The 72,089-nt window shown below is 39.3% G+C and overlaps 1 protein-coding gene across 6 annotated transcripts; it reads right to left on the bottom strand.

Moving 5' to 3' along the window:
• Positions 1 to 30,560: 30,560 nt before the first annotated feature.
• On the bottom strand, positions 30,561 to 68,089 carry ATF7IP (activating transcription factor 7 interacting protein; the record flags this gene model as incomplete). Of its 6 annotated transcripts, none has more annotated exons than XM_080705472.1 (15): positions 30,561 to 30,980; positions 32,490 to 32,602; positions 34,013 to 34,195; positions 36,717 to 36,872; positions 39,909 to 39,987; positions 41,467 to 41,531; positions 43,844 to 44,479; positions 46,125 to 46,213; positions 47,024 to 47,097; positions 50,623 to 50,688; positions 58,617 to 58,754; positions 60,557 to 60,702; positions 61,934 to 62,017; positions 66,391 to 67,196; positions 67,353 to 68,089. In XM_080705472.1, the coding sequence occupies 15 exons, from the start codon at positions 68,084 to 68,086 to the stop codon at positions 30,561 to 30,563; spliced, it is 3,789 nt and encodes a 1,262-aa protein (XP_080561598.1). The 6 variants fall into 6 exon arrangements, with proteins under 6 accessions (XP_080561598.1, XP_080561599.1, XP_080561597.1 ...); XM_080705473.1 differs by having other exon boundaries at positions 66,391 to 67,142; XM_080705471.1 differs by having other exon boundaries at positions 66,391 to 67,263; positions 67,378 to 68,089.
• Between the last annotated feature and the right edge of the window lie 4,000 nt (positions 68,090 to 72,089).

The following is a 72,089-nucleotide window of genomic DNA, read 5'->3' as shown; positions in this document are numbered from 1 at the left end:
TGCTATTAAATATGTTACAGGGCATGGCCTCCCAAAGGGAAGAATTATCTGGTCCACAATATCAACAAGGTTGAGAAAACAGGCCGTAGAGAAATGCAAACAGAAAGTTCTGTTTTGCTAAGAAGATAACTTCCAACATCTGTGGACATCACAATATGCTAAGACATCTCTTTTAAATTATAAAACAACAAAAATTAGTTTGTGAGCTATGGAAAATCCCAAACGTCTGTTCCATGAGTGGCTCCTCACAAGAAACTAATTTATTTATCAACTTCTATTTTTATTTATTTTTTTGTGTGGTACTGGGCATGGAACCCAGGGGCATTTTACCTCCGAGTTACACCACCAGTCCTATTTTTTTTTATTCCTTATTTTGAAACAGGGTCTCATTGAGTTGCAAAAGGCCTAAGTAGTAGCTGAGGAGGTCCTCAAACCGCAATCATCCTGTCTCAGCCTCCCAAATGCTGGGATTACAAGTGGGAGCCACCATGTCCAGCTGAGACTAGTTTAATAAAGCCTAAACAAGAGGAAAACTAGAAAATCAATGCTAAGTAGAGCCTGTGTCCTTCCACAGCCCCTGACCATGTTCCACATTCAGTTCCTGAATGCTGTTGGAGATCTGCTGGATCTGATTCCCTCTCTCTCTCCAAAAAAAAATGGCAGCATGAAGGTTTTTAAGAGATGGGACATGGGACACTGCTCTGCACTTATTAAGGTAAGGCACCGCAGCGCCTCTCCTTTCGCTGGCCCACACAGATTTATTTCTATATGTCACCAAAGTACTTCAGCCTCTCATCAGCCCCGGCTATCCCCGTGAATGTTCTACCTGGTGAGGTCGGAGTTAAGAAATGGAAGGAACTTTGGTGGGGGGAACTGGGAGTCAGTGACGATCCCTCTGCTCCTCTCACCACTCCTCCCATCATGGACATGAGAAGGACAGGCTCTTTTTGTGCACGTTAAAGGTTAACGTTGGATGCCTTGGCCATATTTTCTGATAACAGAGCAGTGAACTCCAGAATGGACACAGCCCTCTATGCTTCCTACACTTAATATTGCTTCAGATAGCTGGCGGACTTGTGTCACTCTGGTGTCTCTGCCGGCAGGTTCTTCCTGGGTTTGAGAACATCTTCTTCGCTCACTCCAGCTGGTACACCTACGCAGCCATGCTCAGGATCTATAAACACTGGGACTTCAACATCAAAGACAACAGCACCCGCAGCAGTCGCCTCTCATTCAGCAGTTACCCAGGTAAAAACACTGGGAAGCCCATCTGAGCACTTTTCCAAAATCACACTTGGGTCATTCAGCGTTCAATGGAGTGGAGGGGAAAAAATGTGTAGGGCTTAGTATGCCTCTTGAGTTTTTAGAGTGCCTTTTGAAGAAATATAGCTCTAATACTTTTATTTAATAGAATGACTTAAATAGGTTAAGAGAGTTGAGCAGTAAAGGGTACTTGGCAACCATTAATGGATGCATACATTCACATCAACAAGGCCAACCAAGCGCTTCCCAAGTACAAGGCCCTCTCCCAGGTCGTGCAGTGGAAGCAAAGCAACACACCGCAGGCCCTTTCCTCAGCACCTCCCTGAGGGCCTGGACCCTTCTCTTCTCTTCACTGCAATACCCACAGCACTCCACCTAAATCTGGAGTGGTACCTAGCACCTGTACATTTTTGCTAAAGGAATGGATAGGTGAATGTGGAGGCCTATAGCCCTCCCACTGTGGTCCAGGAGGGCCAGATGAAGTACAGGACAGATAAAGAGAATACTGCTGGATGCTGGGCTTGCTACAGAAGTTAACAGATGTCAGGAGCACTCCAAAGAGGGAAAACTCGCATCTGACGGCTGGGGAAAGGAGAGAGACTGACTTTTGAGATGGACCGTGAATAAGGGCTAGAATTTGAACAAAGAAAGGTGGGCAGAAGGGTAGTCTCTGCAGATGCCTTGCTACTTACAGCCACAAAAGCAAGTCTAACCCAAAGTGTTAAGAATAATGGGAGTGATGATTCTCCTCCGGTCACTAAGTTACCTTCAGAATTTTCTAGAGAAAGCCCACATCGATGTATTTTCTATCCATGTCTTCTCTTTAGGCTGTAGCCTTCCTAGAATGTGGTCTCTCTCTTCATGCTGACCACTCCTCCACCTTCCAAGCACCACCTCCAGTTGGTGGGGCTGGAAGAGCTGTGCCAGTCACACAAAAGCCATCCAGCTTAGGACTGGTCCATGCCAGCAGGAGTTCACCTCATCACGTGGAGACATGAGGTCTATTGCAAAGGCCCATTTGTGTCATGGAACAAGGTTCTCAAAAAGCCTCAGAAAAACCAGAGGCCTGCCTAACACCTGGCACAGAGCCCGCAGCGAAGCTCGAGGAGAGCCATCCTCTCCTCTTCTCCCAGCTGCCCCAGGTACAATAGAAGGAATTTGACCTTGCACTGAGACCAGACAGGAGAGAGCCCAATCAGAGCCCAGTACAAGCTGAAACCCAAGGGACAGAGGTAGCTGCCAGTATCCTAGACCCCTCAACACCTGCCGTCTGTTTTAAGAGCTACTCCAAATCATGTGGCCGCCATTCTGAAAGCCCAATCATACACATCCCACAAAATTCTACTTAGGGCCGGCTGAGTGGATCTGCTTAACAGAATGATGGCACAGGCTTGAGTCTTCAGGGCATCTTGTTAAGCCTCTCTGTGTGTGGCTAGGGCTAGAAGGAAGGAGCTCCCAAGACCAGAAACCGGGGAAGGGCCCACATGGGTTAATTTCTGGGCTCAGAGAGGTGGACCCAGATGGCTCTGCTATCCTGGCAAGTCTTGGCCAACAAAAGGGAATTTCAAAATTTCTAGAAAGAAGGTTTCTAAAGTAGACCCACAAGGGACACAGGTCAAGGCCAGGATGTCTGATGTTGACAGCTTGGCTAGTCCAAGGTGCTGGATGGGGGCTTAAATAATTGTAAGAAAAGCATTTCAAAGCTGGGCGGGGAGAGTCCCTTGCACAGTGTAAAGCTAACATTGAGATTAGCAGCACCTGGTATACTTTGTGATCCTTTAGACTTACTCAGGGCGTTACATGTTAAGGTCCTTGTGTGAAATAATTTCCAGAGATGGGATATTCTACTGCATTTTAGAAGAAAATTAAAAAAGATAAAAATCTGAGCTAGGCACTGTGGTACCCTCCTGTATTCCCAGTATATGGGAGGCAGAGACAGAAGGATCACAGGTTTGAGGACAGCGTGAGGTAGCTTAGCGAAACCCTGTTTCAAAATAAAAATAAAAGCCAGGCATGGTGGCACACGCTTGTAATCCCAGTACTTGGGAGGCTGAGACAGGAGGACTGCAACTTCACAGCCAGCCTCAGCTACTTAGTGAGGCTCTCCGCAACCTAGTGAGACCCTATTTCAAAATAAAGAATAAAAATAAATAAATGGGAACTGGGGATGTAGCTCAGAGGTAGAATGTCCTTGGGTTCAATTCCCGGTACCGTGAAAATAAACAAACAAACAAACAGGACTGGGGTTATATGGCTCAGAGGTAGAACACCCTGGGTTCAATCCCCAGTACCACATGTGCACACACACAAAATCAAATCCTCTGATCAACCAAGTCACCTTAAATCCTTCTAGATTAATAGAAATTAACGTATTAATAGGCGTCTATGGCTCTATTTAGGTCTTTAATCTGAGCTAGATTTTGTAGTTTTCAACAGACACGTTTTACACTATATTAGTCAGCTTTTCGATAGTACAACAATGTACCTGATGGTCGACTTAGGAAGAACAGGAGGCGCGCTGAGCTCTTGGTTTGGGAAGGCCAAGGCCTTGGCCTGGGCATCCACTCTGTTCACAGCTGCGTCACATCATGGTAGACAGCAATGGCAAAGCCAGCTCATCTCCAGCGAAAAACAGCAAGAAAAGGAGCAGAGGCGAGCCAGGCTCGCTTGCTTCTCTTTAACAATCCTCTGGCAAGAACGTCCAAGGAGTCTCGCGGGAACTACCAGGGAGTCTCGCGAGAACTGCCTTCAAATCGCCATAATCTACCGACTTTCTACTAGTCCCCGCCTCCCAAAGGTTCCACTCCTTCCCCATACAGGCACCTTGAAGATCAAGTCTTCAATCCTGGGGCACCCTCGGGGGACACTAAACCATATTCAGATCATGGCTCATACTTTTACCCATGTTTATGCAAAAATAATGTTGATGGTTCTGTAATCAGTTAATTTTTCTCCTTTTCTCATAGTTCATTGCTTATAGATAATGTATTCGTTACTCATTGCTACATAAGTTAGCCTAAAAATTAGTGGCTTAGTATGCAGTCATTTAGAACCCCATGGTGTCTGTGGATCAGGAATTTAGGTAGAGCACTGTAAAAATGGTTTGTCTGGGTTCCACTGTGTCTGTGGCCACAGCTAGAAGACTCAGAGATCAAGGGACTGGGATTCTGGACAGACGAACTGAAACTGGAGGAAATCCCAAGATACTCACAGAGTTGAGAGGTGGTTCTGGAAAACTGGCTCCTCTCCGCTTGAGCCTTTCCTCAGAGTTGCTTAAGTGTCCTCAGGACAAAGTGCCTGGCTTCCACCAGTCCCCCTTATCCAAAAGAACAAGCCAGAACAGGCATGTCTATTGTGACCCAGTCTTAGAAGTCACAGGCTGCCAGCTCCACTACATTCTATTCATTAGAAGTAAGGCACTACGGCCAGCCCACATTCAGGGAGAAAAGACTGGGACCCAACTTTTGAAGAAAAGCACGTCAAAGAATTAGCTGTTAATCTTTTATATCTTTGTGGTTAATAGCTCTGGTTTCCTTTGTGTTTATTCTACTTGGGGGTTTGTGGAGTTTAGGATTCATAAATGTTTTCCATCAAATTTAAGAGTGTGTGTGTGTGTGTGTGTGTGTGTGTGTGTGTGTGTGTGTTAGTACTGGGGATGGAACCCAGGGGCATTTGACGTCCAAGATGCACCCCCATACCTATTTTTTATTCTATATTTTGAAACAGGGTCTCACTGAGTTGCAAAGGGCCTCACTAAGGCTATCCTCAAACCACGATCCTCCTGTTGCAGGCTCCCAAATGCTGGGATGACAAGTGTGTGCAACCACGCCCAGCTTAAGGCTTTTATTTAGTGGTTGTTGTTTTTTAGCAGTTATAACTGTAAATGGTTTTTCCCCGTTCCCTTTTAGCTCTCCTCTTCCTCTGAGGTTCAATTACTTATCTGTTAAATGCTAAATATTTCTCACAAGTTTTTCAGGCTTCGTTCATATTCAGTCTTTTCTCTCTATCCTTCAAATTGGGTGATTTCCACTGATTTGTCTTCAAGTTTTACTGATTGTTTTTTAACCATATGGTATATTTTTTTCATTTTAGTTTGTATGCTTTATGTCTAAAATTTTCAATTTATTCTTTTTTAAAATTTTTATTGGTGTATTATATTCATACATCATATTGGAGTAAAAAACTTGTGTGGACATACATGTACACATCACCCATTTAGCCCCTACCCAATTCCCACCCCATTCCCTCCCCATTCCTCCTTCCCATGCTTGGCTTAGTGGTTGACCATTTTATTCTTTTTTAAAAATTTCCACTTCTCCATTAAGAGGCTCCCTCTGATAACTCTTTATATTTTCTTTTTTATTTCTTTATTATTTTTATTGGCACATTATATGCATTCATCTTAATGGGATACAAGATGTTAGAGGCATACATACATACATCATTCATTTACTTTTTTCTTTTAAACTGAAATTTTTTTTTTTACCAAAATCCAATATTTGAGCCTCCTTTGACTTTTAAAGTGGGGGTCATGGTTTCCTGTTCCTTTTAATATCTAGTAATTTTTTTATTCAAAATTTGGACATTAAAGCAATTTTATTTTTTTATTTTTTAAGAGTAGGAAGTTATCTTGCTTATAATCAAACCTCAAAATATCTCACAGTGTTCAGCGTCCATTGTCTTTGTTCGGTATTTGTTACTTCGTCTGTTGTTGTTGTTGTTGTTGTTGTTGTTGTTGTTGTTGTTGAACTTGGCCTCCCAGAGCACAACCCTTTTTCTGTGTTGGTTAGCAGTTGGCTGACAACTTTGGTGGAGTTTATATTCATGTTTTAGAGCTAATTCTTTATGATTCCCTTGATACTAAGGTCTCTCCTGGCTTGGCAGTTGCTCCTCCAGTTCTGGGTTTTGCTGACGTTTTATACAAGAGCTGGATTTGCAGCATGTATTTGCCAAGGCTGCCATAAAAGAATATAATAGACTGCACGGGTTAAACAACAGACATTTATGGTTTATTGGCTCTAGAGGGTGGAAGGCCAAGGCCAAGACCGGTCTGTCTTTGAGGCCTCTCTTTGGCTTGCGGATGGCGGGCCACCTTCTCACTGAGCCCTCACATTGCTTCTTAACTGTGTGAACGTGCCTGGTATCTTCCACTCTTCTTATAAAGACACCAGCCTTACTGAGTTAAGACTTGCCCATATGGCATCAGCTAGCTTCAGTTACCTCTTTAAAGAGCATATCCATCTCCTAATATAGGCATAGGCTAAGGACTCCAACGTTTTAATTGGGGGACCAGGATTCCTAACAGAGGATGAGGAATACTAAGCAAAGAAGCCCTATGCTCATTCTTAATCAAGGCTGTACAGTTTCTTCCTGCTTTGAGTCATTTTCTAGTACTTTCAAATAGTTGTTTTTAAGTAATATATATGATTTTGTGCCATTTTTTATTTGTGAGGTAATCGCTCCCTTTTATCCTGTTGCCATTGTTGGAATGTTTGGCTTCAGTATGAACACGTTTATTGCCTCATACATATTGCTTCAGTGTTTTTCATGAGAACAAAAACATAGCACAAGAACTTCTCTTAGAAGGCTCCTCTAATCTTCAGGCAAAGCTGCCCCTCCTGTGAGCTTCACAGGTGTCCTGTGAATAATTTCTTCAGAGCCTATTTTTTATTTACATCTGTGTCCCAGGATCAACAAAGAGTCTTACACATTATAATCACAGACTAAATTTTATGGGAGGACAGATAGAAGGAAAGAGAAGAGGAGAAGGAAGCCAAGGAGCGTCTTATTCCTTTCTCCGTTGCTATAGCAAAACATTTGAGATTGGATACTTTGGAAAGAAAAGATGTTTACTTAGCACACAGTTCTTGGGGTTCAAGAAAAATTGGCTTCTGGTAAGAACTTCATGGCAGGAGCAGGTGCAGGAGAGAGGTCACATAGAGCAGAAGCAAGAGACCAAAGAGAGGCCAGACTCACCCTTACAACAACCTGCGTTAGCAGGAGAGACTCCATTCCTGAGTCATAACCCAAGATTCATCCCTTCACAAGAGCACTCATGACGCAGTCACCTCTTAATAGGTCTCACCTCTCACAAGTCCCACCACCTATCAATAACATTCTAATGGGGACCATATCAACATTATTTTGTACTTTTTTTTGCAGGTTTGCGGGTTTGGGGATGTAACCCAGGAGCATTCAGCCTCTGAGCTACACCCCTTGCCCTGTTTTTTATTCTTTATTTTTGAAACAGGGTCTCACTAAGTTACGGAGGTCCTCGCTAAATAGCTGAGGCTGTCTGCGAACCGCCATCCTCAGGTCTCAGCCTTTCAAATGCTGGGGTTACAAGGGTGCGCCACCATGCCCGGCTTTGTATTTTTCTTTTTAATTGGTGCATTATAGTCATATATCTTAGTGGAGTACGAGATGGTATAGGCATACATGCACACATCACTCATTTAGCCCCTACCCAATTCCTGCCCCATTGTAGCACATCACCGTGTGTGTGTGTGTGTGTGTGTGTGTGTGTGTGTGTGTGTGTTTCTGGGGACGGAACCCAGGGGCATTTTACCTCCAAGCTACATCCCTAGCCCTATTTTTTTATTCTTTATTTTAAAACAGGTCTCACTGAATTGCAAAGGGCCTCACTAAGTAGTAGCTGAGGCTGTCCGCGAACTCAGATCTTCCTGTCTCAGCCTCCCAAAGGCTGGGATTACAAGCGTGTGCCACCATGCCCGGCTTAGCATATCAACTATTGAGGGACAAACCACATGCAGACCATAGCAGGAGGAAAGATGGACAGGAAGGAGAGAGGCGCTAGATGACCCTCTCTAAGTGGACGGAAAGGACAGCAAGGAAGAAAGAGGGAAGAAAGAGAGAGGAAGGAATCGGGGCTGCACAGAGATGGCAGCTTCTACTGTAACCTAGTTTTCTACTCAGATCGCCCTTCATTTACTACGTTTAATTTAAAAACGGGAATCCGAAACATCCAAGAATTGTTAGCATGGATTTTCAGATGCAAACCTATTATATCTTTTTTTTGGGGGGTACTGAGATGGTACTGGGTGATTCTTCTGCCTCAGCCTCCCAAGTACTGAGATTATAGGTGTATGCCTTTTAGTTTTAAACATTTAACTTCTGAAAAAAAAATGTATATTTACAGCCAGATATATTGCATTTGTACCTAGTCCTTAGCCGCTGTTGTGTAATTGTATTTATTTATTTATTTATTTATTTATTTATTTATTTATTTATTGTGGTCCTGGGGATTGAACCCAGGGGCATTCTACCTCTGAGCTGCACTCCTGAGCTTATTTTAATATTTATTTATTGAATGACGGATTGATTTTGGTGCTGAGCATGGAACCCATGAGCAGTCTACCTCTAAGCTATACCTGCGGCCCTATTTTATTCTTTATTTTGAAACGGGGTCTCACTAGCTTAATGAGAGTCTCACTAACTTGCTGAGGCCATCTTCAAATCAGTGAGTCTTTGGGATTCCAAGTGTTATCCACCAAGCCCGGTGATTCTCATTTCTGAAGCAGGGTTTCCCTCGGGCGTTGATAGTTTGCCAGGTTGCCGAGGCTGGACATGAACCTGAGACCCTCCTGTCTCAGCCTCCCGAGTACTGACTGGGATTACAGGTGTGCACCCAGCTCCCAACAGTTCTGTCTTGAAGGTGAACCTTTGTATAGCTCCTCTAGTGATAAATGACATGGATGAGACCTGTCTCGCTTTATGGCAGCATAGCTTATTAGCAAACAAAAAGGAAAACAAAAATCTCTAATTTTGTTTATTTTTTACTATGCGTTTGGCTCTGTGACTGACACTTTGCCAAACAGTTGGCATGTATTATGTCATTTAATTTGCATTAAAAACCTAATGAAGTACTTTACCTGCATTCTTTTTTGTTATTTTGTTTTGTTTTGGGTTTTTTTTTTTTTTTTTGAAACTGGGAATTGAACCCAGGTATTTTGCCTCTGACCTACACCTCCAGCCCCCCCCCCCTTTTAAATTTTGAACCAGGGTCTCACTAAGTTGCCTACGGTCTCACTGAATGCAGAGGCTGGCCTCAAACTCACAAGCTCCTGTCTCAGCCTCCGAAGTACTGAGATTACAGGTGTACTCCATCATGTCTGGCTTATCTGCATTTTTTTCTTCTTTCTTTCTTTCTTTCTTTCTTTCTTTCTTTCTTTCTTTCTTTCTTTCTTTCTTTCTTTCTTTCTTTCTTTCTTTTTTTTTTGGTGGTACTGGGGGTGGAACCCAGAGGCTTTCTACCTCCGGGCTACACTCCCAGGCCTATTTTATATTTTATTTGGAAACAGGGTCTCATTAAGTTGCTGAGAGCCTCACTAAGTAGCTGAGGCTGGCTTCAAACCTGTGCGATTCTCCTGTCTCAGTCTCCCAAGTGCTGGGATTATAAGCGTGTGCCACTATGCCCGGCTTTTATCTGCCTTTTTTTTTTTCTCATTCTTTTTTTTTTTTATTGGTGCACTGTATTCATACATCATAGTGGGATACAAACTTGTAGACATACATGCACACATCGCCCAGTCAGCCCCCACCCGATCCCCACCCCATTCTTTCCCCATCTCTCCCTCCCACCCATGCTTGGCTTAGTGGTTGACATCTAGTATTATAGCAATTTATCCAAAATTAAAAATGATAGTCTCAGATTATCATTTTTAATTCTGCCTTTTTTTTTTTTAAGAAATAAATAGGATCAGAGAAGCAGAAGAGGTCACACAAATAGGTCAAGATTACATAACTCAGCCCGGCATGGTGGCATATGCCTATAATTCCTGTACTTGGGAGGCTGAGACAGAAGGATTGCAAGTGTTCTAGGCCAGCCTCAGCAACATAGTGAGGCTATTATCAACTTACCAAGACCCTATTTTCAAATATAAAAAATAAAAAAGAGAAGTGTAGCCCAGAGGTAGAATGCCCCTGATTTGAATCCCCAGGACCACAATAAATAAATAAATAAATAAATAAATAAATAAATAAATAAATATTAAAATCACACAGCTCCGTGACTCAGGACTGGGTTCAAACGCAACATATCTGGCTGTAAATATCCATTTTTTTCAGAAGTTAAATGTTTAAAACTAAAAGGGCACGGTGGCCCGTACCTGTAATCTCAGTACTTTAGAGGGAGGCTGAAGCAGGAGGATCACAGGTTCCCGACCAGCTTCATCAACTTAGCGAGACGCTCAGCAACCTAGTGAGACTCTGTTTTCGAAAGAAAGAAAGAAAGAAAGAAAGAAAGAAAGAAAGAAAGAAAGAAAGAAAGAAAGAGAAAGAAGAGAGAGAGGAAGGAAGGAAGGAAGGAAGGATGGATGGATGGATGGATGGATGGATGGATGGATGGGTAACACAGCTCAATGGTGAGATGCCCCTGGGTTCAATCTGCAGACACACACACACACACACACACCTAAAAGAAAGAACTCAGAGGGCCCCCTGGCATGCCAGGTGGGTTGAGTCTTGCGTGGGAACAAAAACTGGAACCTATCCCAAGTGCTCTTAATTATGGATTCCAGGGATGATGATCCCTGCAAAGCTGAGGTTTCAAGCCTAATTATAAACGGGACTCGCTGAAATGTACTGTGTGTTTCATGAAGAATCTGTGTTTCTGCTTGGCATCATGTCTGAGTATCCCGTCAACTCCCCCACACAGCTGCACACCTCTGAAACTTAATGCTCCTCAGGTTTTCCTGTGGAGCTGGCTGCAGATGCAGACCCCACAGTGCCATCCACAGGAATTCTTACTCCATAGTCCAAGGCTGGGCATTTGTAGCAAGCACCCTAGATGATTCTAGTACGCTGCACCCATCCTGAAAGATGATGGCAGCCCTCGTGGTCCATGTAGCAGCAACTTTGCTTAGACTTTTCCTGCTTGAAAGTAGGTAGAAGCTGGGCGTGGTGGCACATGCTTGTAAACCCAGCAAAAGAAAGAATAAAAAATAGGGCTGGGGGTGTATCTTGGAGGTAGAATGCCCCTGGATTCCATCCTCAGTACCGCAAAAGAAAAAAAAAAAAAGTAGGTATACACAAAGATAAAAGAATAGACACAAAGCCCTAGGAAAATTTAGTCATGTCTTCAAGACTCCAGAAAGTGCTTACTACATAGGTTAAGAAATTGTTAACTTAATAAGTATATTGTAAACATCTTTAAAGAAATTGTCTACTTAATAAGTATATTGTAAGTATATCTTTAATGTACTATAATTACATTTATCAACTTAATGAGTCTTTTTCTTTTTTTCTCCGTACTGGAGATTGAACTCAGGAGCATTCTACCTCCTAGCTACACCTCAGCCCTCTTTATTTTTCAGGTTGAAACACCTCATCCTTTTTTGTTTTTCACTGGGTGCCCAAGGCTGGCCTGGAACCTGCGATCCTCCTGTCACAGCCCCTCTGGTTTGGGTTTACAGGCGTGCGCCACCATGCCCAACTTCGTGTCACCTTTATGATCTTTGAGACTTTGGTCCTAAAGGTGAAATTTATGCAAACAATTCACAAGGAACTAAAACTCACACCTCCTACTTTGAAAAACTAGAACGAAGGGAAGGAAAGGAATAGCAGTAGAACTGGGGCCCCTGTTCCAAAAGATTGCAGGTAGATTTTGTAGCGCTTCGTTTCTGTTCTTTCTTTGTTTGCCGTCTCCCCTTTGGCGCCAGCCAGCACCCTGAGGTCTTCTGCCAGCCCAGACCTGTCTTCAGCATCTTCCACCGCCCAACTCAGGAAGCGCTCTCCCTTTAAGCCTTCCAGAAATCCCACCTGGTCTCTCCGTACTTTTCTTGATTAACTGGTCACAAGGTGATTCTCCCAACTCCACCCGCCTCAACCCGAAACTCCTCATGACTCAAGTCTTCTCAATTGTTTCTAATGAGCTTATTCCTCTGTGTGTGTGTGTGTGTGTGTGTGTGTGTGGATAAAGTGTCACAATTTGCATGACTACACACCCTTACATCTGTCAGGTGCGTGTGTAGTGGAAAGGGCCTGTGCTCAGAGGCCATCTTAGATGTATTTCTGAGGTTCTGTTTCTTGGCCTTGAATCTTTTGAATAGCTTAAGTTCTTTGTGTGAGGATTATGTGATAGCATCCATCCTTCTAACTAGAGTATCCAGGAGACACTGTGAGTCAACACGGCTTTCTTTTTCTTCCTCAGAGGTCACAGTTCCTTCCTTCCTTCCTTCCTTCTTTCCTTCCTTCCTTTCTTTCTTTCCTTTTTTTTTTTTTTTGGTGGTACTGAGGATTGAACCCAGGGGCATTCTACCTCCGAGCAACACCCCAGCCCTATTTTTTATTCTTTATTTTCAAACAGGGTCTCACTGAGTTGCGAGGGCCTTACTAAGTAGCTGGGGCTGTCTGTGAACCTTGATCCTCCTGTCTCAACCTCCCAAATGCTGGGATTACAAGCGTGCGCCACCATGCCGGGCTTAATGTCACAGTTCTTTTATTGAGCACCTTTCTTGTGTGTACTAAACCCCCCCCCCTTTTTTTTGGTTTTGAAGTAAACAAGCACCAGGTAACAGGACAGAAATAAGCCCCTTCCCCGATAGAGTTTACATTCTATACAGTAGATAGAAAAGAAAAAAGTAAATAAATCATATATTAGAAATTGAGATCTTTTTTTTTTTTTTTTTTTTTTGGTGGTACTGGGGTTCCTGGAAGCCCTTCTACCTCCGGGCTACACTTTCAGACCTATTTTATATTTTATTTGGAAACAGGGTCTCTTAAGCCAGCGCGGCTGGCTTTGAACCTGCGCGATCCTCCTGTCTCTGCCTCCCAAGTGCAGGGATTACAAGCGTGCGCCACCACACCCAGCAAGATCATTTATTTTTGAAGAAAAACAAATGTTATTTGGATGTGGACGATAACAGAATGTTGACTCATCTTAAGAGACTTCACTTTTTAAATTATTTTATCGGTGCATTGTAGTCATGCATCTTAATGGAGTACAAGATGGTGGAGGCACACATGCACACATCACTCATTTAGCCCTTCCCCAGTTCCCTCCCCATTCCCTCCCCCTCCCTCCTTCTTGTGTTTGGCTTGGTGATGGATATGTTTATGAATGCACGTCATGTACATTAGGGAGTGGCTCTTTCTGGACATCTTAACAGGGCTCACTGCCACACATCCAGGCCAGCTGTGGGTTGGGGAGCGGGGCTGCAGACCTCCCGCGTGTTTGGGGTGGGCTGAGGTGTCCAGATACTCCTTTCCGCGGTTGTTCATCTTAGACACCAGCAGTGACCAGGTGGCCACAGGGAGCAGAAGCGTCCATGGTCCCCCGAGGCCTCAGCTCAGAACTGGCAGGTTCTGTTTGACGGAACAAGTTGCAAATCCAGCCCAGATTTAAGAAGTGGGAACCGGGCGTGGCGGCGCACGCTCGTAAGACCCGAGGATCGTGGTTCGCGGCCAGCCTCAGCTACTTAGTGAGGCCCTTTGCAGCTCAGTGAGACCCTGTTCCAAAATAAAGAATAAAAATAGGGCAGGGGGTGTAGCTCGGAGGTTGAATGCCCCTGGGTTCCATCCCCAGTAACGCCAAAAAATAAAAAATAAGAAAATAAGAAAATAAGAAAATAAAATAGGAAGCCGGGAGTGGCAGCGCACGCTTGTAATCCCTGCGCTTGGGAGGCTGAGACAGGAGGATCGCACAGGTTCAATGCCAGCCTCAGGTACTTAGTGAGGCTCTCAGTAACTCAATGAGACCTTGTTTCCAAATAAAATATAAAATAGGTCTGGGAGTATAGTCCGGAGGTAGAAAAGCCCTTCGGTTCCACCCCAGTACCACAAAATAAAAAAAAATAGGAAAATCATAATAATACACTCTAAAAAAGTTATGAGCTGTTTATTCCAGGAATTTTCCATTTGATATTTTTACCGTTGACCACGGGTAACTGAAACCTCAGAAAGTGAAACCAAGGATAAAGGGACACTATTCACGTCCTCAGTCCACAGTGAGTCTACTTGTCTAGAAGGATGCCATGTATTTGGTCCACACCCTAGTGTGCAAATGACCACATTAAAAATGTACTTCAAAGGATAACTAGGGGAACTTCTCTAGACTGTATTTAGCCATAGGTCTCAACAGCCTGCGGGAGTTGTCCTTACTGTTTATTTTTGTGATTCATGTGTTGATGTCTTAAAATGCACTTTATTAATCAAAGAGCCCCTGCCCCCCTTTTCTTTTAAATTAAATCCAGCAAGAAGCTTACCATGAGATGTTATTTGCCGGCTGGCACTGGCAGAACACTGGAGCGCTTCTCTTTCTCCCCGATCGCTCATCGTCTGTCTTCCAAAGCTGCGGAGGACAAATTAGAACAAGAATATAATTTTACCTAGTCAAAGAGCATATTTGTTTCTCTTGTAGGGAAATCAGGCAGGACTTTGGTCCTTCTCTGGGCCTATTCTTCATTACCTTAAACTCTAACATACAGATGGTCTCAACTATGATTTTTGCAAAACAATACAGCCTGTATTTCCCGTCTTCCAGACTCTTTAATAAAGACTTTTACTCTGTAAACATTAATATTACTCACTTAGGCATATTGAAGAATGCCTGCCCTCTTGTGTCCAGAGAGGCTGCTACAGTGACGAGTAAATTAGCAAACTTAGCCACACCAAAAATACAGCATTGTAATCCAGGTGGATTTTCTACCAGAAAGCTTACCCAGGGCAGCCAAGTATGGTTGTAAAGTTGAGCTCTGCCAAAGAACCCCAGACTAAGAATGAATGGGTATGGAAAACTGTCCCATCTATACCCTGTCAATTTATATACCAGGCTGTGTCTGTACACAGGGGTGGAACCCAGGGGCATTCTACCTCCGAGCTACACCCCCTGCCCTATTTTTTATTCTTTATTTTGAAACAGGGTCTCACCGAGTTGCACAGTGTTACCGACGAGCTCAGTCCTGTGGGGGCAAGTCCACTCGCGACCGGGAGCCTCAGAAAGATGGGGCAAAAGGCAGGTGGAGTTCTGCAGAAAACTATCTGCAGCGATTCCTTTCCCTCTATGAATTCCCTAAGTTTTTGGGTACGACGCTTGGGAAAGAAATCTGAGGTGGACAAAGGCTTCTTGAGCCAATGACAATTTATTACAGGAACCCAGAGAAATTTATACCCTTCACCAGTGAGATTAATAATAGGAGAGAAAAAAAAAGAAAGGGAAGGGGGGCAATCACAGCAAAACAATAGTAAATTACATATAAACAAAGTAAATGACTAGTCCAGCATTTAGGAGATTAACTCCCGGATCTTTCTTCCGATATTGCAGCAGGGCAGGTCCAAAGGTAAATTTCAAAGGCAATACAGGCACGCCCAAGGCCCAGGGCTTGGAGAATACGCCTTCTCATGGAATCTTCTTTTGCTTTCTTTTTTGAAGTTTCCATCTATATCCATATGACAAGCATGGGGAGATGTGGCGGTCCAGGGAGATGCGATGGGAGCCTCTCAGATCTCATCCGCTTTGCCTTCTGAAGTCTGAAAGCTTACAAAAACTCACAACACAGCTTGGCAAATAAGACACCACAAATAACACTGTGAAGTTCTTGGATTTAGTTGTCAGATGTATTTCCTTGACTGCTGAACACTCTTTTTTAGACAAAAAGCCTATTAAAGGCCTATTGGTCTCTAATAATCCATTTCCTTATCACAAACCCTCTGCAACCTGCTTCTAACTTTCTAATTCCTTTCTTTCCCAGTCGGGACGTTCTTATGATAAGCTCTTCTTCATGAAAAAGTGCTTTCTTACTCTTACGGTATTTCCTTTCCTTCATACATATATATCTAGAATATCTGTCCTTTATTTTGTCATTTTCATTTCTAGCCATGCGGCATTCTCCCTGTTTCAGGAACTCTCCTACTGGGCGTAAAGGTCAACAATCTTTTCCCTTGGCTCTATTGTATTTTGGCAACTAAGCTGTTCATCAGTTAAATTGCTTTGAAGTCACACCCAAAATTTTATCTTCTCTGTCTCTAGGCAGGATCTCAAGGGTAAACAAAGTTTCCTTAAACTAAGCTATCGGTTACCGGAGTTAATAGCTTAACCTAGTGATAGGAGTGAGGGTCGGAGACCCTTTGTAATTGCTGCAGCTGGAATGCTTATCACAGCATCTGAATTCTGGCCAGTTTTTATTATTATTGAACAGAGCCAAGGACGCTTAGGCAAATTATTAGAGGTTTTATTTCCACAGACTCAGTTTCTATTTATAGTCCTAATTTCACATCACTGGAGCAATTCGTGTAGAAAGTTAAAGGAAATATTAATAGTCATGAAGGGTAAAAGTGGGGGATATTTTGGCCAGAGACGATACCTCTTTCTCGGGGCGTTCTGCCGATAACTATGTGGAGTGGGGTCTCAACACATAGATGCCGAGGCAGCAGGATGTCTTGGCAACACAGGGCCTCACTAAGTAGCTGAGGCTGTCTGTGAACCCCGATCCTCCTGACTCAGCCTCCCGAATGCTGGGATTACAAGTGTGCGCCACCGCGCCGGGCTTTCCTGGGGTCCTTTTCTAATTTTTCTTTAACACTGTCAATTTGTCCATTACTGTTAGCAACTAATGGCAATATGCCTTCTCATTAGTACAGCTTTGTCTGGTGTACCTCATCCCTTGCTCATCCCAGTATTAACCACAAAAGAGGTCTTCAGAGAGGACTTGTAGCTTCTCTGATTTTCCTATGTTCTCTCCTACAGTTAGAAAAAAAGTGTTGACCCAGGGTGTCAGTGCCCGAGTTTCAAAACCATGATCACTTTAATACATACAGCTGTTTTTCATTTGCAAAAATCATGTAGACTCCTACAATTGGTAAAATACAGAAAAGCAGAAAGAGAAGAAAAAAGACATCTATATTCTTAACTATTGAACTGTTCAATAGTGAATCCTGCTAATAACCTTCTTAATTAAAAATTCTCCTGCAAAATTCTAGCATGGGGGGGAATCTGCTTTTGTTTATAATTTTGGAAACTTGGACTCTTCTTAATTTTATATACACATGTGTGTATGCCTATATATATGCCTATATATTTTTGCTAAACATATTTGCTATATATTTGCTATATATAATATGTATTAGCCATTCTGAATTATAAAATAAAAAAAAATCTTCAATAGAGAATCAAGGGTGGAGGTCTCTGAGTACGTCTGCAATCAGCAACTGGGTAGCTCCACACAGAAGCACATGGAAGTGACCCAGAGCTGGAGAGGCTACTGCAGATCAAGGAAATCAATGACTGATAGTTTACAGCATGCATGTGTGTGCCAAGCTCTATAATAATCACGGTGGTTCAGTGCTCCATGTGTCCGTATGCTGATTTGGGTATCTGTCTTTTTCTGTAGGGTTCTTAGAGTCGCTGGATGACTTTTACATTCTTAGCAGTGGTTTGATATTGTTGCAGACCACAAACAGTGTATACAATACAAGCCTACTGCACCAGGTCGTACCTGAGACTCTCCTGGCCTGGCAAAGGGTCCGTGTGGCCAATATGATGGCAGACGGTGGCAAGAGGTGGGCGGAGATCTTCTCCAAATACAACTCTGGTAAGCGGCTCTGCTGAATCCCCTGTAGGCAATGCGCGTGTTCATCTTTAGTACATTAACCAGTAGAGCCATATCCACGCTCTGCCTTTGTGTATCCCGATTATTTCAGGCACATATAACAATCAGTACATGGTACTGGATCTGAAGAAAGTCAAGCTGGGAAACAGCCTTGGGAGAGGCACTCTGTACGTGGTTGAGCAAATCCCTACCTATGTGGAATATTCTGAACAAACCGATGTTCTACGGAAAGGTAACTCTTCATACTGTCCAGATATTTGATGAGTGTGTGTGCGCGCGCGTGCGCGTGTGAGCGTGTGCATGCATACATAAATGTGTGTGTACCTGCTGGGGCAACACATGGTATGTGAATAAATGACAGGGAAGAAAAGGAAGAAAAGACGGCTGTGCCATTGGCAATTACACTGGGGAATGACCAGGTTCGGCACAACGTGTGAATCTAGACCGCACAGACTGGGACGTGAGTCAAGCATTCATGACCCTGTGGCGTCTCTTCTGGGTTCCTGGTGAAAACGTTAAGATCAATTCAACACATACTTACAGAAGGTAACTCTGGCTCAGGGGCTGGAAAAGCAAGGATATAAAATCTCTGCCCTGTAGAAACTCAGTATTCTAGTATAGACGCAAAGCCCATGAAGGAGCTGTTAGAGCCAGGAATGGGGTGGAGCTGGAATACCGTGTAGCCGAGAAGAACTAAAGAGGGTGCCGCTGCTTGTGCGAGGGATCGAAGGGTGGATTTGAGGAGCGGTGGCATCTCCCTGGCAGTTGAAGCCCAGGACTCACACAGTCTTGATTTTGAACCCCAGCTTCTCACAATCTCAGGCAAAATGTATTACCTCCTCAAGAGGTAATACATTTCCTCTTCATTGGAAGCAGGACTGTTATGGTGAAGGTCTATAATACTTGTGTGTGTATATATATATATATATATATATATATATATACTTTTATTGGGGCACTGTAGTCTCACATCTTAATGTAGTTCAGAGTGATAGGGACATACATGTACACAGTACTTGATGACCTTCTCCCTGGCTTCTTCCCCGTTTTTTCCTTTTCCCCATACATGGTATTGACATTTGCATTGGTCATTTTACATACGTACATAATTTCAGTGGAAGCGTTTTTCCTTCAGTGATTCTCCCTCCTACCTTCCACTGGCCCCCTTCCATCACTTCGCTGGGCCTTCTAAAGTCTCTCTTGTATCCCTAATGTTCCCTAGCTCTCTTTTATGACCCTTCCCCTTTTTGTGATTGGCTAATCTCACTAAACATAAAGTTCTCCAGGCCCGTCCACTCTCCAGTAAATAACATTGTTTTGTTATTTATTGTTTGAGTAGAATTCCATCGCATGCATAGCCCATAATTTTTGGCCCATACATCCATCAATGGACACTTAGATTGGTTCCATAATTTGACTATTGTAAATTGTGCTGCTATAGATATAAATATGCGTGTATTACAATAATATTCTGATTTCAGTCTCTTTGGAAAGATACCTACAAGTGGTATAGGTGAATCATATGGTGGATCCATTCCCAGTTTTCTGAGGAATCCACACTGATCTCCGTAGCAGGGGCACTCATTGGTAGTCCCACCAGTAGTGTGCAAAAGTTCCTATTTCCCCACATCCCCTCCAGCATTTATTGTTGATTGGCTTCTTGACGATTGGCATTCTAACTGGGGTTAGATGGAATCTCAGTATAGTTTTGGTTTCCATCTCCCTAGTTGCTAGTGATGGTGAACATTTTTTCATGTATTTATCAGCCATTTATATTTCTTTTTCTGTGAAGTTTCTATTTTAATTTAAAAATCCATTTCATGATAGGGTTATTTCTTAGTGTTAAGTTTTTTAAGTACTGTGTATATTCTAGATATTAGTCCTCTATCAGAGGAGTAGCTGGCAAAGGTTGTCTATCTTGCTGTAGGCTCTTTATACACTTGATGGTTTCCTCTGCAGAATCAACACTTTTTAATTTAATGCCATCCCATTTATTAATTTTTGTTTTAATTTTCTGAACTTTCAAGGTCTTATTAAGAACGTTTCTTCCAGTGCCTAAACGTTAGAATGCTGGTCCTATGCCCTCCTCTAGTAATTTCAAAGTCTGTGGTCTAGTTTCCAGGTCTTTGATCCATCTTCTGAGTTAACTCTTGTGCAGGAAGAGAGGTTGGGGTTCAATTAAATTTTTCTACAGATGGATAACCAGTTTTCCCAGCACCATTTGTCAAAAATTTTTTATCCAAAGTATGTTTTTTATCCAATATATGTTTTTGACACCTTTAGCAAAAATCAATTGGCTATAAGTGTGTGGATTTATTTCTGTACCTTCTATTCTGTTCCACTGGAATCTTATGTCTGTTGTGCCAATACTATACTGCTTTTATTACTATAGCTCTGTAGTATAATCTGAAGTCAGGTATTGCGAAGCCTCCTGCATGGTTCTCATTGCTGAGAATCGCTTTGGCTATTCTAGATCTTTTGTTTTTTCATAATAAGTTTAGGACTGTTTTTTTTGTTTTTTGTTTTTTGTTTTTTTTTTTACTTCTGTGAAGAACATCATTGGTATTTTAATAGGGATTGCATTGAATCTGCAGGTCACTTTTGATAGAATGGGTATTTTGATATTAATCTGCCTATCGAAGAGCATGGGACATCTTTCCATCTTCTTTGATGGAAAGCTTTTTTTATTGCTGTTTCTATCTCTTTGCTTGGTATTTGTCAGTTTGAGCTCTCAATATCCTCTTGATTCAGTTTAGTTATATGTCTAGAAACTTGTCAAGTTCTTCTATGGTTTCCAGTTTATTGGAGTATAAATTTTCAAAATAACCGGGCGTGGTGGCGCATGCTTGTAATCCCGGTGCTTGGGAGGCGGAGACAGGAGGATTGAGCTGGTTTGAAGCCAGCTTTGCTGGCTTAAGAGACCCTGTCTCCAAATAAAATATTAAAAAAAAAAAGGTCTGGGAGTGTAGCCCGGAGGTAGAAGGGTTCCAACCCTAGCACCACCAAAAAAACAAAAACAAAAATTCAAAATAGTTTCTGATGTCCCGCTAGATTTCCCTCCTGTTTGTGTGTTGTCACCCTTTTTATTTATCATTTCAATAATTTGGGTTGATTCTTTTTTTTCTTTTCTTTCTTTCTTTCTTTTTTTTTTTTTTTTTTTTGGCGGTACTGGGGATGGAACCCTTCTCCCTCTAGGCTACAATCCCAGACCTATTTCATATTTTTTTATTTAGAAACAGGGTCTCTTAAGCCAGCAAGGCTGGCTTCGGACCAGTACAATCCTCCTGTCTCCACCAAACAAGCACGGGGATTACAAGCATGTGCCACCACGCCCGGCTTTTATTCTCTGTTTTTTCAAGTTGTAAGAGCCAAGAAAGGCATCTGACCCTTGTGAACCTGTTTCTTCCTTGCAAGAAGGATGAAATACTGGTATTTCACCAGGTTGCTGTGAGATTAAAGTTGCTCTTTTAAAATGCTTCTGTAAACCATGAAGCTTTATGAAAGTGTAAAATATAAAGCAGCCAGTTTCTATTACTCATTTGAGCTGTTCTTATAAAAAGAAGTAGTTAATATTTGTCTAATGTTTACCAAGTATTAGACACTATCATGACCTCTCCAACTGTTTGAATTTATTTAATCCACTTTGCCTCATTTTTCCAGATGTTAAACACCTATAAAAACTTAAATATGGTATGTAATTGTATAGTGTATAGTTACATAATCTCAACACTAATAGATATTAATGATAATATAATATTTATAAACTCCAGATTATTCTCTGATCTATTTAATATACCTGTGTCAATTTAATTGGAATATTTGCAGAAATGTAAACTTGGGATTTTAATGGGTTAATGCTCACAATAATGCCTGAAAGGCACGTACCATCACTGTTTACATATAAAGGCAAAACAGGCACAGAGAGATTAAGTAACATGTGCAAGGTCTCATAGCTAATAACAGCTCAGCCAGCCTTCAAATCCAGGCAGCGTAACTCACGAGTCTATGTACCCTAGATATGTTCACAACAAATCCTTTTTTTTTTTTACCTTTTAATGTCAATGTTGTTCTTATCTCAGTTCTTTTTGAGGCTGGCTCTCTGTCCCAAAATTAGCAAGGTTAAAAGTGCTGTCATTCCTTGTCTCTGTAACCTCCTTCTTGTCTAGTAGATCCTACACAACAGATCAAAGGAGAAAGGCTCAGAAGGGCCGAGAGAATGTAGAGTTGGGAAATCATCCCCTAGTGTGACTGACTGTCCTGAAGGCAATAGTCTAAGCCGGTGTGGCCAAGGACATGTCTAAAATGCTGCTTTTACTAGAGTCGGGTCACATGTTTGGTGCTAAGTGACCAATGAGCTGACATCAAATTAGCATACTATCAAATCCTGAATAAAGTATAGCCTCTACAAATGTTTGCAGTCAAAAGGAGTTAAAAGCCTACTGGACATTAAAGGCTACCCCACCCCCTTTGCATGATAGCGTTCCTCGTCCTCCCCGCTCCCTGAAAAAAGAATTGAGGTTAAGTGTTCAAGTCCTAAGTACTCCCCAAGCCCACAATTTAGCTTTTCTGATTCCCAGTACTGTATTCTTCCATTATCTCATGATTAGCATCTGGCGTCCTCCCTTTGAGGGCCACCTTGTGGACCGTCTTTTGGCACCTCAGTAAACAAATCAGGCAGGGCAGCATGCTCCCCAGACCACTTGGCATTATGGTATATAATGCCATAGAGAATAAGACTATTTTCTGGTTTATAGATTGCTCTAAGAATTGGGGGTAAAAGCCAAAGAATTGTGATGCCCTTCTTCCCCTAACAAAATCATGTAAAGGTATATATACATATACCAACCTCCATGGAAACTTAAAAGGGTCAGATTGGCTGCCAAGGTTCACTCGGAACTTATATTTTTCTAGGCAATTTCCTTTTGTAATTACACGTGTGACAATTTTCAAAATAAACTATTGGTCCTGGCTTACTTTCCTTGTTGCTCTTCTCTTTTCCTTTCTTCCCGTCAATCTCATCCTTCCTTCTCTCCGGTTCCAAATCAGGATATTGGCCTTCATACAATGTTCCCTTCCATGAGAAAATCTACAACTGGAGTGGCTACCCGCTGTTGGTTCAAAAGCTGGGTTTGGACTACTCCTATGACTTAGCTCCACGAGCCAAAATCTTCCGGCGAGACCAAGGGAAAGTGACTGATCTGGCATCCATGAAATATATCATGCGATACAACAGTACGTAGCCCATTTCTCAAGAGTCATTCTTCAAAACTCCTTTTCTTCCACATGGATAAAGAATCCATGTAAGTTTATCATCTCTGTACCAGAAGGAATATTAAGAAGTTATCCGAGTTAAGTATTTATATTCAACTAATCATCTTATACTCAGTGAACGGAATTTTGGCCTCCTTTGTAAAATGACAGAAAAGATTTTACAGATTTAATTAAAAGAAATCAATCATACGGTTGATACTCCTCCCCTCTAACACAGGTGTCCTTCCAAGGTCAAAGTAACTAATAGAACAAAATATTCATAACTGCTTTATTTTTGATGAATAGTCTCAAATTTGTTATTTCTTTCGTTGGAGAGATGGATGCCCATTTATCTTCTATTATCTCTCTTCTATCCATTGTTCACTATGCAAGGGGTTGATGAGGTAGGCTGGGCCTTGGGCAGAGGATTTGCATTTAGTTGCTCCCATCTTAAAAAAAAAAAAAAAAGAAGATACTTCCATCTAGGAGCAACGGGGTTCCCAGGCTTTCTTTGGTCTAAACATAGAGGCTTGAGCAGACTGATCCCCTTCCCGTGGATACGTGTGTCGCAGAACAGTCAACACGTACTCTTTCCCCTGCCACTCTGCTTTCTAGATTATAAAGAGGACCCTTACAGTAAGGGGGATCCCTGCAGTACCATCTGTTGCCGTGAGGACCTGAACACACCTAACCCTAGTCCTGGTGGTTGCTACGACACAAAGGTAACTATGTGAGATCGGCTTTTGAGCTTAATTTGAATCAGTAACTGGCCCAGAGGCAAAGATGCAGGGATTTTCTTGGCATAAAGCATGGCATCTTTAACCATAGACTATATTTGGGAACTGCCTTTTTCAAAGATGCTGGCGACTGGTCCCATTGCCTAACCAGGTTCCTGCTCTGCTTCTTAAGTCAATTGAGTGGCTTTGTAATGCTTCCATTTTATCATCTGCAAAATGAAAATAACAGTACTTAGCTCATGGGGCATTATAAAGAATAAACTGTTCATATCCATAAAATGTTTAGGATAGTACTTATTTGTAAATGTATATAATCATGATGATGATGATAATGTTATGTTTTACCAGACTAGCCCCAAAGGCAGAGAACCTATTATTAAGAAGGCGGTGTGATTTCACATTAAATATGAATTTAGCTGAAGCAGAGTATTGCACCAGGTGCCCAAAACACTAAAAGTTTTCTGCCACATTAATTCTAATTTAAGTAAGTGCTGTAATGCATCTCATATTATAGGTAATAAATGGATTTACAGTGGTGTTCCAAAGCAAGCTCACAGGGGCAGGAAAGAACTAATGGTGAAAGTCAGTGGACATCATGTGGACTGCTTAAAATCAGCCACAGAAAGGAGGAGTGCCCACCGAAAACCAGGGCCTTTTCCTCAGAGAGCTCGCTGCTAAAAATGTACCTATGGCTTCGGGATGCACAAGGGCGAGTTAGCCTTTTGGTTGGCGGACAGAATCACTCCAGCACATCTTCGACTGCCCACGTCATCTACACATTTATTTTCTATCAGCCTAATACTTAAAACAAGAAATGCTTTTTGTAGCTTGAGTTCCTGTTCAGCCTTCTTTTTCACTGGGAGAAGATGGCAAAGCTTTAGTACTAATGATGCCCAATGTCAGGTAATGAAAGGGAGGCGGTGTAGAGAAGCTGGCACCATGAGGCATCAACAAATGTTTGGGCATTTATTTTTCATGGTATATGCAAACATTCAGCAACGTGTATGAAAATGTTATATTCAGCCCAGAATTCACAAAGAAAGTCAGCTCTGCAGCCTTGCCTGGGGAAAACCCAAGCCATGCTTCCATCTGTCAAACTTCATGTCGAAGGACAAATGTTAAAAATATAATTTTTTTAGATCCATTTTGAACACAGAATTTCCTTTTCCCTGTAAGGTTAAGGTCTGCTGCTATTCAGTAGTTGGGTTTTTTGAGAACCATGGACTTCATTTTCTGATAATCTTGCTCTTTCTACTTTGGAATGTTCCGTCTACTGCCGTAATGACTTTTATTGAGGAGTTAATATATTCTAAGCACCACTGGAAGTATTGCTCTCATTAACTCTAATGGCAATTCTATGAAGTAGGATTTTTTAGCCTACTTTACAAAGTAGGAAAACTGAGTCGTATTGGGGTTAGGTGATTTTTATGTAAGTTTTGGAGCTAGAATTCTGAAAGTGAGTAACCAGACGACAGATCTCGCTTCTGGCTTGTTAATTTAGTACACTTGTCCTGGTCACCTCACACTTGAATGCCAAATGGATACAGAAGAGCATGTCGTAGACACAAAGAAGCCTGCAGGAAGATTTCACTTCAAAGGAAGCTAGACATGTGACTTTTGAAAGAGAAAGGGAAAATAAAGGCCGCACATTTAGCTGTTTTCCCCCGATGGTGTTCTAAAACGTCCCCTTCCTCTCTCTTTTCCAGGTGGCAGACATCTACCTGGCGTCTCAGTATGCGGCCTACGCCATTAGTGGTCCAACAGTACAAGGTGGCCTTCCTGTTTTTCACTGGAACCGTTTCAATAAAACTCTTCACCAAGGCATGCCGGAAGTCTACAATTTTGATTTTATCACCATGAAACCAATTTTGAAACGTGACACACAATGAAGGAGGAAGATGAACAGGCTGCAATCAAGACACCAAAGGCTCTATTTAGCTGTTTCCCCTCATCAGAATTACTCTTAATAAAATATATTAGATTTAGTTGGTCTCTTTCGTTTTCCACTGGTCTTGTTGTATTTAACAGCAAGTAATGACTACAGGGTGGAGTGCTGCAGAAGAAACATTACGAAAGCTAACAAAGCTTCAGTATTGGAGCTAATATACCAAATGCCACAAAGGGAGCTGCTGTTTTCTCCTTTGTTGTCTGCAGAGACAGTCCACCTCTTCCAGGATCCCTGAGGCAGCCGTGCCCGTGGCTGCATTCCAGCCAGTACACGGAGATGCATGCGTGCCACTTCCAGGCTGTAAGGAGGAGTCCTCTGCCCTTATTCTCTCTCTTGCCTCAGGCTGGATATGCTTAATGACAAAGCCCTCGGGGACTTCTAGCAGAAATGCCATTCATGATTCTTGTGGTAATTCTTGATTCTTCTAGTAATTCTTCATGCACACAATATAATAAGCCTTACTGCTGTCTCCCATTCCTTGAAAGCACCTCACCCAACCAGGAAGCAATCCTGCAGAGCAATGCTGCTTTCAAAGCTGGAGAATTACATGCAATTCAAGTGCCATGGAATTGCCTAGTGGCTTAAATAAGCCATCCTGTACAGTGTACAAGGATGATTTTAAACCAGGGTGATTTTCAAAAGAGAAAAACCCAAGGGGTTATAGTCATTAGAATGAACCAGAGCACTCAGAATGTTAGAAACCCAGTCATTTATTTCAAAGTATAAACTTCAGGCTTGCTGGACAAAACCCCACTACAGGTAACATTTACAGACAACACTCTACTGCACATAAGAAACAGAGGGAAAAAGAAAAGAACACAAAACCTTCAAAACCTAATAAAAATAGGGCAACTTGTTGTATATGCCCAGTTAATATTAGATATCAAGAAGGTCTTACATCATTTGATTATTTACACTTTCAACTGCAATAAACAAAATTCAGGATGCAAGTTTCCTACAAAGGATTTATTTTTATATTTAGTTTTAAAATGTCTGATAAAATACTAAAGTCAGGATCCCCAGAAGGTGTTTGATTGCCCGGTTTATCTTATTTACAAAAAGGGGGAAAAAAAAGATAACATTCAAATGAAAAACGATAGGTACCTAGTTGGCTCTACAAAGAAAAAAATAAAGCTTATTTTAACATGATAAGACCATTTGAAGGTGAGAATACAAAACATGTAGTTGAATCACCCTATTCCTCCCCCTTGGCTGGCTCAAGGAGATAAGTAAGTTGTGTTAGCTAAGTTGGCCATACTATCAATGTCTTAATGGGAGCTGCTCTGAATTTTGTGTATGTATTAAAAAAAATAAAAGCATTTATTGCAAAAAATATAGTTAAAGAAAGCAAAATCTTACATCAGTTTTAGATAGCTATTTGCAATAATGTAATACTGGGACTTTGTTTTTCTAAAAACTAGAATTAAAAAAAAAGGCCAATAACAATTTGGTGATAGACTCAAGATAACAACAAAAATATCCTTGGATACTGAAATGGCCCAAGAGGGAAAGTCAGGGAGAACACTTGAAAGGTCTTTGCAGTATCCTACTGTGCTGAGATCACAGTACATATATAGATATAAATATCTCATATATATATATATGAGATAAAGATACCACAGGCAGTATTCTGTTACAGTACTGGAAAACTCATGGAACAAGATAAATGCATATCATGCATTAACACTAACCTTGTTCCATAAATGACAATTTGGAAAATATTTAAAGCAAAAGGTTATGCAACAAAAACTAAGTGAATGCTTCCCCGGTGCCGTGAGAGAATTCTGTGGGAAGACGCACCCAGGGAAGATTCTAACCTCCCTGCTTCGGCGGTGCTTCCCCAGGTACTTCTTGTCTGGCATGAAATGGAGAAGGCCTAACAAATACTCACTTTTCAAGGAGGAAAGCTTTCTACGTCTCTCACAAAGTTATGAGAGTTAAACGGTACAAAGTATTCTGCATATTTTAAAAAGCGATTCAGGAGAAATAGAGGGATATAGTTACCTCATAAAGTTAACTAATAACAGATGCTGTCTTTGCCATTTATAAATTTACTAGCAAGAACATAATTTTAAAGAGGCTTACTCACACTTAAAACAGGGTGAAAATTACTCTACAAAGTGCAAAGTACAGAGTAATAAACATTATTGTTACTTTTAAATGCCATAGAATCATCCTACATTTCAGGTTGAAAGAAGTTCCAAGGATTTCCAATAAGGCAATACCCACACAAGTATTGTCAGGCTAAAAATGTAGCAAACTTGCATTCCCAAAATGGGATAAGTGAGCTTATTGTAATACTTTGGGAAAAGATGCCATGAAATAAAGAAGACAGCCATGGGATGTTGAGTCTTTTTTATTCTTTCTCCCAAAGAAATCAAACAAAACCCAGCCCTCCTTCAGAGAAAAGCTGGGCATTCTAGCCTACCACATTTCAGTAAATCCAAAATGGCCATTGCCCAGAAATCTCATAGAAGGTGAATTTGAGGGAGACCTCATCTTATAATAAATTTCTTTTCTTCTAAATAATTACAATCTCTCTTTGTATCTTCCTTCCACCATCTAGAATAAAAAGTTTTAAGTAATTTCTGTAGTAAATCTACTTTTAGGGTTCCTATTTAAGAATTTAATTTTTTCTTTTGACAGAAAACACTCAATATAGACTAAAATAATTAAATATTTTCATTCTATTGAGCTTTCTTTTTTAAATTGTGTAACATTACAAAAACTCAAAGAAAAAAAATAGTGAAGTAATAAAGTTCATCAAGAGAACCTTTTGTAGGTTAGGTAAGCAAATTGGCATGTGACCATAAAACCAGCCAATTTGGGACAATTTTGAACATGGGTTTTCCATTCTGTAGACAGGAATGATCTTGAACACATAATTGACATCACAACCACTGTAGAAAAAGATGTATACACGCATATACAGGCAGGTGTCATATACACCTACCAGACACTCGAGTTCCGCTGGTGGGAACTGACTGCCGTAAAGTCAGCAATGTCTCCACCATCACCTTTGTCCTAGAAGGAGCAGTATCTAGTTGGCAGAGTCGATTCGTGAGAAATTCTCACTGTGGTTTCATTTTCTGAGAGTGAAAGGAAGATTTAGAGCATTTACATTTTGGCAACCCGTAGGTTTTCATCAGTGGTCAAGCCTCACACCTACGATGACAGTACAATGACTAGTGAAAAGTCTCTAAAGATGATTTCTTTACTACTGGAATACATCCTATTATAAGCCATCAGAGCTGTAAACAAAACAGCAGTAATAAAAGGGACAGACCCTCATATAATTCCAGTAAAAAAAAAAAAATGGCTAGTTTATTTTGAGAAGGTAGAAACATGAATTCAAATATTGTTAGGGAAGAAGACTTGGAAAGTTACTTCACAAACTCCAAGAATACTTTTCAAAATATTCCCAATCACGTTTGCATCCTACAACATGCCCCAATCCTCCTGTCCTAAACTACGCACACTCAAAACACCTGACACCAGGACAGCTAGCACACCACTGCAAAATCCATGTCTTAAGCTGAATTTTATTAACTTTGAAAAGGAATGGGGAGATACAAAATGACCCCAAATTTTATTCAAAGCTGATAAAGGCCAAATCAGACTCAACCTGGCATCATCAAAAAGGTTAAAACAAGCAGTAGGACATGAGAATACAGAAGAACGGAGCTTTCCCTTGGATATATCAGCTCACTGCATTTTGTGAATATTATTCCTTTGAAAGAACACTATACTATGAGCAATAAACTAAAACTGCTTTCACATATGCAACATGTATACTAAAAGAGGTTTGATGGAAAATTTTCTTACACAATATGGTTTTCACTTGGGTCATTTTATTGAGTTAAATAGTGACCAAAAAAAAAAAAAATCTACTCTGAAAAGAAAATATTAAATCAGATTTTTGGAGTTAAATGCAGTGATGCTACTATTAAGAGAGAAAAAGTGTATATATACTATACACTCACACATACATACATATATATGTATATATATATATGTGAGTGTCTTGGCTTAAAAGTTACTTGAGGGGGTATGCTGTATTTGGTGGAAATGATGAAAAATGAATGTTGAAAGGCTAAAAGGAAGAGTAAACAACAATGCATATATGGCCATTTTTTTTTTTTCTGTAGCTTAAGGCACAAAATAAACGTAAAAGCCAGAATAGAAAGGGGAGGCGGGCACTGCATACTGGTTCTCACCTCATCAACAACCAGGAGAAGTAACAAAAGAAAAGATGAATAGAGCCTTTGCTACGTTCAAATTAACTTATTTTAAAACTAGCCGTTTTATTTTTGTTTCTTTGGGTTTAAGATTCATTTTAAATCACTTAACTATGATCCTACACATCCCTAAGAAGCAGAATCATGCCAGTTACATACCTTAGATCTTTAGCCTACTGACTTCATAGTGGAAGAAAAGTGAATTTGAGAATGAAAATGGGAGATTTCACTGCAACAAACAAACAAACAAACAAACAAACAAACAAACAAACGGACACACACACACACACACACACACACACACACACAAAACCTCAAACTAAAGAGCAATGTACACATTTACATTTCAAAACCCTGAAGCTTGAATTGTCTGGGAAAAGATTCTTGCTTTACGGGCTGAGTTTATTTTACTTCTGGTTATAAACAAATGTAGTGTATACACACCTCTGTCCAAAGAATCTTGCACAATGTGGATTTTACATTAGGTATCATGCACAAGATTAAAATCAAGACCAAAAAGTGGAACTTTTAAAAGAGGAAGAGAAAAAGGCTCCAAGGTTTAACTGCTCTGGGAAGAAGAGATCACATCGGTTGACTGAGGATCACAAAACGGTCCGAAGCGTCCATAGATGTCCTTGGCTCGCACTGCAAAGTAGTACTTGCTTCCGGACACAAACTGGGTGAGAGTACAAGCCATGGGCAGGGGAAGCGCCTTCACCTCCCCAATCTTCTTCCACTGCGAGGGCACGGTGGCACTGGGCTCCTCGTGGTAGGCGTAGAGATGGTAGCTATCGACAGTGGCGCAGCTTCGATCCACCTCCAACACACTCCAGGACAGGACGATGCCGTTCTGACTCTGAACTCGTGCTAACTTCAAGTGCGGCTTCTGAGGCAGAGATGTGCTGGCAGCTTCTGGGGGCAGACGCTGTGGTTGTGGGGCTTCTGGTAAGGGTGCTGGGTGCACAGGTCGTGGGGGCTCCTAAGAAAAGAAGAATCATATTGATTCGCAGCAACCACAAAGGACTTTTTTTTTTTTTTTTTTTTTTTTGGTGGTCCTGGAGATGGTTCTACCTCCGGGCTATACTCCCAGACCTATTTATACTTTATTTGGAAACAGGGTCTCACTAAGTTGCTGAGAACCTCACTAAGTAGCTGAGGCTGGCTTTGAACCTGTGCGATCCTCCTGTCCCAGCCTGCCAAGTGCGGGGATTACAAGCGTGCGGCACCACGCCCGGCTAGAAAGGACTATTTTAGAATGCTTGAATGAAAACACCTTAGAGATCATATACAGAAAGATTACTTTTACAATTGGTATGGATACCATACCAATTTTGGCAAGTTCTACTTGGTGACTTGCAACCAATTATCCCCAAAACAATGTTGCTGAGGTTACTCCTCCTAATATTTCCAAGATTAGACCACTTGAATTTTAAATAGTTCTAGCTCTGATACTAGAGTGGGTCACAATGCTGAGCAGCCATTTAACATCTTTGTGACAAAGAAGACCTCTTTGTTCCCCAAAGAATGGTAGTTCTGGCCTTTATTGGAATGTAACAATTAAATAAAATCATATATGGAAACTACTTAGTGGAATACTTGGTATATAGTGAATACACCACTGACAATAATGAATAAAAACAATAAATGTGCTAAGCATTGGTCCCACAGGAGGTATGATCTTAGCTTGTTTAACCAACTGCCATAACTATAATAAGAAGTAATTTTAAAGTCCTTCACGAAATAATCCTAAAGGATGCCTGGGTGAGGACCAAGTATATTAACCCAGTGCTTGGAACATGCTGAACACTTAATAAATGCTAGGTAATAAGTAGTAGCAGCTCGTCTCCTGCCTCTGACTCACAAGACCAACATCTCCACTTACATGACATCCCACACCAAACATGGTCATATCATGTCACAAGATAATGTGACATTATTTTGGAAACAAAATCTAAAGAGAAATCGTTGGTTTTCTCTGTCTGTTAAAAAAACGAATTCCTTAAGCCAGTATATCATTTAAAACAATGAATTAATGGTAATATAAAAGTTAGAACTGGTATAAGATTTTGAGGAAAAGAATAAAGTTCAAACATGGAAAAATTTAAATTTAACCATGAGTTAGAAATGATCTATTTCAATTCACAGTAATATTTCCTGAAATAATCTTCTACTCTAAGAGCAGAAAAGTATCATTTTCCTTTTATTTGGGTAGGGGCATACTAGGGATTGAACATAAAGGCATTCAATCTCTGAGCTACACCCCCAGCTCAATTTTAACTTTATTTTGAAACAGGGTCTAAGTTGCTGAGGGCGGTGGTCTTGAACCTGTAATCCTCTTTTCTTAGCCTCCCAAATACTGAGATTACAGGTATGTGCCACCATGCTCAGCTCATTTCCTTTTAGTATTACTACTTTAAAGAAAAATTCTATGTTCATATCTGACAGCCTTATAGGTGATAATTTTATAATGTCAAGCATCAATATTTACAGTATGCACTTGTGGTGGCCGATGGTGCACTGTGAGCTGAGGTCCTGCTGATCCCAGGGTTAGTCCACTATTTACAACATACGTAGTTGTTTGAGGCACTCGAACTGTAACACCTATGAAGAAATTAAAAGGATGACATCAGAACTCTACTATGAATTTGGTGAAACACTTATTTAAAAATGATGTCAGTGAAACAATGTTTTTAAAATTCAAAGGGAAAAACTATTTCCAAAGCAGAAGCCTATACACTTAGCCAAACTATTATAAGAAGAGGATAAAGAAATTTTCATATATGCAAGCACAAAAAAAAAAAAATCTAACTTCCATGATCCTTGCTACAAGTAAGAGGGTGTGTGCCACCATATGAGAGAAAAGAGAAAGACAGAAAAACACAACAGGAGACAACACAGAAATACATGTGACCCCACCAACAGGAGAACTATGGTTGTGCAACAACAGGAAGGCAAAAAAGGCACAGAAAGTGTGACATGATTCCAAAGACAGACCAACCGAAGCTGTCTTTGGAAGAGCCCTGCTCTCTGAACTCTCACCAACCGGACAGAAATCGCAAGATCATCACTGTCTGACGTCAAGTAGGTTCCTCTCTTTCTCTCCTTGCCCTGCTGAGCAGCTAAGGTTATTAATTTCAACTCAGAAAATACTGCTGGGCCATAACTCAGAGCAAAAGAAGTAAAAAATGTAGAGTCACCTATCCGCTGTCCCAGCCGCAGCGGGGTCATGCGCTAAGCACCTGCTGGGCTAGGTGCTGCCGGTGTCAAATGTGGGGAGTCCTGCTTCCCAGAACTCACTCACAACACCATCACCTGGTTTTCTAAAAGACTCTTGGAAATTTGAGAACACTGAAGCCAGTCTATAACCCACAGACTCTACTTAGCTGAATTTCTTCTGAAAGCTATCACTAATAATGGCATTATTATCATTTCTTTATTTTTATTTTTATTTATTTTGCAGGTCTTGGGATGGAATCCAGGGATATTTGACCTCCGAGCTACACCCCCTGCCCTATTTTTTAATCTTTATTTTGAAACCTGGACTCACTGAGTTACAAAGGGCCTTTCTAAGTAACTGAGGCTGTCTGCAAACTGCATTCCACCTGTCTCAGGTCCCCAAACGGCTGGGATTACAAGAGTGTAACACCAAGCCTGGCTGTTTAATATATTACGGGGGCTTTTGACAAAGTCTACTATCAATCAAGAAGCCTCTCCCATGATCATCAGCATCATCTGTTTTTTTAATTTTGATGGTACTGGGGATTGAACCCAGGGACATTCTATCTCTGACCTCCATCCTTAGCCCTAATTTTTATTCTTTATTTTGAAACAGAACGTCACTAAGGTGCTGAGAGCCTCACTAAGTAATTGAGGCTGGGCATGAACCTGAGATCCTCCCAAGTACTGGATGACAAGTGTGTGCCACCACACCTGGCTAGCCTCCCCAATTAAATGATGACGAGACGTACATAATACACTCAGAGCCAAGTACGAGGAAAAAGAGTCTCTTACTATTTTGAGGATTGACCTGACGAACAGCAGGAGCTTGCATAACAGTTCCTCGAAGGGGAGCCTGAGCTGGTGGAGCGGGGAGAGTTGTATAGACCACCTGATGGTTTGCAGGAGCTCTTGGTACAGGAAGTCTTGTGGTCACCTGAGTTACTGGACGATGTGTTACATTCACGGTAGTTGGAGCTAATGGAAGACAAAAAAAATATTAAGACTGCAGTAAATGTAGCAACTTCTATATTGAGCAAATTAATAGACAAATAGAGATAACAGTGTTCTTCATAATCCTGCAAGGTAAGAATGATAAGACCAACCAAAATAAAAATATTTAAAAAGCCAAACTTAAGAACATCTAAATCACATCTAATTTCCTTAATCATATGAAGAATAAAAAATTAGATCTAAATTAAAAGTATGACTCTTATAGGAGTGACTTAAAAGAGCAATTTGTCTTCCAATTTTAACTGTTCTCAGCACAGTGAATTATAGGCCCTCTGGTATAAAACTAAAAAGAATATCTTTATATTCCCACCATTCATGAAACCAATGGCTATTATAATTCACCTTCTGGAGGCTTATTCGCCCCAAGTGAACCAGCGGCTGGTCTCTGGCTGGGTATTAGAATTCAGCTCTGCTCCTCCTCTAACTCTCACTCCTAACCGTCTACATTCCAGATGGCATGTTTGTCAAAGAAATGAGTTCTACATATTCATTTACAACACACTGTGTTTGGTTTGTTGTAAGAGATGGGGTCCTAAGGTCTCCTTATGTTGCCCAGGCTGGCCTCAAACTCACCTGGCGTGAGTGATTCTCCAGCCTCAACTTCAGAAGAATCAGTGCAGGCCTTGACAATAGTGATGATGTTTTTAAAGAGTTTAATTTTCTTATTATTAGTTCTATGAATTAGAATCACATTTTAGAAATAATCATGCAGTTGTTATATAACAAAAATAATAAAAGTCTATGTGCATGTGGAAAAATGAGTTCTATAGTAAAATGAATTTGAAAGAAAATGATGTAAAAAAGGTGCATGTCTAATAATCCTCGTACCTGTGACAGAGAGGGGAGGATCGCAAGTTGGAGGATACCCTTAGCAACTTAGCAAGACCCTGCTTCAAATTTAAAAAATGAAGGAAGTGTGGCTCAGTAGTAGTAAAACATCCCTGGTGGAGCGCTCCCCAGCATACAGAAGGCACTGGGTTGGATCCCAGCACCATGGAAAAAGGAAAAAAAAAAGTAAAAAAAGCATCTTAGCCTTCAATGTGAGCCTTTAGAAAGGAGAATAAAGGGTACATGGAAGAACACTTCTCTCTCCATTATCATGCTGTCTATGTCTTTGTATTTCCTTCTATATTACATAACTCGTTCTGTTTGTATAAATGAAACAGAGAACACAGCTCCTAAACTGCCTTTTTAGATAGAACAATGGTGTTTAAATATGAGAACCAACATAAATATCCCACATATCATATTATAAATATACTGCTTTGCCTCACAAAACTGTAGTTTAACTCATAGGAAATTCTGGATAGGCATCTAGAATTCTAAAATCCAAAAAACTACACAGTAATAACTAACCAAACCATAGCAAACTCACTGTATCAAAAATAATTTCATAATTCAAAGATTAACAAATGGTTTGATAAATCAATAGGAAATATACCTTTTCCTCCAAATTATGCATGTATTGCAATTGTAAATTTCACTGGATAAAATCCCGTTTCAATCCAATGGTTTCCTTAGTAAGAAGACTGCTAGCTGGGCATGGTGGTGCATGCTTGTAATCCCAGCATTTGGGAGGCTGAGACAAGAGGATCTGGGTTCGCAGCCAGCCTCACCCACTTTGTGAGGCCCTCTGCAACTTAGTGAGACCCTGTTTCAAAAAATAAAGAATAAAAAATAGGGCTGGGGGTATAGCTCAAAGGTAGAATGTTCCTGGGTTCCATCCCCAGTACTGGAAAAAAAAAAAAAGGAAGAAGAAGAGAGTTTATGTAAGTGCTTTGCAGTCAAGTCTCCATGCAATGGACTGCCAGGACTGACCCTCGCAGTTTAAGTTATAATACCCACCTATATCCTGAAGCCATCTGATTTACAGTTTACTGAAAGGTAGCAAATGAAATATCAGCATTTAATTCCTAATGGTATTTTAGGCCAGTTAAAACTAGTTGAATATAAGACTCAGAAATTCTTGATCAATTTTTTTTTTTTGGGGGGGGTGGTACTGGGGTTCCTGGAAGCCCTTCTCCTCCAGGCTACACTCCCAGACCTATTTTTATATTTTTATTTGGAAACAGGGTCCCTTAAGCCAGCGAGGCTGGTTTTGAACCAGCGTGATCCTCCTGTTTCTGCCTCCCAAGCGCGGGGATTACAAGCGTGCACCACCACACCCAGCTCTTGATCAATTTTATTTCATGGTTTTACTCAGAACAAAATTAGAACCAGGCCTTTCAGAGAAAATGACATCATCTCTGTCCTTCATAGTGGCAAATGACAAAGTTATATAGAAATCAGGCCTTCCTTATAGTTGTTCTCTACCAGTGCTGCTACTTTAGACAGTCAGCAACACCAAACACACTGCATTCAGGAAGAGACACACTGCTTAAAAAAAAACAAAAAAACTTTCCACCGAATCTTTCCACGTAAGCCCACAGGCATCGTTCTCTACAGGAAAGACTGAAGTGTCTGCTCAGTGGTTCCACTCACTCACCGGTAGGTAGTAAGTGTATTGTTGTTTGAGAAGGCCCACTTGTCGGCACCCCTGAGGTTTGAAGAGGAGGTGCTGGCTGTATGGGCTGCAACGGTCGAGACACAGGCTGAGAAGGACCCACGGTTGACAGAGGAGTGTGACTGAGCTTTTTAAGGTCTGTTAATTAAAAGTGACATATGATTAATTACAGAAAAAAATGGGAAAATATAGGTATTTCTTTCATGAATAAATGATATTTTTGCTTCTTACCTGGATGTCCTACTTGCCTGCCTCCTAAGAAAAATTTATTTTTTATTTAATTATGTGCATTTGTTACAATTTGAAAACCAAGTCAGGAGCTTCTTAAATTATTCATTGTTGCTTCTGAAAGATTTTTTTTTTTTTTTTTTGTGGTACTAGGGGTGGAACCCAGAGGCTTTCTACCTCTGGGCTATATTCCCAGACCTATTTTTAAAATATTTTATTTGGAAACAGGGTCCCACTAAGTTGCTGAGAGCCTCACTAAGTAGCTGAGGCTGGCTTTGAACCTGTGCCATCCACCTGTCTCAGCCTCCCAAGCCCAGAGATCACAAGTGTGCGCCACCATGCCAGGCTGAAAGAGATTTTTATTACTCCAAAAATTTACATTTTTTTTTTCTTCCAGTACTGAGGATGGGACCCAGGGGTATTCTACCTCTGAGTGACACCCCCAGCCCTATTTTTTATTTTGAAACAACGTCTCACTGAATCGCAAAGGGTCTCACTAAGTAGTAGCTGAGGCTGTCCTCGAACCGTGATCCTCCTGTCTCAGTCTCCCAAAGGCTGGGGATTATAAGCGTGGGCCACCATGCCCTGACTATTCCAGGAATTTAAAAAGATATTTAACAAAGAATCATGATTGCTTCTACATTAAATCTAATATCATGTCAACTAGAATAATTTTAATGGCTTCCATGAATATATAATCTAAGTATATACTTTTATCAAGGGCAATCTTCGAGATAAATACTATAGGTTGTTAAATTTTTCACCGTGATTTTGAATTTCGACTATTCAATATTAAACAAAGTTCTTCTGTTTGATAACACAAATGATAGTTTATCATCACTATCTAGTCTTTACTTTTATTGTAATCCCAAAATTTGGGAGGGTGAGACTAGGGAATCCTGGTTTGTGGACAGCCTCAGCCACTTAGTGAGCCCTCTGCAACTCAGTGAGACCCTGTTTCAAAATAAAGAATAAAAAATAGGGCTGGGGTGTAGCTCAGAGGTTGAATATCCCTGGGTTCCATCCCCAGACCCACAATAAATAAATAAATAAATAAATAAATAAATAAATAAATAAATAATAGGAGTGGGGATGTAGCTCAGAGGTAGAATACTTCTGGGTTCTACCTCCAGTTCTGCAAAAAAAATGGAAGTGAAATTCAAAGCTGATACTTTCATTTGGTGCTACAGGAGAACAATGTCCTTTAGAATGCAAGAATTTAAGATCCACCTGAAGGCAGGGTGATGGACAGAGATGCCAAGAGACCTGGGTGCTGGGAAGTGAACTGGCAAGAGTAACAACAAGAAACACAGAAACACCTTGTCTACCTGGCATTTCATCCAGAACGAGCAGGTCTGTGTCCTCTAAAATACAACACATTTATTTTGTCCTCTAAGGATACATTAGTCAAATCTGTCCATTAAAAAATAGTGAAAGCAATACAGTTACTTTGAAATTCTCATACTAGTATGACTTTAACCCTGAAGGACAGCATCATTTCCCAGATACATTTCTGTTTTATACAAAAAGAATTAACTTTGCTCTTATATAATCAACTTCATGACTATTTAATTTTACTTTCTGAAACCCACCTAAATGACTTAAAATCTTTAGTCTTTTGAAGAGCTTAATGTCTTTAAGGTAGTAATGAGAAACTTAGCATTTGACCTTACTAGATTTCCCACATGAAATCATTACCACTAGAGAAGTGGTAGGTGTCTGTGAATAATGTTATTCTACATAGTCAAATAAAATTGAGAGGTATTTTTATATCTTGTTTCATAACTGGAATTTTATATTGTAAATGAGCACAGTGAAGACTCAGATGTCTACATTTAGAGAAGAAACTAAACTTTAACGCAGCATTTCTTAAGCATATTTAATCATTGAACTTTTTATTCAAGAACACCTATTAACAATGTAGAGAAGGAACTGGGAATATGGCTTAAATTTAATTTCTAAATATTATAACTCAGATGTGAAAGCTTTCTGAAATTATTTTCTTTTTTTTTCTTCTTTTTTATTTTTTTGGTGGTACTGGGGTTCCTGGAAGCCCTTCTACTTACGGGCTATACTCCCAGACCTATTTTTATATTTTTTTAAATTTGGAAACAGGGTCTCTTAAGCCAGCAAGGCTGGCTCCAAACCAGTGCGATCCTGTCTCTGCCTCCCAAGTGCGGGGATTACAAGCGTGCACCACCACGCCCGGCAAATTATTTTCATTTTAATGTATGTAACAATAAGAAAATTCCCTTAAATGCTTAAGGTTAAATATATTTATATTTAAATATGCATATAAAAGCCGGGCGTGGTGGCAAACGTTTATAATCCCAGCATTTGGGAGGCTGAGACAGGAGGATCATTGTTCATGGCTAGCCTCAGCTATTTAGTGAGGCCCTCTGCAAATTAGTGAGACCCTGTTTCAAAGTAAAGAATAAGAAGTAGGGCAGGGGTGTAGCTTGGAGGTAGAATGTCCCCTGGGTTCCATCCCCCATACCACAAAAAAGTACATTATAATACAATATAATACAACACAACATAATATATACATACACAAAGAACATTTGATGTAGAGCCAGAGACCTACATTTGATTCCCAGGTCCCTTACTAATTATGACCTGTCCTCTCTAATTCTAGTAAGTTCTTTCAACTCTACTATGAGTTGAATATGACTAGGTTATTGCAAGAATCAAGTGAGATAAGAGGCATTTTAAAAAAGTGGTGCTCCATAAACTATCCTTCTAATTGTCTTTCTCTATACTTTGTTCACTTCCACACATCCATTCAAGAATTGATTTCTATTTTTTAATCCTCATTTTTAAAACTCTCACTCTAAAAAGGACAGACATACACTGAACAGTGAGAGCCCTGACTTCACAGAACGGTGGTGTATTAAGGCACCAAATGGAGTCAAGTGCATCCCTTGACACGCCGCTATGAGGTACCTTGTGAAGCGCCGCTCTCCTCATCGTCCATCGTGAGATCAATGACACCACTGGAATCACTGCCACTGGCTTTTCCACTCTGAAAAATAAAACGTCTATATTTTACAAAGGAGACTGGCAAGTATGAAAACAAAACAAAACACACACAGTAATAGTGAAGCTAAATGGAAATGATGAGTAGCTTTGTTCAATCCGGACCCCTAAATCGCTTTACTACAAGAAACAGTCTGAGCCGGGCGTGCTGGCGCACACTTATAATCCCAGCGCTTAGGAGGCTGAGACAAGAGGATCACACAGGTTCAAAGCCAGCCTCAGCTACTTAGTGAGGCTCTCAGTAACTTGGTGAGATCCTGTTTCCAAATAAAGTAAGTCTGGGAGTGTAGCCCAGAGGTAGAAAAGCCCGTGGATTCTACCCCCAGGACCACCACCAAAAAAAAAAAAAAAAAAAAAAAAAAAATGGGGAACAGTCCATCAGAAAAATGCCCCAGGGTACTCATGAGTTAAATTCCTGCCATACAAAATATGATTTTCAAAAGAAATTCTAAAGTCTTTTTTTTTTTTTTGGTGTGTGTGTGGTGCTGGGGATAGAACCCAAGGGCATTCTACCTCCGAGCTACACCCCCATCCTGATTTTTTATTCTTTATTTTGAAACATGGCCTCACCAAGTAGCTGAGGCTGTCCACAAGCTGGGATCCTCCTGTCTCCGCCTCCCAAATGCTGGGATGACAAGCATGAGCCTCCATACCGACTAAAGTCTTTCTATTGATGCATTCAACGAGATAGATGTACTGTAAAGCTATTTTTTGGAGTAAAAAGCTAGAACCAAAAGACTGTGTGATACCTTTAGTATGACATTTTAGAAGAGACAAAAGAATATGGAGATAAATCAGTAACAGTGAGGAGGTGGGTACCGGGGGAGGAACTGACCAACAAAGAGCACAAAGAGATTTGACTGCCAAGGGTTTCCTATTTATATATTTTTGTGAATATTTGAATTGTCTTTAAAAGTGTCAATTTTGAGGGGTAATAGTCTTCTTTAGCCCATTATGTTTTGTACTATCTATATAATGTATCTTCATATTTGATTTTTTGGTCGTACTAGGCACTGAACTCACCATCTCTCAGGTGTGCTCCCTATTTTACTTTATCTTGAAACAGGATCTCATCAGTTGCTGAGGCTGGTCTAGAATACTGCAGTGACTAGTGATCCTCTAGTTTTAGCCTCCCAAGTACTAGGATTTCAGGTGTGCACCACCACGCCTGGCTTTTATTATCTTAATAAACACTAAAAAAGACATTTAAAGCAGGGTGTGGTGGCGCAAGCTTGTAATCCCACCACTCAGGAGGCTGAAACAAGAGGATCGCAGTCCACTGACCTCCTCAGCTACTTAGTGAGGCTCTTTGCAACTCAGTGAGACCCTGTTTCAAAATAAAAAAATAAAAACTAGGGCTGAATGTCCCTGGGTTCTATCCCCAGTACCTAATAAAGAAAGAAAGAAAGAAAGAAAGAAAGAAAGAAAGAAAGAAAGAAAGAAAGAAAAAAAGAAAAAATCTTACCTGTGATGTGTTATCAGCTGCTTTCTTATTAACAGAAGCATCAACTGTTTTATTTGTCTGGTTTTCTGAGAAGCAAAAAGTTATTTTAAAAGACAATCTGCTCATGATCTCACACTTCTCATGCCCTCTCCTATCTTCTCAGAGAAAACATCACATTTATAATTAATTACTCATTTATGGCCAGGTTCCCTATTTGATTATAAGTTTGGTAAGAACTGGGGTTATTTTGCATATTTCTGAATACCTGCAGGACCTTGGAACAACACAGAAATCCAGTATTTCATGAATGAGAAAAATTAACTACAATTTGAGCCCTAAATTTCCTAGCAGTCCTTAGGAAGACTTTGCTATAAACAGTAAATAGTTAAAATCCATAAGGACATAATGGGACATAATGAACTATAATAAAACATATGCAAATGCATACGGTTTAGGTATGCAGAATATAATGTTGCATTATAGGCTTAAATCATAATGTAGTGACTTCAAGGGGGATAGTGACATCCCTGCACACAGCCCTTGGCTTTTCCCCGGTCCCTCTTCTCTATAGAGGGTACTGAGACGGACACTGGTCTGCTCACATATGTACATAGTATCTCTGGAAATCGTCCCTTCCCTGACTCCCGAGGGCTCGCCTCCACTATCTGCAGCACCACTGGTGTCCCAATTACTCTCTAGCTTCTGCATATAAGAGAAAACATATGACTCTTCACTTCGTGATTGGTGAAGCTCACTCAACATAATGTTCTCTAAGTCCATCTCTTTTCCTGAAATGACATAATTTTGTTCTTTATTGCTGAGTAGAATTCCATTGTGTGTATAGCCCACAATTTTGTAATCCAGTCATCTGTTGATGAATACCTAGGCTGGTTCCCTAATTTGGCTATTATGAATTATGCTGCTATAAACATGGATATGTGAATATTACTATAATATTTTTTATTTCAGCCCCTTTGGAAAGATACCCAGGAGTGGAATAGCTGGATCATAAAGTGGATCCATTCCCAGTTTTCTGAGAACTCTCCACAATGATCTCCACAGCAGCTGTACTAATTTGCAACCCCGCCAACAGTGTAGAAGTGTCCCTATTTCCCCACATCTTTGCCCTATGTTTTATTGGATATATCTATGTAAAAATAGGACTTTGAAAAAATTGCCAATTTGGCCTCAGCTTAGGTTTTTGGATGCCTACACAGCCAAATGCCTACTTTAATGTAATTTCTGGCACCCCTTATCAAAAATTATATTGTTTTTATAGAATCTCATCCCAAATGACATTATGAAAATAATATACAAAATTGTCTTTCATATTGCTAGTACCTAATAATTCATTCTCAAATGTAAGTTAAATGGAATTTCAAATGAAAATCTCCTTAATGTGGATTACACTTCAAGTATAGAGATGTTTTAAGTATACACACATGATAAAACAGAAAATTGTATGTTTAAGTATAAATGTAATAATAATATATTCCCTTTATGTGCTAATAAGTATTCATAAAACTTTTAAGAGAACAGAATTATGACATTGTAATTCTAATATTTTTAGAAGTGTTTAGGGTACAAGAACTTATAATATTGAACAAAATATTCTATCTTTTCTTTCTTTTCAGGCCATAGTCTTTCCGGAAAGGTGCTGTCATGAATTAAAAACATCAACTTGGCCTCAAAATTTCATAAGGAAGATAAATCCCCAAACTCATAAAACAATGTCCACAATACCCAAATTATGAAACCAGCCTAGGTGTGCATTTAACAGATGACTAGCTTACAAAACTATGGGGCACGCATGCAATGGGGTTTTACTCAGCCAAGAATAAATAAGTAAAATTATGTCATTTGCAGGACAACAGATGGGTCTGGAGAATGTTACGCCAAGTGAAGGGTCGTCTTCTTTCTCCAAAGTGGAAGGTAGAGAGAAACTGGGATATAAGGACTCCAGGTACAGAAGCAGAAAGTGGTGGAGGTGGCGTGATGGAGGGCATGATGGGGTCTGGAGGAGGAGTGGGGAGGAGACAGTGATAAAGGAAACACTTCAACGGAGGCTGTGTACATAAACACACAATCACTGCCAACCTCAGTATTATTTGCAGAAAGGGGAGAAGTGAGATGGGATCTGGGGAGTATGATCTGTAATTATAATGTGCCAATAAAAGTACATTATAATAATAAAATACAAAAGCCTCCCGTTCTCCAACCCCACCATAATTTCCCTTAGGTATCTGGAAAATTACTAAAAATAATCTCAAGGAAATTTTATTTATTATTCTAGTCTTCCAAAAATGCTATTCATTTAATAAGGAAAACAAAAACTTGGATCATCTAAAGGCCACTAACATGCTTGTATTTCTATTACAAAACCAACACAGTGACTTACCAATTCTTGGGGCAATAGTGCTGTTTTGTTCTGCAGAGGCTGAAGTGCTAAAAGCAGAAATTGGAATTTTCATCTGTATAGGGCCTCGACTGCTTGATGGATTATAGAGTCCTGATGGGCCTACCGTAGGCAAGGAAGTCCTTGTGGCTTGCACAATGGAATGTGCTGTGGGGACTGCCTGTACAGCAAGTGTTCCCAAAGGTGCAGCACTGGCAGGAGAGTTCCTTTGAATGCTGGGACTGGGCACAGAAGGAACGTTGTTTGGTTTAGTGGGATTTGGCAAGGACGGCAAGGGTACTGGATTTTTGGTAAGACCACTCACTGTAGGTGGGCTCTGCACAGAAATGAATTCAACATTGCCTGATGGTTGATTGGTCACTAAAGTCCCTGGATGGCTCTGTAGAAGCTGAGGCTGGGAGGACACCGCAACAGGTACGTGCAAAATCACTGGCAGAGGTTGTAAAGAGATTGTAGGCTGAGGGTTTCCACTGGGCACCTGAGTGGTAGCAACAACTGTCGCTGTACTGGGTGCAGGAAGAACTGGTGCTGCTGTCAGAGAACTTGAGGTCACTGGAGTCTGTAATTTAGGTTGACTACTGACAGCTGATGGAGGAGTGGCAAGATTGGATGAAGACACTACAGAAAGAAAAGAAAAATTTTAGTTGAAGTAGGTACCTTAATTTATCAGATATGGTAATATGACATATACAAACTCAATACATATGATACACAGTGAAGTCATTATTGAAAATACAGTCAAATTTTCAGAATGAAAAATTTTTAGGTTTAAATTTTGGAAATTCTGCCGGGCGTGGTGGCGCACGCTTGTAATCCCTGTGCTTGGGAGGCAGAGACATGAGGATTGTGCAGGTCGAAGCCAGCCGCGCTGGCTTAAGAGACCCTGTTTCCCAATAAAAAGTATAAAATAAGTCTGGGAGTGTAGCCTGGGGGTAGAAAGGTTCCATCCCCAGTACCACCAAAAAAAAAAAAAAAAAAAAAAAAAATCAATTTAAAAAAATATTTTTGTTATTTATTTTATTATTTGGATTGTGTGAAGCCCATATATCTAAACTGAGTTTTAATGAATTTCCTAGGAAAGGAACTAATAAAACTACTTTCTCTGTATATTATATAATAAAAATAACTCTGAATGAAGAATGGCGACTAATTAAGAAATGCAGGCACAAATGTCAAAGAGCAGAATCCAGGACTGCTGAAGAAGCCCTCTAATTCAGGACTCGCAAGGCTGAGACAGAAAGAGGTCTAGAGTTTGAGGCCAGCCTCACAACCTAGTAAGGCTTGCTGCAACATAGTGAGAGCCTGTTTCAAAATGAAAATTAAAAAGTGCTGGGGGCGTAGCTCAGAGGTAGCAGAATGCCCCTGGGTCTAATCTCCTATACCTAAAAGGCAAACAAACAAAACAAAACAAAAAAAAAACCCTACAAAAAGCAGAGAAAAATTAAAATGCTGATCATTAGAGATTTATAGTAACACCAATTCGTCTGCTTGTGTTTATTCTCCCTGGAATATCCTCCAAACAGACTGAAAGCATATGTAGTCTTAAGAATTCACCTATTTTTAGTTGTCTTAACATTAAGACAAATGTTAAAGAGATCTGTAAAAATGAAGGACAATCTAATACTCTTTCCACTGAAATTTTTAATCTTGAAAATTACAGCTATTTTGAAAAAAGACTGTTCTTGAGTTAAACATTATGAGTTTATTACAAATCTACAACAACTAGAACATTATAAATTTACTTTAATTTAAATTGATAGTATCAATTAATATAACTCAGATAAACAAATACTCTTTTGAGTCCTTAATTATTTTTGAAGATTGTAAAGAGACCTAGGGACTAGAAGTTTGGAAATGTCTAATGTTAGAAATTTAAATATCTGTATTTTCACATACACTTATTTGTAATCTTGAATATTTAGTACTATTTTGTACTTAGTCCAAATATGACTATTTTTCTATTCCATTTCAACCTCAAAAGAATATAAAAAAAGAGAACCAAGAACTTTAATATGAAAGAAAATGTTTTTTGGGTATTAAAAGTGTTATTGGGTAATCCCAGCATTTGGGAGGCTGAAACAGAAGGATCGTGGCTCAGGGACAGCCTCAGCTACTATTTAGTGAGGCCCTTTGCATCTCAGTGAGATCCTGTTTCAAAATAAAGAATAAAAAATAGGGCTGAAGATATAGCTCGAAGGTAGAATGGCCCTGGGTTCCATCCCCAGTCAGTACCGCATGCAAAAAAAAAAAAAAAAAAAGTTACCTGTATTCACAGGAGTTTGAAAGGATGGGGGTGCACTCTCGCTTACATTTCTCTTGGACTCCAGCATCTGTCTCACTGTGCTTGCATTTCTAGAATAGACACACATACAAGTAGTCAATGGATGTGCCGGTTTAGGGAAACCAACTGGCATAAAGAAAAAGCAACGTCACACAAGGAGAAAGAGGTGGTTAGGTTGGGCTTACACTCTAAACCACAAACAACTATGCCCAGGCAGAGGTGACATAAAGATTTCCAGATGCTGGGATTTATGGTACTAGGGACATCTTACATTCTATAGCATCGATATTTAACCGAAGATGAAATGTAGGTCCCAATGTAGAAAGATGCTAATATTCCTCATCCCAACCAAAGTACTTCTCAATTACTGAATACTACTAATGATATGTAATTTTACATATCATTATTAAAGAAATATTATTAAAGAAATATTCAGTGACAAAAGCCTTATAATAAACTAGCAAAAGTAATACCCACAGATGAACAATATAGTAAAGCAGAAAAAAAAATACTGAACTCAGTGTAACACTTATCTCTACATAAATACATATGATTACATTCCAGTATCTCTCTACAAATTAAAGAAAATCAAAACTGCGCTCTATTATTTAAAAGCGAGGCCAGGCATGGTGGTACACACCTGTAATCCCAGTACTTGGGAGGCTGAGAAAGGAGGATGCAGGTTTGAGGACAGCCTCAGCAAGTAGTGAGACTCTCATTAACCTAATGAGAACCCGTTTCCAAATCAGAAAATCAGACGAGGGTTGCAGCTCTGAGGTAGAATACCTCTGGGTTCAATCTCTAGTACCACAAACATACATACATACATACATACATACATACATACATACATACATACATATAAACAGACTAGTTCTCACCTGTAGGTCATGTTGTTATTGCTGTTGGCATCACTGACAGACTTTCCTGGTGATACAGGTGGGTTTGGTGGATTCTGGGAGAAAAAATGCCAAAGTAAAAATAAACTCAACATACAGAAAATCTCAAATGAAAGGACTTTTCAATGCTTTCTTGATACATGACCTGTTATTTCTACAATATAGTGGAAAAGCATTATTAGTTATGACAACAATTTCAATTTTGGTGTTTGCCACTTTGTACCTGTATCTTGTTGAAGACAACTCCTTATCATTTGAAAAATCAATGTAGTTAATTCCTATACCTCAGTATCCTTGTAAAGATTATATAAAACAGAAAAATATCAAAATGGCTTTCATGTTGCATAGCAGATATCATATTAGCATAATAAATTCAATACAATGGTGGCCAACTTTTCATATAAAAAATTCTCAAAATTATTTTCAAAAGCTGGGCGTGGTGGTGCGCCCTTGTAAAACCAGTTCTTGGGAGGCTGAGACAGGAGGATTGCAGGTTTGTGGCCAGCCTCACCTACTTAGCGAGGCCCTCCACGCCTTAGTAAGACTCTGTTTCAAAATAAAGGACAAAAAATAGGATTGGGTACACCACACCAAAAAAAAAAAAAAAAAAAATCAAGATTTTTTAAATGTCCAATAACAGTTGCAAGATGATACAATTCTAAGCTGCAGTAATTTATTTCAACCCCCCCAAACCAAAGAATTTTGAAAGAGTTACTATATATATACATATTGCCATTATTTAGGTCTCCATCACTAATGAAATTCTCATCACTTTTGTGTGTGTGTAGTACTCGGATTGAGTCCAGGGGCTTTCTACCTCTAAATACACAGCCTTATTTCTTAGTCTTTCTCATTCATTCATTCATTCATTCATTCATTCATTTATTTTTGGTGGTACTGGGGATGGAACCTTTCTACCTCCAGGCTAGAATCCTTCTACCTCTGGGCTACACTCCCAGACCTATTTTTCATTTTTTTATTTGGAAACAGGGTCTCCTAAGCCAGAGTGTGTGGCTGGCTTCGAACCTGCGCGATCCTCCTGTCTCTGCCTCCCAAGCTCGGGGATTACAAGCGTGCGCCACCACGCCCGGCTAGTAGCTTTTTTATATACAAATAATGCCCAGGCAAGGCGCCTGTAATCCTAGTATTTGGGGAGGCTGAGACAGGAGGATCTCAGGTTTGGGGTCAGCCTCAGCAACTTAGTGAAACCCTCCACAACTTAGTGAGACCCTGTTTTAAAATGAAAGAATAAAATAGAACTGAGGGTATAGCTCAGAGGGAGAATGTTCCTTGGTTCCATTCCAATAAAAAAAAAAAACCTCTAGGAATAAATCTAACCTAGCAGGTGGAAGACCTCTACAATAAAAATTTAAAAGCACTTAAGAAAGCAAATGAAAAAAACATTACAAGTTGGGAAGACCTCTTATGCTCATGGATTGGTAGAGTCACCATTTTTAAAGGTGCACAGAACCAAAAATGATCTACACATTCACTGCAATCCCCATCAAAATTCCAATGACAATCTCTACACAAGAAAAAAAAATCCTAAAATTCAGTCTCTACACACACACACACACACACACACACACACACACACACACACACACCTAAAATTCATCTTGAAACACAAAAGACTCTGAAAGTAATCCTGAACAAAAAGAGCAAAGCTGGAGTTATCACGATACCTGATTTCAAAATATACTACAAAGACATGGTAACAAAGCGGCAGGGTATAAGCATAAAAACAGAAACAAAGATTACTGGAATAGGAGAGAGGACCCGGAGATAGACCACTAATCTATAGCTATTTGATTCTCAACAAAGGTGCCAATAACATACGGTGGGAAACAGACAAACTCTTCTACAAACGGTGCTAGGAAAACAGTCAATCCACATATAGAAGAGTGAAAATAGGTCACTGCAAAATGGATCAAAGGCCTTTAAAGACTTGAAACTTTCAAACTTCTAAAGGAAAACATAGAGGAAACAGTTTAAGATACTGGCATAGGCAATGCTTTCCTAAACAGGATTCAATAGCTTAAGAAATGAAAACAAGAATGAACAAACAGGGTAACATCAAAATAAAAGCTTCTGCATAGCAAAGGAGAAAGTTAACATAGTGAAGGATTCACCTCTACAATGGGGGAAATCCTTGCCAGCTCTTCATCTGACAGAGGACTAATATTCAGAATATAGAAAACTCCTAAATTTAACAACAAAAGAATGAGTAATCCAGTCAATAAATGGTCAAGTGATCTGAACAGATATTTCTCAAAAGAAGAAATACAAATGACCAATAAATATATGAAAACATGCTCAACATCTTTAGCCACTGGAGAAATGCAAATCAAAACTACGTAGAAATTCTATCTCACCTGTGTCAGAACAGTTGTTATCAAGTAAAATAGAAAAAACAAATACTGGCAAAGATGTACAGAAAAAAGAACCTTTATACACTCTTGCTGGTAAATTAGTAGAGCCATTATGGAAAACAGTGTGGAGGTTCCTCAAAGAACTAAAAATAGAATAACCGGGCATGGTGGCACATGCTTGTAATCCCGGCTCCTGTCTCAGCCTCTCAAGTACTGGGATTACAAGCTTGCGTCAACACACCAGGATGAGACATAGTTTGAAAAAAAATAAAAAGGGGGTACTGGAGGTGTAGTTCAGAGGTGGTATGCCCCTTGAGTCAATCCCCAATATCAATTAAAAAAAGAAAAAAAAGCTGTGAATAATAAAGCATAATGGAAGGAACTGAAAGTTCCTTATATACATAAAGAAGGAATAGTAAAAACAAAAAGTAAAAACCAGACTATAAAGTGGGGCATGGTGGCGCAAGCCTGCAATCTCAGTAGTTGGGAGAACTGTAGGTTCATGGTAGCTTTAGCAAGTAGTGAGACTGTCAGCAACCTAGGAGACCCTGCTTCAAAACGAAAATAAAACAGGGATGGGGGTGTAGCTTAGAAGTAGAAAACGTCTGGGTTCAATCTCTAGAAACACACACACACACACACACACACACACACACACAGAGTCTCTCTTGCTTGCTCTCTCTCTCTCATCAAGGAAATATGCTATGCTATGATGTTTGGGCTTTACTATATACTCAAAAAATGCAAGGTATTTATGGCAACAAAATGACTCAATGCAATCTCTGCCTGTATTACAGTAACAGTATAACAGATGGCTGACTGCAGGGTGAGAGGAGAATAGGAATACTAGAGGTACTAGAGGTACTAGAATACTAAAATACTTTGGGAGCAATGGAAAGAGACTAGGATACTAGGGAGAATGTAAAAGAAACAAGATTGAAACAAATGTCAAAAACATACTTGTAAAGATGGATAGAAAACATAGCTTCAGGAATGCCATACCATCAAACTGATCCACACACATTTTGCTATATGACAATAGTAAAAAGGACTTATTGGTTCTAGAGCAACAGCTCCAGAAATTACAGTAATGTGTAGCATGAAGTAATATTTCATACTCCTAATTCAGGAAGTCTCACCCCAACCCAGCATTGCCTAGGATCACCACTGAGAGACAAACAGCAATTATACTAGAACAGGAATTCTTACTTCTTGTCTTTTCTTAAGATCTTCTTTGGCTGCTCCAAAGCGCTTGGTTAACCTGGCTATTTTGGCCTGAAAGAAAACAAACAAGAAAATAGGATAAATGGAATTAAAAAAGAATCCCTACATAGATAACAAGAAACTCATAGAGAACAGATCTTCTGAGCGCAAAGAAAGAAAGCTGAGTGACTGTAAAATACGTGTTGGGGAACACAGAAAACCAAAGGAAGACTGCCCGTGGCCCCTCAACTCAACGGCCAGATAAATGCTCCAAATGAGAAGGCCAGCTGGTTTCTTCTTGGAATCGTGGGTGTCTGCTCACACATACTGTTACCTATGTTTCAGAATAGCTAAGCTTGTGTTTGTGTGATTTTGCCAAAATAGCTACAACTACACTTAATTTTCTTACTAAGAATTATATAGTGGTCATAAAATGTACTTACTCAGCCACTAAAAAAAAACACAATTATGTCATTTACAGGGAAATGGATGGAACTGGAGGACATTGTTCTAATTGAGATTAGTCACAAAAAATAAGAAATCTGATGTTTTTCAGAAAGTAGTCACTTGTAAAGAAGACCCCTCCAAAACCCAACAATATAACCTAGGCAATCAATTACCTAAAAGGTATTTCCCTTCAAAACTTATTTGTGAAATTTCTAGGACTCGTGGACATAAAGCATAATTTCATATCCTTAAGATGTATTTGCCTTTCTAATGTCTTAAAATATTTTAAGTAACGTTTTCAAAAATAGGAATATGGGAAAGTATTCTCTGTACCCCAATTTATGCAAGATAGCTTCCATTTTTTCTTTAGATTTCCTGAGTGCATAGTATATATAGTATTATTATATTATTTTTACTAAAATATTTTTAAAAATTTGTATGTTATATATGTGGAAAAAGGTCTACAAGGATACATCCCAAAGGTGAAAGTGCTCTAGATAACTAAGCTGGACTGGAAGGAAATGCGGGGGGTGGCGGGGAGGTAAAGAGAAAGCCTCAGCTTTCATATCATACATATCTGTAGTATCCAAATTCTTTTTTTTTTTTTTTTTGTGGTCCTGGGGGGTGGAACCCAGAGGCTTTCTACCTCTGGGCTATACTCCCAGACCTTTTTAATATTTTATTTGGAAACAGGGTCTCACTAAGTTGCTGAAAGCCTCACTAAGTAGCTGAGGCTGGCTTCGAACCCATGCGATCCTCCTGTCTCAGCCTCCCAATTGCGGGGATTACAAGTGTGCGCCACCACACCCAGCTTTCCGAATTCTTTTTTAAAAAGTATTATCACTTAGAAAATTAAATCTGTAGCAGAGGAAAACCATCAAAATGTGGACACTAATTTACTGTCTAATGGCAAGTTTTTTGGGTTTTTTTTTTAATTTGTTTTTTGGTGATACTAGGATGGAATCTAGGGACCTTCTACTTCCAGGCTATACCCCCAGACTTTATATTTTATTTAGAAACAGGGTTTCAGTAAGTTGCTGAGAACCTCACTAAGCTGCTGAGGCTGGCTTCGAACTGGTGATCTTCTTTTCTCAGCCTCCCAAATACTGAGATTATAAGCGTGTGCCACCACGCCCAGCTGCAATTAATATTTTAAAAAGAAATTAAAGGGCAGACTTCATGCTGTTAATACATAGGAAACTGAATGATGCCTTATTGTAATACTTCAAAATATGACATAAATTATCTAAAGGTGGGTGTCTATTTTGGAAAGTACTTTGTAAAATTTTAACAATTCATTTTGTGCATTTAGCAAAGTCATATTCTATTATTACACTGTGCTTTATTTTTTATTATTTATTTATTTTGCGGGACTGGGGATGGAAACCGGGGCATTCAACCTCCGAGGTACACCCCCTGCCCTGTTTTTTATTCTTTATTTTGAGACAGGGTCTCACTAAGTTATGGAAGGCCTCACTATATAGCTGAGACTGTGAACCATGATCCTCCGGTCTCAGTCTCCTGAATGCTGGGATTACAAGCGTGCGCCACCACGCGCGGCTATTTTGCTTGTTTTGTTTTGTTTTGTTTTTGATGGACTGTTTTGAGACAGGGTCTATGTTGCCCAGGATGGCCTCAAACGTGGATTCATGTGACTTGTGACTTGGCCTCCTGAGTAGCTGAGACTACAAGCAGGTATCAGTGCACCCAGCATTTTATTGTCTTTTATTATTACTTCTATTTTACTTGTTCTTGGTTTCTTCCTTGGACAAACATAATTTCTTAGTAATAGTTCAATATTCATTATCTAACATCAACTGTTGGTAATCAGACAGCTGGGCCTTGTTCAGCAAAGCAGACATATCAAACTTCTTTCAACCTTTTACCAAGCAACCTTTTAGTCTCCCCAAATTTTGAATTCTGAATTTGCACAGTGGTTGGAGGAAACTCAAATGCTCCTACCCAGGAAGGTCCTCACTGGTGACTTGTGTCCTTTCTCCTCATAAGGTCTTTAATATTGCTTTTTAGGGTTACTCTTAAGCACTGTAACTATTACATGTTGAATATTTGAGGGAGTATATTTTCTAATCAGTTTTTATTGATATATAAAAAAACTATTAGATTATTCCTTATATCAGGTTGCTGCTAAATTTCCTTCTTCGTTTAATAGTTTGTAAGGACTTCTATCAGATTCCTATTTCACAATGATTATTATTTTTCTTGTCTCACTGTATTGCCCCAAGATTGCCAAAAAAGCTCTAAAAAGTAACCTGTATCAGTAGAAATCCTTGTTTCATTCTAATGTAAGTCAAAGTGTTTCCAATGATCCAAGAGTGGCTGGTGAATTTGAACAAATCGTTACCTGGCATCTACTGAGGTAATTACACTGCTTTTCATCCTTCCTCTTTTGGTATACTGAAAGATACTTGTTAGTGCTAACCGAGCCCTATATTCATGAGAGACATCCAACTTGGAAGGTAAAACTACTATGTTTTTTCTTCTTGAGCATTATGAAATTACACAGTAGAGCTTGCCTCATAAAATGAAGCCCTTTCTTCTGTATACTCTAGAACAATATACTATAAGAGACATGAATTATATCTTACACAAAGACTTGTCAGGATTTTCTGGCAAAGCTTTCCAGACCCAATGACTTCAAACATAAGATGTTTTACTATAGTTTAAACAGAGTTTCTCAAAGTTTTAGATTCTCTACTTCCTTCTGAGATAAAATAGACTTCACTGGTATGGAGGTTGCAATATAAAAATGTTTTCTTACTTTAAAGAATCTCCTCTGGATCTTATCTGCTTTCCCCTCCTGTGTAGTTTATTAGTACTTATTATTTCTAGATCAAAGATTTAACTAACTTTAGCCTTCCTATAAAATAATCATTTGCCCTTACTAATCAATCTTCAAAAAGGGTTTTGTTTTACAATTTTTATTAACTCCTTCCTTACGTGGAAGAGTAGTTTGATATTGCAATTTTATGCTAGCACAGGAAATAGAATGCAGTGCCTTTCTATCTTTGGGGAGGTTTTCAGCTTGGGGGATGGGGTTTTGTTTGTTTCTTTGTAGTACTGTGAATTGAACCCAGGGGTGGTCTACCTTCCACCCCTTTTTTATTTTGAAACAGGGCCTGGCTAGATTGCTGAGGGTAACCTTGAATGTGAGATCCTCCAAGCTCAGCCTCCCAAGTGCCTGGGTTTTGTACTTTAACAGGGAATTTAAATTGATAAATTTCTCTTTGAATTTCATTTTAACTATAGTAGATAGGCCTTAGTATGTACCACTTAAATTATAGATCTGCCCTAAAGAGTCGATAATTTTCCCTTTAATTCTTTTTGGAGTTATCTAGAAGTATGTTTCGTGGAAAAGTGTGAACTAGGAGGAAAAGAAAGGCCACTTGCAGGTAATTTCTAACTGCATTACATTTTTGCTATTGGATACAGCATTTTAAGATACACAGAAGTTATCACAGTCTAATCTGACAACACATCTTAACAATCTTCTGCCTTAAAAATATTAAAAATCATAGAAAACTGTTAGGCCTTATCTTACAATTTGACATCTCAGAAAAATGTGAAAAATACATAAAGTTTAGACTATTTAAAGGTAACCAATCTCTAACTACACTGGCAATTATATCTCTCTTAGTTTCATACTTCTCCTTATCACACAATCTCCAGAATTAAGACATGTGTCCAAACACTGAAAATAGTTTTGGCTCTTAAAATTATACCAGTATTGGGAATGGCCTAGGAAAATTTGAGAAAGCTATGATTGATTATTAATATATTCCAAAAACTGGGTGAGGGGCAAATCTGTGAAAGGACTTGGTTTCTGCCTAGAAGCAGGCAATTATTCCAATGTCATTAACCTAGCTAAAGGTAATTAGCAAGTCTATAGGAGAGGGGAACTAGGACTTCCTCATCCTCATTCTAAAGACAAGTTTACATAATACTTGGATAATCTAGCTAGGATGGGAGGAGGGGTCAACCTTCCTGAAAGGAGACACCTTGCCACACCCTGCTGGGGGAGGAACCTTACAGGAACATTTACTAAAAGATGGAGGTCATGGGTATAAAAAGTCGGGTCCACATGTCGTATCTTTGTGGGGCATTCATTTGAACCCTGGGGCTGGAACTACCTTCTGTTTTTCTAACTTTTTAATAAACTTGTTTAAACCTTCAGCAAGAGTCCGGGCTAATGTGTATTTATCCTTAGCTCAGGACAAGAACCCGCGCTTTTTCTGTTTTTCTGTTTTTTGGATTTTGTTGTGGTTTGAGGGAAATTGTGTCCGGGACCCTATAACATCATCTTCACAAAACTGTAACAAAAATGATTCTTGGCTACTTACTGTAGAAAATTAACTAGTAGTAAAATCCAGATTTTAAGTATATGAACAAGTCATTTTGCACAGCAAGCCAATATTATTTGAATCCTTAAAATGAATTTATGAACTAATCTACCTAAAAATTAACGTGAAAACAAGTAATTTGAAAAGTCATAAAAATCTACTTTCATATATCTACAGAGAATCTGATACCGTAACAAACCCAGCAGAACAGAGAACTCTGAAGTTTCTTCTAAGGTGAAGTCCACCAAAAGACCCACATTCACTAGGGCACTTTTCCAAGTTGGTACTTGACAAGTACCAGACTAGGTACTTGTCAAGAGATGGGTGGATAAAAAAATATGTGGTGTGTATTTATACTGGAGCACTACTTGGCTATAAAATGAACAAGCTAAAAATGGATCATTATTCAGCCATAAAATTAATAAAATCAACTAATTCACAGGAAAAGAGAAATGGAGTACAATATGTTAAGTGAAATATGCCAGACACAAAGAGACAAGTACAAAGAAATTCAATAATGATGAAGTAATGGAAAGTAAGATTATAACCATGAGAAAACTTAAATAAACTCATAGCTTCACTTGCTTTTAGTTAAACTTAAAAATGACTATTTCGGAGGTCACACAGTAATACATCAGACCCATGCTAGGCTGGCTGTAGGTGACACTTCTGACTTAAACCAACAGATTTATTGCCTTTCCCTATCTCCTGTTCTCCAGCGAAAGACGCCACCATGTCCTAACGATTACCTACAAAACTAGCTATTCTCAAAAAGGTAGCAAGAAGAAATGAATCATAAAACGTACTCATCAGTAACTTTTCTTCAGATTTATAGAATCCAGGACATCTGATGATCTTCAGGTAAGAGCAAAATGGGCTTGCTAATCTTGTTCTTAATTAAAAGTGGGGTAACATTTAAAGGAAAGTAAAGTTTTTTCCCCAGAAAAAAACTAGACAAGGAGACAGTAATTATCTCAAGCATATTCTACAAAAAAGAGGAAATTAAAAAATCCCAAGCAACAGCAATGGCTTTTGCACCCAAAGCATAACTGTAAGCACAGCCTCTGTTCCTTCTCCCCTCCTTATAAAAAGCCTTGGTTCCCCAGCTCCTTAAAATAAACTTTGAAGACAAAAATAATCCCTCCCCTTCTCAAGGCCAACTCTTGAATAAAACTGTTTCCTTTCTGGCAACTCTTATCTCCCAGGTTTTGGCTTTCAAGTAGCAATCAGCCATACCTGAGTCTGATAACAAGGAATCAAGAGAGAGATCTTTGTGTTGAGGAGAGGGGGCCAAGATCACTAGGGACTGGACCCATGGAGTGGGAGCTCTACTCTGAGCTATACCCACAGCCATATTTTTATTTACTTTCAAACAGGGTCTTGCTAAGTTGGGGTATAATGGCTGAATATGCCACCATCCCTGGCTGAGTTAGATCTTTCTGGAAACAAAATAAGTGTAATTTGGTAACTCAATATTAAAAATGATTAAGAGGAGTCAGTTTCCAAGAACTCAAGACTGCTAATAAGAATAATGGGAAGAGAGTCCTTCAAACTTTTTCCAAGAATTCAATAACTATCAGTAAAAGAACAGTGGATGGGTGATTCATTTAGGGAAAAAAATGACTGGTTTGATTTTGAAAAGATTCAGAGTCTGAGACTAGAAGGAAACATCAAAGTGCAAACAAATACTAAATATCAAGAAATCTCTACTTGCACCTTAAGTGTAGAACATAGGAGTCAAAAACTCAGGTTTTAAAAATACAAAATGTAATCCCAGCGTTCGGGAGGCTGAGAACGGAAGATCGCAGTTTGCTGTTTTGTTGGTGGTACTGGGGTTCCTGGAAACACTTCTATCTCCGGGCTATACTCCCAGACCTATTTTATATTTTTTATTTAGAAACAGGGTCTCCTGAAGCTTCGAACCTGTGTGATCCTCCTTCCTGTCTCCACCTCCCAAGCCACCACGCGTGCCACCACGCCTGGATGCAATTAGGTTTTTAACTGTAAAAGTCTGATTTAATGTTCAGTGATCACTTCTCCTTCATTTGTAAAATAAGGCCCTGTGGCTTAAACTCAAAATTCTTTAGACTATGTTCATAATTAAAGCAAGCTAATAGGAACCACATATTTACTTATAACAGAATGAAATCCTGACTAAAATTTCCAAATTCCTATCTTTGAAATGATATAAATTACCTGAGCCTCTCATTACATGAACATTTCAGCTGACCAGAAGCCAAAAATAATAATTACTAATAAATAAGCGTTATTAAAACTAGTATCTTTGAAAATATGATTCATGGAAGAAGTATATTAATATAAAAAGAATCCCTCACAAACATTTAGTATTTATTATAACATGCTAGCTGCTAGCATTTCTCAAATGATTTAAAATAAGTAGAGAAATTAAAAAGCACTCAGTAAGATAATGTCTGAGTCTCTGTTATGGGTTAAACTATGACCCCCCACCCCCAGTTCATACCCTGAAATCTAAGCTACTAGTACCTCAGGGTCACTGCACAATTAATATGATTCTGAAGCCACACTGGAGGAAGGTACACCCCTAATCTAATAAATCTGGTGTATTTAAACAAAAAGGGGAATTTTGACACCAATTTAGAGACACATACAAAGACAATGACATGAAAAAGTAAAGCCAGAGATGGGGGTGATGCTTCTACAAGGTCAAGAACATCAAAGGTTGTCAGCAAAGCAACAGAAGGTAGCAAACAGACATCAGCCCTCAGGAAGACCCAGCCCTGTAACAACACCTAACGCAGTATAATGCATTTCTGCTGACAAGACTACCAGTTGACGAAACTATTTTTAGAGAAGCCTTAGCAATTCTTTTCTGACATTTAGAATTTATTTTTATTTATTTTTTTATTTTATTTTATTTTTTTTTGGTGGTACTGGGGTTCCTGGAAGCCCTCTCCGGGCTACACTCCCAGACCTATTTTTACATTTTTATATGGAAACAGGGTCTCCTAAGCCAGCGCGCGCAGCTGGCTTCGAACCTGCGCGATCCTCCTGTCTCCGCCTCCCAAGCGCGGGGATGACAAGCGTGCGCCACCACGCCTGGCTGACATTTAGAATTTAAATGAACATTATATTCAACTTCAAATATATAATCCCAGAAAATAAGTTAAAGAAATGATCATACATGGCACATGCAAGTGAAGTCAGTGTACAGACCTGTAGTTCAGTAACCACTGTTTTATGCCTTTTGTTACATTCAATCTTTTCCACTCGTGTCTTCAGTTCTGCCAAAGTCTTATCAAATACAGCATACTGTAATGCACACAATTTTTCTTCCAGCAACCACTGTATAACCTAAAGAAATATATTCCTTTGTTATACAAAGACAATTCAGAGAGCCACAGTATTAAGTGATAATAACGTATTAACTAATTTAATGAATGAAACATGCCAATAAAATGAGTAAAATCCATCAGTAAATACCATCTACTGGAATTCTCCACTTACATATAGAATCTATCCCAAGAGGGTGGTATATACTAAAAATATAAAATTTCAAGAGTAAAATCTTGAAAATAATTTAAAGTCCTATTATTTTCTCCTCATATCCTCTCATCATGCTCAAACTACCCAGAGAACAGGGCCAGTTTTTTAAAATATCTGATCTGTTCCAGACTGATGTTTCTGTGAGAGATGCTGTCGCTGCAATATCATATTCTATAGAACATTTCTAAATGCCTACTCAAAATTCCCATATTATCTCATTAGAGGCCCACAACAAAAGGACACCAGCATATCCCACAAACTATACCCTAGTTAACACTGTTCTAAAATTAGAAATAAACTTTCAGTACACATATTTTCTTTTTTTTTTTTCTGGGTCTGCTGATGGAACCCAGGGGCATTAGACCTCTGAGCTACACCCCAGCCCTATTTTTCATTCTTTATTTTAAAACAGGATCTCACTGAGTTGCAAAGGGCCTAAGTAGCCGAGGCTGTCCACGAACGGTGATCCTCCTGTCTCAGCCTCCCAAATGCTGGAATGACAAGTGTGCTCCACCATGCCCAGCTCACATGAACATTTTCTTTTTCTTTTTTTTCCTTTGTTTTTTGGGGTTTTTTGCAAGTCTGGGTTATGGAACCCAGGGGCATTCGATCTCCAAGCTACACCCCCTGCACTATTTTTATTTTTTATTTTGAAACAGGGTCTCATTAAGTTGTGATGGGCCTCACTAAGTAGCCGAGTCTGTCTGCAAACTGCGATCCCCTGGTCTCAGCCTCCCGAACGCTGGGATCACAAGCGTGAGCCACCATGCCTGGCTCACATAAATGTTTTCTAAATTCTCTTACGTAGTTGTAATTCTAACAGCTCTAATAAGGAGGAATTGAGTAAGCTGCCTTTCCTTTTTTTTTTTTTTTAATGGCACTGGGGATTGAACCCAGAGGCATTCTACTTCGGTGCTACACCCCTCCAGACCTTTTTGTTATGTTTTGTTTTGAAACAGGGTCTGTCTCTGAGGGACCCCATAAGTTGCTGAGACTGGTCTTGAACCTGTGATCCTCCTGTCTCAGTCTCCTGAGTACTAGGACAATAGGCACGTGCCACCATGCCTGGCAGCTGGATAATGACATATTTAGCAAACTTTTAGCAAACGTAAGGACAGTGTGTTGTTTCTGCAAATACAAAGCCATTCTCAAGGAGAATTCTGAACTGAATATTTTAATATTATCAAGGTAGGTCAGCCGGGCGTGGTGGCCCACACTTGTAATCCCCACACCTGGGAGGCTGAGACAGGAGGATCGCACAGGTTTGAAGCCAGCATCAGCGACTTAGGCTCTCAGCAACTTAGTGAGACCCTGTTTCCAAATAAAATATAAAATAGGTCTGGGAATATAGCCTGGAGGTAGAAAAGCCCCTGGGTTCCACCCCCAGTACCACCAAAAAAAAAAAAAAAAAAAAAAAAAATATATATATATATATATATATAATCAAGGTAGGTCATGGGCGTCCTAAGCTCAACCATTTCTTCAAGTTCTTTCTTTCTATGGTAAAATGAATACGTCAATACAACACATATTATAATGTAAAACACCTAGAAGAATAAAGACAGTGATGCTTTTTATTCAATACGGCTTTGATTTATAATTTACGACACCTTTTGAAGCTTCTGGTTAATGTCTCTTTTTGCTGTAATCTTCACTTGAAATTCTGCTTCATATTCTTCTTCAATATATCGACGACGTTTCGAGTGTACGTTGTCCATATCCTCTGACTTAGAACGTTTTCTTCTGGAAAACTCATCTGAGAACAAAAACCACAATAATCAATCTTTTTTATTACAAGCTTAAATGCTTATTCTCCATTTTCATTGAAATGTTATTTCTATTACATTCTCAACCAATTATTTTATTAATTTTTAGATCAGAAAAATAGGTATATAGCATTTAGCTCTAAATATATAATGATCCTCATTATGCCTTTAAGAACCTTATATAGCTAAGTAATATATACTGTAAACATAGAACATTTCTTTCCTAGATATTTTCATAGAAAGATGAAAAGTTATAAAACTATATCATACAGAAGGTAGCTGTCATTTCATATTTTTGCCTTGTGCTAAATTTCAGTGCATATCATTTCTCTGACAAAAATAGCATTCATTCTCATGTCAGATTTCTATCGACTGGGCAGAGTTTGAATTATTTAATTCTTCTCCTCAGTAAGAATAGAAAAAAATACCGAATCATCAAACTTAGGAAAACAACAACACTGTCATAGTTATTGTTAAGATATCCCAATGAATTTAAAATATATAAAATAATAAAATTAATGTTATCGTCAAGTATATGTGGTAAACATCAAAACTCTTAGAAACATTCACTTCTTAATAGTCATGAGATCATAAGAAAATCTTGTTTATTTTTCAACTCAGTGAAATATCTAAAATCCTTATACTTTTTAAAGGCAAATGCCCTTATGTGACCATACCAATCATTCTCCATCTTGCTCATACCCTGATCTATGTAGTTATTTTTTTAATCCAGTTCTGTTCTACACTTATAACTTACCAATGGTCATACATGGAGAGCAGCATAACAGGAAAAATTACAGAACGAAGATTTCCTGACATCTACTCTAAAGCTCTCTGTATAACCCCAAGAACAGTCAGTCCCCTCATCTCCCTTCCTATGAGTCTTAAGATGCTTTAGACTGAAACGTGTTACCTTTATCAGCCCAAACAAAAATCTTATAGTTTCATCCTCTAAACTTAAATTTAAAAGAACTTCTCTCAAGACATACAAGTAAATTGTACAGTTGAGTCAATTTTGGGGAAACAATGAAAAATGTAAGTAAATAAATAAAACATCAAAAATTCTTGAGTTAGTCATCAACAAAATGAGTTAACTGTGTCTTAAATTGCAAATTTATACAGTCATCTCATGGGCAGAAAAGGATATTCTGTGCCCTTTAGAACCAGTGTAAGTAGTGGATTATGATTTTTCAAATGACTGTGGAATCTGTGTGTGCATACTTTTCTCAGAAGGTTTTTCATCTTCTTCACCAACCACTTGCTTTTCTTCAGGCTTGCTGTCCTCTTCATTCTTTTCTACTTCTGCTGGAATCAGAATAGAAAAGGAAACCTTATTTCTATTGGAATTCGTAACAGCTCATTAGTTTACATTTTTATAACTATTCGGGAACCAAACTCACCTTTTATAAAACTAGAGATCCAAAATGTGAAATTTGGGGAAGAAAATGTGAGCACAGACTGATAGAAAAGAATGACCACACCCACATCCCTCAATGCTGTGACTCTTAGTAACGCAATATGAAAAGTCGATTGATCGTATTATTGTTAAAACCCACAATCTACCAATAAGGTTAGTAATTACCTCCAGTAAAACTAACAAAATGTGTGAACAACTATTGTAAAGCATTTAGATTCTTTCACAATTATTATGCTATTTAATTACTAATAATTAAATTATTTGTGATTTAAACTGCTCATCAATTTAAAACAACTAATATTTAAACTAGAAAAATAGAATCATTGTTATTTTAATGGCTATAGGATAATTCATAAGCAATGAGTGAGAAAGCTATCTTAAATAGATAAAAAGTTCTTTAGCCAGGCGTGGTGGCGCACACTTGTAATCCCCACGCTTGGGAGGCAGAGACAGGAGGATCACACAGGTTCGAAGTCAGCCTCATGTGCTGGCTTAGCAGACTCTGTCTCCAAATAAAAATGTAAAAACAGGTCTGGGACTGTAGCCCAAGGTAGAAGGGCTTCCAGGAACCCCAGTACCACACACACACAAAAAAAGTTTTTTCAAAATAATATCTACTTCTACTTGCCGGGCGTGGTGGCGCACACTTTTAATCCCCACTCTTGGGAGGCTGAGACAGGAGGATCACGCAGGTTCGAAGCCAGCCTCAGCTACTTAGTGAGGCTCTTAGCAACTTAGTGAGACCCTGTTTCCAAATAAAATATAAAATGGGTCTGGGAGTATAGCCTGGAGGTAGAAAGCCTCTGGGTTCCACCCCCAGTACCACTAAAAATAATTAATAATAATAATAATAATAATAATAATAATATCTACTTCCTTCTCACTCTGAACTTCATTATAATGTGAGACTACACTGTACCAATTAGAGTATATTAAGAAAAATAATAAGTACTTTGATAGCAGCGTCAACAACTACACTTGGTATTTGACATATACAGACTTTGAGTAATATTTTGTCTATCATATATATAGCTGAGGGAAACAATGCTAAGGAAGGGTAACTAATTTCCATACAGGCATATAAAATATGACAAGTAGAGAGTGCTGCAAAAAATATCGCTAAAAATATCTATACAATTATGCTACAACAAATAAAATCCAAGGTACCAGAAATGGCCTTTGATCGATCAATTAATGCCCCCTCAACTGACTTAATCATCAAATGGGAGATAGAAGAGCTAAGATGAATTATTAACTTGTCGAGACTTCTATTTTTTCCCTGGACAGCCCCGCAACTAGCTTCTTGGTGCCTTCAATAAAGCATAGCAGGATGTTTTAGAATAACCAACAACTGGTAATAAGCAATAGCAAGGTAGAAAGTACTACTATATAAAGATTCTGACACATTTGTTCCCCAAACAAAATTTTAATCTCAATAGCCCCAATGAGAGATGTCAAGGATACTTATTGGTTTATTTAGTGGCAGTACTGGGGATTGAACCCACAGGCACTCTGCCTCTGAGCTGCCTTTCCAGTTTTGTTTTGTTTTTTTCCGGTACTGGGGTTGGGATCCAGGGTTATTCTATCTCTGAGCTCCACCCCCAGCCCTATTTTTTATTCTTTATTTTCAAACAGGGTCTCACTGAGTTACATAGAGCCTAAGTAGTAGATGAGGCTGTCCACGAACCTGGATCCTCCTGTCTCAGCCTCCCCAATGCTGGGATTACAAGCATGCGCCACCACGCCGGCTCTCAGCTCTTTGTATTATCTTTTTTTTTGAAGAATGCCTCACTGAATTGCCCAGGTAGATCTTAAACTTGCGATTCCCCTGCCTCGGCCTCCCAAGTCCTGGGATTATAGGCCTGCGCCACCACTCCTGGTTCAAGGTAAAACATTTCACAAAACCTTTTAGGAGGCTCTACAACTATTTTTTTCACACTAAGATAAAATAAAGGTAATATTGTCCATAAATATGACTACAGCTATTTTAACTTTAACAAGTATTATAAAATTAACTTTCCCTTTACTACCCACTTTGGTTCATTTGGTTCAAATTTGGTTTTGCTCATAAAACACTTTCTATAGGTTTCTCTAAAATTTTATGATTTTTGAGTGCTCATCACTTCCCCTATGCTTTCTACTGCTGAGAGATTGCAGAGCAGAGTAAATGGGTTGAGATGAAAGGCTTATATAGTCTTATTTGGTCAATTCTCACACCAGGGGTCCAATCGGGTGAATACGAGCCAGGGCACCTAGAACTCAGGAGTGCGGAGGGCCTGGTGCCCGCCTCTTCCACATACTTGGCGCCCTCCCTATCCACGTGCACAGAAACCCTCAGTATCCGCTTGTGATTTCTCCTATCACTTAATTCTCATTTTCTAGATGTTCCCTGGTAAACTTGATTCCCAAAATTTAAAACACAGGAATTTTTGAATAGATTAATAGGATCAAAATTTATGCTATTATTTAACAGAAAGAATTTGGAATAAGATAAACAGGATCAACAGATTCTTAAAAAAAGGGTAAAACCAGTTGTGTATGGTGGGGCATGCCTGTAATTCCAGTACTTGGGAGGCTGATACAGGAGGATTGCAGGTTCAATGCCAGCCTCAGCAACTTAGTGAAGCCCATGGCAACATAATAAGACCCTGTTTCAAAATAAAAAGTAAAATAGGGCTGGGGGTGTAGATCACACACACACACACACACACACACACACACACACACACACACACACAAATATAACAAAAATTAAGCTAGGTGTGGTGGCACATGTGTGTAATCCCAGCATTCAGGAAGCTGAGACAGGAGGATCGCGATTCTTGGACAGCCTCAGCTACTTAGTGAGGCCCTCTGAAACTTAGTGAGACCCTGTTTCAAAATAAAGAATAAAAAATAGGGCAGGGGATGCAGCTCGGAGGTCAAATGCCCCTGGATTCCATTCCCAGACCCACACACACAAAAAGAATTTAATCATCAGTAAAATTTAATTGACTAAATCATGCCAATTCTGTCATTACTAACCTAAAGTAAAAATAGAAAGAAACTGAATTCTACAATCATGCAATTATCTTCATACGAATTATTATTTGCATGTGTGTATGTGGTGGTACTGGGGGGTGGAACCCAGGGATATTCTAGTGCTGAGCTACACCCCCAGCCCTATTTTATTTTTTATTTTAAAACAGTGTCTTGCTAAGTTGCTGAGGTTGGCCTTAGACCTGGCATCCTCCTATCTCAGTCTCCTAATACTGGGGTTACAGTATGTGTAACCCCAGTTATATGTGCCACTATATCTGGCTTCATTAGCATTATTTTATACTTGCTGTATATATCCTAAAGATCCAATGAAAAGAGAAAAAGAAGAAATCAATCGCAGACATTTTTAAAATCTGACAAGAAATTTGGAAGATAAATGCCAGAGTTTAGTATAAAATCTGATTTACTCTGAAATAGATTTTCTTCTTGAAAATCTTATTAAGGAATAGTAATGTTAAAAAATAAAAGCCAGGCATGGTGGTACATGGATGTAACCTCTGTAGTGGGAGGCTGAGACAGGAGGATTGCAGGTTCAAGGACAGCCTCAGCAAGTAGTAAGACTTGTATCAACCTAATGAGACCCTGCTTCCAAATAAAAAATATAATTGGGCTAGGGTGTAACTTGAAGGTAGAATGCATCTGGGTTCAATCCCCAGTACCTCAATAAAAAGGAAGGAAGGAAAGACAGATATGTCAATCTTCCTTTTGTCCACAAGATACAGTATGAAAATAAATATTAGAATAAAAAAACAATTTATTTGAAAAATTGAAAATATAACGTTATACCTGAAGAAAATAAAGTAGTAGTCTTTTAGAGTCTATGTAATTTGTTAACCTTATAAATGAGAAAAAGAAAGAACAATTACTAGAACTCTGACCAATTATATACCAATTTAAATTGCTTATCACAGTGTTTATGTTGACCAACCTTACCTCTGTTCCTAGACTAGAAGAAGCCCATTATGTACAAGGGCTGTATTTTTTACTTATCTCTCTTCTTAGCACTTAGGACAATGCCTCTCATAGAAAGGGTATTTTGTAATTCTGAATTCTATGAGGTAAGAATCTGTTAACTTCAGAAATTCTTGTACACAGTTACCCCCATTCTCAACTTCCTCTCCAAGTTAAAAAAAAAAACACAACCTATAATTTTATTGGAAGGTTTTAAGACACAGTCCATTAAAGAAAATAAACATTCGTAAATTTTAAATAATCTGCTCACCTGGAGAGCATGTCTCTTTTTGTGATACCACTTCAGACCCATCTTTTTCACATGAAATATCCTCTTCATCTGAGAGTACCAAAAAGGCTTCTCTTGGCAAGCTCTCACTACTTTCTTGTTTAGACGGTGATCCAAAAGAGCTTTCCATTTTCTCTTCCAAATCTGGGTTTGTCTCATCAATTGGAAGGAGAGCAGATTTAGAAAAGCAACTAAGTTCATCCTCAGCAGGTGCAAGTTTCTCCAAAATAGGGATAATTTCATCTGTCTCCATAGAATCGGTACTCTCTAAGAGATTCTCATTTTTGTCATCTTGTGTAACATTCTCACTAATGGTTTCTACAAGGTCTGTGGAACTTTCCTCTCCATTCTTTTCACCTTGGTCAATTTCCATACTGCTAGATATGGCCTCTTCTCCGAGAGCAAGCTCTGAGGCGACAGGACCTTCTTCTGCCTTCTTCTCCCTTTCAGGAAGTAGAGCTGAACAAACAACTCCATTACCTGTTTCTGGAGTTTCTTCACTGTCATCAATATTACTATCAGCTTTATTTTCCTCATCAAATGAGTCCTTACTCTGAATTTGGTCTGACTTTGCATCATCTTCATTCTTCTCAAGAAAATCATTATCTTTATTGCTAGTCTGCTCTGTGCTGTCAGTTTCAAGAACTGGTTCACAAACTGGTACAGAACTCAGTTCAAAGGTAGAACCAAAGGATGATTCAGAAGTCAGTCCACCAGAGGCCAGTCCACCAGAAGTCAGATCACCAGGGGCCAGGTCACCAGAGGCCACCCCATCAGAGGCCAGATCACTAGAAGCCAGCCCATCAGAGGCCAGATCACCAGAGGTCAGATCACTGGAGCCCAGCCCATCAGAGGCTAGATCACCAGAGGTCAGATCACTAGAGGCCAGCCCATCAGAGGCCAGCTCACCGGAGGCCACTCCACCAGAAGCCAGTTCTTTACACACATTATCGTCAGAGGGCGGGTCACCAAGAGCTGGATCAACAGAGGCCGGATTATCAGAGGCACAATCACTAGGAACTGGCTCACCAGAGGCCATTTCACCAGAAACTGGTTCACCAGAAATCAGCTCACCAGAGCTAAATTCAAGAGAGATGGGTTCTTCTGAAGCAGGCTCATCAGAAGCAGGGTCACTAGAGGCAGGGTCATTAGTGGCAGGGTCAACAGAAGTGGGATCACCAGAAATGGAGTCACTAGAGGCAGGCTCACCAGAAGCGGGCTCACCAGCAGCCAGTACTCCAGAGTCTGAAGTTTCCGTGGCCAGATCACTAGCAGCTGGATCACCAGAAGCTGGTTCAGTGGTCAGTTTAGAGGCTGATTCAGAAGTTATACTATTAGGAGAAAAAGGTTCACAACTTAAATCACCATCCTGCTTACTGTTTAAGCTAACATTAAGAATGCAGGGTGTTTCTTTCCATTCTGTTTTATTTTCTCCAGGGTCAAAATCAGTCTCCTCAATGCCATTCACCTCTTCCTTATCTCTAACATCCTCTGTGTTTTCTAAGGGAGAAGCTGGGTCCAAATCCCCATTCTCATGGTTGCCGTTCCAAAGCTTGACATCAGGTCTCAGCAGCTCTTCCCTGACTTTGTAAACTGCTCCCAGTTGTTGGCGATCGCTCACCCTCATTGTTTTTCGGGCTTTGAAGACTTTTTTCTGAGGCTCTTCTATGCTATCCATTTTGAATCTTTAAAAATGAAAGACAAGAGTTTAATAATTAAGAGATGTCACCTAATTATTGACTTATTTATATATTTACTAAATTTAGATAGTACAAAAGTGGTAACAGAAAGAGATTATATTAGAAAATCAATTACTAAGATAATAAAAAAGGACTAATTTTCATTCTCAATATGGGATTTATAGATTCTGGAGAAGATACAAAAGCATAGAATAAGAAAATGAGAAAAAAACTAAAATGCAAAAAAAGCAAAGTAATGAAAAAAGGTATAGATATAAGGAAAAATTAAAGAATATATAAGAGATTATATTTGCAATCAGGACTAAAGCAAATTATCAAAACTCTTAAAATATTTATAAAAATTTACCATAAAAACAATGAAGACTCTGTCAATTAAATTTTTTAAAAGAATTCCCACAAGAGAAAATGTTTGCAAATTATATATCTGATAAGAGAATTATATTTAGAATATGTATGTAAAATGTTTACACACACACACACACACCAACTATTCCAATTTAAAAATGGACAAAGGGTCTTAAATAGACAAGCCTACAAAAAAGCCAATAATCTAACAGTTCATAAGCAATAAACAAGACCCCTAAAACATGCTAAACAGAGAAGCCATAGAACTCAAAATTCTATTCCTAAGAATATATCAAAAGAAATTTTTAAAAAGTCTAGGCAAAAACGTACTCACAAATGCTTATAGCAGCATTATTCATAATAGCTCAAAGTTGAAAACGCAAATGTTCCTTAACTAGTGAATGGACAAATAAAATGTGGTACATCCATACAATGAGGTACTATGCAACCACAGAAAGGAATAAAGTACCGATTATGCTACAACATACATGAACCTTGAAAATATATACAAGCAAAGAAGCCAGTCACAAAGGTACATTACTAATGATTCCATTTCTATGTCTAAAACAAAAAAGTCTATAGAGATTGGAAGTAGATTAGTAATTGCGTAGGATTAAAGGGTTTAGGAAAAATGAGGAATGAGGGATGACTCCTAAAGCATACAGAATTTTTTTACAGAGTTATGAAAATCACCACAATCAGTTAAACACTGATTGTGGTGATAGTTACATTAACTCTGAACATGGTAAGAACCACTAATGGTACATTTAATATAGGTCCATGAATGTGCTTTATCTCAAAGCTGTTATAAAAAAGTGTGTGTCTTTTATGTGTTCACATGTGTTCTTGTTTTTTGTAAGTTTGGCTAGAGTTCTATCAATTCTATTTATTTACTAAAAAATGAACTTTTATCGTGGCTAATATTTCTGCTTTATATCTGCTGTCTGGTTTCACTGGTTTCTGCTTCAATATTATTTCTTTTATCTTTTTTTAATGGATTTCATTTACCATCCTTTAAATTGGAGGTTCAAGTTTGATCATTGGTTTTCAACCTTTCCCCTTCTGTAACATCTGCATATAATGTTATTAATTTTTAGCTCTCTCTCCCTATGGAGATGGCCCACATATTCCCTTAAATGTGTATCCCTTGCTTTGCCGAAAAGCTCATTCTCAAGATGGCTACATTTTCTCTTCAATGTGCATTTCCCCCCAAGACACAAAAAGAGCTCACATTCTCCCTTGTAGGTATATCTGCTTTCCAAAATCTTCTAAAACAAAAAGAGGGAGAAAACTATAAATTTATAAGAGCTGTTTTAGATGCATCTCACTCATATTTTTATATATGTTTCTATTATTATTCTGTTAAAATATTTTATTTCCAGCCGGGCATGGTGGTGCACGTTTGTAATCCCAGCATTCAGGAGGCTGAGACCAGAGGATCGTGGTTCACTGACGGCCTCAGCAACTTAGTGAGGCCCTCCTTAACTTATTGAGACCCTGTTTCAAAATAAAGAATAAAAAATAGGAGATAGAATGCCCCTGGGTTCCATCCCCAGACCCGCAAATTTTATATATATCTCCACTGTAATATCTTTTTATTTATTTATCTAGTAGTAGTAGAGAAGAAGGAGAAAGAGTATTAGTACTGGAAATAGAACCCAGGAACATTCTACCTTCAAGCTACACCCAGTTTTTATTTTTCTTTAATTTTGAAACAGGGTCTAAATTGCTGAGGCTGACCTGAAACTTGTGATGTTCTTGACTCAGCTTCCCAAGAATTGGGATTATAGGTAAGTGCCACCATGTCAGGCTGTGATATCTTTTAAAATCTGAGTTATTTAGCAGTGTGTTGCTTTAAAAAGTGAAAACTCATTTTTAAAAAATACAAGGTTCATGTCCTGTATCAAGATCAGTGTTGATCACATCCCTGGGGTTCAATCCTCAGTACTATTAAAAGAAAAAAAAAAAGGTATAAGCTGGGCGTGGTGGCACACCTCTAAACAGCTTCCTCTGCTTAGTGATGCACTTTGCAACTCCAGTGAGACCCTGTTTCAAAATAAAGAATAAAAAAGAGGACTGAGGGTGTAGCTTGGTGGTAGAATGCCCCTGGGTTCTATCCCCAGGACCGCAAAAAAAAAAAAAAAAAAAAAAAAGTATAGAAGGCAAGATATATAGAAGGCAAGAGCTGGGCATGGTAGTACACATCTACACATCTGTAATTTTAGTACTTGAGAGGCTGAGACAAGAGGATTGCAGGTTCACAGTTAGCTTCAGCAACTTACTGAGGCTCTGTTTCAAATGTAAAAACAATAAATAAATAAAAATAAAATAGGGCTGGGTATGTAGTTCAAAGGCAGAATGCCCCTGGGTTCAATTCACACACACACACACACACACACACACACACACACACACACACACACGGATGGATGGATGGATGGATGGATGGATGGATGGATGGATGGATAGATGAATTGGATGGAGAGAGCGGGGAAGAAAAAGAGGGAGATAAGAAAGGAAGGGTAAAAATGCTGCTTTCACATTGGTTATTCACTATGATTGGTGAGAATGATGATAGGATACACCTGATTTGGTTTAAGGAGAAAAAAATAAAACAGCCTCTGATGTCTGGAAACCTAACTGATGTGCACAGGCTTCAGTACCTGCATGTCTAACACTGATCTGATGCTTTCAGCGAAGCCATGTCAATCTCCTAGTGGACAGGAATCCACCTCACAGAACGTCTCAGTCAAACGAAGTCAATGTGCAACTCAGAAAATGCCAACACCCCTCTCTCACTGAATGAGCAGTGGCTACTTGCTTATCAACTGCAGTTTCATACTTTCCTTTGCTCTCCATATATAGGTAACATTTATTGAGATATCTATTTTCCAGTATTACCCAAGCCAGAGTGAGGATCTTTTCCTTAAACTCTCCCCAAAATAACCAAAGCCATACTATACTATAACCAAGTCCTATAATGGATACCTTGTACCTTACAATTCTCCTGACTGCAATAAATAGTAATCCCAATTTAATCAGTACAAGTGTGTTCCTGTTGGTCTTTGGATAAAGGACATAAAACAATAAGCCTGGTCTATTTATTCAAGGCCAAAAACAGCTTAAGAACTGCTCCTCTATTACAGACCTTCTAGGTTATGGTATATTTTGCATTTACTTTCTCATTTTAAGACAATAACTTATGCCGGGCGTGATGGCGCATGCTTGTAATCCCCACGCTTGGGAGGATCATGCAGGTTCAAAGCCAGCCTTGCTGGTTTAAGAGACCCTGTTTCCAAATGAAAATATAAAAAATAGGTGTCTGGGAGTGTAGCCCGGAGGTAAAAGGGTTTCCAGGAACCCCAGTACCACACAAAATTTTTTTAAATTTATTTACTTATTTATTGGTGCTGCTGGGGATTGAACCCAGAAGTGTTCTATCTCTGCGCAACAACCCTAGATCTTTTTACTTGGTGTGTGTGGTGGGGGGTGCTGAGGGTGAAACCCAAGGGCTTTTCTACCAGACCTATTTTATACTTTATTTGGAAACAGGGTCTCACTAAGTTGCTGAGAGCCTCACTCACTAGGTAGCTGAGGCTGGCTTCGAACCTGTGCGATCCTCCTGTCTCAGCCTCC

The sequence above is a fragment of the Muscardinus avellanarius genome (assembly GCF_963383645.1).
Source record: "Muscardinus avellanarius genome assembly, chromosome: 11".
Taxonomy (NCBI): Eukaryota; Metazoa; Chordata; class Mammalia; order Rodentia; family Gliridae; genus Muscardinus; species Muscardinus avellanarius.
This window is presented reverse-complemented; position numbering and strand designations above follow the sequence as displayed.